Genomic DNA, 66325 nt, shown 5'->3' with positions numbered 1-66325 from the left:
GCTCCAATGATTAAGCATCTTTCTCTCACTCATTCTTATGTGTGTGTGTGTGTATTTTCTTTTTTACTTCTTGTGTTTGTATATCAAAACTTATATAGACTGTTTATTGGAGTACTATCTTTATTACGCATAACTTCTAATCTCAGCAAAGTACCTACTCTTCTTTTTTCCATTTTTCTTTTTCTTTTTCTTTCTCTTTCTCTTTTGTCTTTTGCTTTTCCGATATTATTAGTATATTTTTCTAACGTCTAATTTAACTTCGTATGATGTACTCCCTCCATTCCATAGTAATAGAGTCATTTTGTTATTTTGGTACGTTCCATTACGTCATTTTCTTTTTTAGTAAAAGTCAACACATCTCTCCACACCTAATTTACTCTCTCTTACTCTATTCTCTCTTCATCTTTACCTTTTTCATTTTCCACTTTATTCTCCCTTTACTTAACTCACCTAACACAATTTTCTTAATCTCATTGCCGAAAAGAAACGCCTCCATTACTATGGAACGGAGGTAGTACTGAAACTTACTTTAACTTCATTACTGTATTTTTAAGTTTAAGTGAGACATTTCTTTTTAATAGAAAAAGATAAAAAAAAGAATTGTAAGATCAGAAGAATAATGTGATAAGATAGAAGTATTTTGCAGCTTTCTTGAAATAGTATACAATTGCGATTGTAAGGATGTGGACTTTTCAATTAAAGATTGACCCTACATACAATTATGCATGAATCTTTGCAGCTGAACGACACAAGTCACAGTTCTCCACTCACAGTTTCCTTTTAGCTAAAGTACAAAATAAACATAAATCTAACAATCACAAATTTGAAATACCAAAACTCAAAAGCCACTTCAACGTCCTTTTTGAAATTGATTTAGCCCTTCAAGACAAGACAATTAATTTTTTTTGTAAAATTCTTAACCGAGAAATCCATTAGAAATTAACCCCCAAACAACTTGTATGGGAAGACGGCATGCCTAAGTTTATGCATTTTCCAAATTTCAATTGGTGCAACAAAATAATCTTCACAGTCAATGATTAGTGTGTGTAGATTCCAAAGAAGATTGATTGAAAGAATCACACGCTCCCTAGCTTTAAAAGCAAGGTATCGTGAATTCACCAAGTGAAACACATTTTCAGAGGAATACTTGCAGTTTGTATATGGGCCATCATGTGCATACAGTGTCCTCAGAAATCTTGAATTTGGCAATTCTTGATCTCCATGTGCATGGCATACATAAAACCGAGCATGCGACATAGAGTCCAAGGCATCACGGCTATTTTCCTTTGAAGTGCTTCCCGAATTGACAATCCGGTGGTGGCTAATTACTCCTCGACGACTCTCTTCTCTCATGACATAAAAAAATCTCTGTTTTTGAGCTTCTTTTACAGATACATCTCTTAATAAATCATGAATTTTGCATAATTTTACATTCCCATATAACCCCAGCTTTTGAACTATAATCAGATTTCTATCAACTAGCTCCTTTAGGTACTCTTTCGCAATCGTTGTCAAACTTTTGTTATCTATAGGTTTAAGAAATCCTTCAGAAACCCATAGCTCGACTATTGTCGAGGATTTTATCTCGCAGTCTTCTTTAAACACACCCATATACAAAAAACAAGGCTTTAGATAGATAGGAAACTGATTATAGCTCAATTTCAATATCCTCATTAGCTGACAACACCAATAATTCATTGCAATAATCCAATTCAATTGATCTGAGTGTTGGTATTTCTCCAATTTCCGATGGAATCTCCTTCAAGTTTTTCATATTACAAAGACCAAGCTTCTGAAGAAATGGAAAATGGGAGCTCTCTGACACTGTCCACTTTTCTAGATCTTGACAATAGACCAAGCTTAGTGACCTGAGGCTGGGGAATTGGCCTTCAACTGTTTCCCACTCGCCTTTTTTGAAGCGACCGGACATTAATGTGAGCTCGTGAAGAAGTGGTAAGGCCCCTATCATTGGCAGTATGTCTTCCCACTCAAAACCGTTTGGGAAAGAGAGTTCCAACTCCTTAAGGGAGTCTGGGATGTTGAAAAGTAAAATGAAGAAAATAAAAGACACTAAAATTTTTATCGACTACATTGTATTGGATTTGAATTGTTATTTGTGATACAATGACATCTTTATTTATAGGACTAGAGATGTAAATGCACCTAAGAACAATACAATTGGAACACTATATTATAAATACAATCTCCTCTTTCCAATAGATTGGGACTCCACACTCTCTCTTCCCAATAGATTGGGACTCCACACTCTCTCTTCCCAATATACTTGGGACACCCCAATTTCTCTTTCCAACACTCCCCCTCAAATTAAGTATCGAGTTTTTAGAAACTTAACTTGCACGATCTTCACTTTGATAAATAGTTTATACTCATATTCAGGAGTCCTTCACTTTTTCTGATAACAATTTAGCTCGGTCTATAGCCATTTTCGGCAGTTTTAGCTCATGCCATAGGAGCCATCTTTGGCAGTTTTAGCTCGTGCCATTATGAGCCATCTTCGGCAGTTTTAGCTCATGCCATTAGGAGCCATTCTGACAGTTTTGACTCATGTCGAGGAGTTAATTCCAGACCATTCTCGATCCATTCCAGCTCAAACCATGAGCCAGTTTCATTCACATCTCAAACCATGAGCCAGTTTCATTCATTTTTGGAAGACCAATATTCTCGGTCCTTTCCACAATTCAAACCATGAGCCATCATCTTTTCATTTTTTTTTTCTTTCTTGAGCCCGACTAGCTCAAACTTTTCTTCTTTTCAAGGAGCCACCGTCCCATTAACTAATGCCACGGACCCACTTTAATGATAATGCCTCCAACTCTCAATCAGCCACCATCATTATTTCTCTTTCTGATGAGCACAGAAAATTACAGGAAGAGTGGGTAGATTCCGGCGTTTGGCGACTGGGAGAATACGAGTGAGATGCCGATAATGCAGTATTTCGAGTGTGCGAGGCAGGCAGGGCTGCTCCACTGCAGCTGCTCAAGCGCCTCCTTCTGGCGATCGCCGTGCCTCCGCCGACCGTGTGCAGGCTCCTCCTCGTCTCTCTCTGTCTCAACCCATCCTATGTGTACTGAATCTAAACATTTCAGTGCTTCCTCCTCTTGACTTCTGGAAATAAGGGGGCAGTCAAATTCAAAGATCTCACGCCACAGCTCGCTGGTGATCCTCGTCATCTCCAAACCGATGGAGACAAAGTCTGCTTCCCTGACGTGGTGCCACAGCTCTGCCAGCGCGGGGCTTGAAATTCGACTTGGTCACCTTTTTCAGCTACACGGCAGCGGCGTAGCAACTCTGAAGACGAGTTGTCTGGTTGGTTATTATCTCGCCCTCTCAGGCGGATAACTCGTCGGCTATTTCTTTGTTCTGGTGGCTGCCTCCATGGTCAGTCTGCTCATCTCCTCAGCCCTTGCCACCGCCGCCTCCCTCGCCTCATTCTGTCATCTATCCTTTCGCGTCACATGCTTGACGCTCCATCGGCGTGTAGGCTGAGCTTCTGCAGCCTTTTCTTCTCTCACCGGCGCGGTCGTCTTTGGCCTACACGTCCAACATAGGTTTGGAGAGGAATTGTTCGATCGCATAATTCTCTCCCCCTAGGCCGGACAAACCGACAACTCCATCTTCTCTGCATCATCAGCTGAACCGGAATTAGTTCTCTCCTCTCCTGATTTTGAGGCTGTTGCGGCGATAGTTTCAAGCCGAGGGATTGGATGCTGGTTGTGGAGCGTCTCTCTCCATTGTTAAGATAGGGGAATCGTCCGGTCGCATGCCTTAATCTCCCCCTAGGCCGGACGTTTCTTGAAAACGGATTTTATCTCCGGATATAGGGCTAGCTTGTCGGGCTGTCTTGTTGACGTCTCACCTTCTCAGCAACCAGACGAGCCCAGCTACTGTTGATGTCTCATAATAAACTAGAGCTTTTGAGATACGGTGGCTCAAGAGAGGTCATCATCGCGATTGATGCTTTCGGGGCCGCCGCTGCTTTCAGGGTCCCGGATAAGGTACTTGAGAACTGGGATTCGAACCTCGTGAGCCCTTGCACCTGGTTCCACGTCCCTGCCTTCGCCTAGCCTCCTCACCGCCACCGCTGCGACACTCTCTCGCCGTCTCCGTTCCTTCCGCGGGGCTGTGGTTGCTCGATCTTGCTGTTGCATCACCATGGTCGGGTTTCGCCGTCGATTCCCGTTTGAAATTCAGCCAACGAGAGCTCACTGTTGTTGTCTCGGTCCAGCCAAGCGCCACCGTCGTTTACAGCGATGCCACCGCCAACCTCAGACTCGGTCGCTGCCGCTGCCGTCATGATGCCGTTTCCGTCGGGTCTTGCTATACGGTCACTTTGTTGGTGAAGAACTTGGCTGTTGGGCAAAGTTTCAGCCCCTTGCTAACTGCAGAGCCTCCTCTTCCTTGATTTTTTTTTTTTGTTTTTTTTTTTTGATATAGAGACAGAGATCGACCCATGTGATCGAACCTGCTCTGATACCATGTTGAAAAGTAAAATGCAGAAAATAAAAGACACTAAAATTTTTATCGACTACATTGTATTGGATTTGAATTGTTATTTGTGATACAATGACATCTTTATTTATAGGACTAGAGATGTAAATGCACCTAAGAACAATACAATTGGAACACTATATTATAAATACAATCTTGAAGCACCTGCCCGAGTTTCACCGCCGCCGTTCAAAGTCATCATGTCATGCAACTACACCGGGTTGGGGCGTTATGAACATCTGTTCGATCAATTTGATGCCGCTATCTCCAGGTTGGAATCACGTTGCGACAAAATCGAACAACGTGTGACAAACTTGCATACGTCAAAGGCAACATATACACAACAGCCCTATGCGTGCTCCGATTCCCGCAGAAAGCTTTGCCCTCGTCCGCTGCCGGAGCCACAGCCACAGCCGGCTCAAGATCTGCGGTACTATTCGCTGCCTTGCTGGGACCCTCCGGGCTATCGGCAACAGTTCGGTCGGGCCGCATATGAGCCGCTACCTGCTCGCCGGTATTCCACCCGACAGAATGCCTATCAGCCGCCGCGCAATGCCTTCCCCTCTAGGGATCAGTTTGTGGAGCAGGAACGGCCACTCCGACAGCCGCATTGCGCACGCCAAAGCCCGAACTCGGGTTGGTTTTCTCCAGAATCGCATCAGCAGCAATTTCTGGATGCGAAAAGGCAGACTTGCTGGTGTCCACCCTCCCAAACGTCCGGTCGCCGTATTGAAGATATTCGCACTTCCCCGCTGCCAGAACCTCCGCCACAGCCGACTCCACCAGACCTGCTGTGCCAGCAGCCCCAAAACCAGAACCAGCGACCCACGTTCCCAAGCTCCCGTACCCCCACACGACCGCAGCTCGTGCTCGACCAGAAGCCACCGCTGCAGTCAGATCATCCGCTAAAACAGCCAAGTACAACATCGACTATTGAGCTTCCGCCCTACGCCGCATTGAGTCCTTGCCAGCCCTTGCTATCGTTGTCCGTGAAAGCTCCATTATGCGCCTCTCCTCATCAACTGCAAGCGGGTGTCTCAAGCTCAAGGAAAAATGAGTGGGAAATTGATTCGCATAATTGTGAAGAGAAGAGGGAGGAGAAGTTGATCGTATTTACTAGTTTGGGGAATCAAACAGAGAAAGATAAAGAGAATGACTATATGGCCAAAAGAGAAGAAGAGGTCAACAACACTTTTCACAAGCTGATCGAGAAAGAGATAAGACCTGAAGCTCTTGGATCCAGATTAGAGACAAAAGAAAAAGATTTAAGACCTGAGAGGAAGCAGAGAAAAATCGAGAAGATAGAGATTCTATGCCTTGTTGAAGATGGCAAGCCTGCATTTGAGAGTCAAAAGCACGACCATGAAGTGAAAATGAAAGATAGGAAAGGGTTATTTGAGAATGAGATTAGAGTCGCGACTGAAAAATTGGTTACGAAGAAGACCACAATCAGCAATACTATGAAAATATTGAAAAAGAGAGGGCAGTCCTGTGCGTTTGATCCCGGAGGGTTTCTTCGTCGTGTCGTTCCCACCTTGAGGACAAGGTGGATTTCAACCGTGGGGGAGTTGATACGAATCATATAGTTTAGGATCTACAAATTATTTAGTTATATTTTGATTTACCATATCTTTCCTATATTTGTTAGATATTTGTTTCTTGCTCATTAAGTTAGGGTAGTAGTATCTTATTATTATAAATAGGAGAGATTATATCATTGTATGGGGAATGAATCAATTATCAATGAAATACTTTTCCTAAACTTGTTTTGAGCAACAAGAATATTATCTTTCGTCCCTAGTTGTTGTTCGTCGGAGAACGTCCGAAAATCAGCAATTCGTGGTCCATCTTTCGAGAACGTCGAAGGTTCGATCACCTTATCCCTCCGAGAAGTTAGTTAACCGGCCTCGTTACGGAGCACGTCTGTAACACTGAGCTACAAAAAGATCTAATCAATCACATTTGGGCGAAATTCGGCAACGAGTAGTGTAATTTTTAATTTTTAGGATTTTATTTGTGTAATTTTTAATTTTTAGGATTTTAATTATGTAATTTTTAATTATTTTGTAATTTGTAATAGTATTTCGGATATTTTAATGCATTTTAATATTGTGAAAATGTTTTTATTTAAATTGAATAATAGAATGGTGGGACCCTTGAGCTTGTCCTTAGCTAAGAGCACGGATGTGGGTGTTGTGCTCTTAGCTAAGGACAAGCAAGTAAAAGTGGGTCCGGGCCCACTTCCGTGCTCTAAGAGCACGGATGGTGATGCTCTAAGAGCAGCGCCGTGCCGCTGGCACGGACGGACGAGCTCCAGCGGCGGACGGACGAGCTCTGTCCAGCGGCACGGACGGACAAGGTGATGGACGAGCACCGCTGCGGATGCTCTTACCACCGATCCTCTACCCAAACGGATGCTCTATTGGATTTTCCAACGTGTGATAACTAAGGATGTTTAACACCCAATGGTTTAATTTTATTTATTCAACGTCTTATTATTTCTGACTATGAGTGAATAACACTTGTATGAGTTTGTTAAGGAATAGAGATGGTGTATGGGAACTGGGAAGGGTGAATAAAAATTTGTTTCTAATTTTAATACTGTTTATTTGATATTTTTTAGATACACCTTAATTTTTTTTTTTCAAATTATCATTTGTTACAGTGATGCTTTTTATTTCAAAATTAATCTCTTGTCTCATACTCCCTCCGTCCCACAAAGATAGTCTCACTTTGACCCGACACAGATTTTAAGAAATATAATGAAAAGTGAGTTAGAAAAAGTTGGTGGGATGTGGGTCCTACTTTTAAAGTATTAGTTTTATAATAAAATGTGAATAGGAATGAGTTAGTGGAATATGAGGTCCACTACCAAAAATAGTAAAAGTGAAATGAGACAAACTTTGTGGGACGGACGAAAATAGAAAAATAGGACAATCTTTGTGGGACGGAGGGAGTGACAGAGAAGCGTCTAGATTCAAATCTCATAGCTTCCCCGCCTCCAAAGTTAAAATAGAAAAGGTAGACTTAATATAATGAGATGCTCCTTATGATTTTACAGTTCGATTCGAATATAAGACATGTTATGATTTATAGAAAACGTAGACTTATCTCATAGCTTCTTTTGATTGTATTTTTATGATCTTATACACTATAGTCTATTGTTATGAAACCAATAAAATATGGTACTGAGGTGATATGATTTTAAAACATATACTAATATTACTAACTTACTATAGTTTTCTATAGTCTTATCAGTTTAGGCATTGTAGTGTGTAGTCTAAAGATGCCCAAAGTTTTCGGTTCAAACGATTAACCGTGGAATCGTAACCGGCGGTTCCGGTTCCGAACCGGAACCGTGAAATTTAAATCGGACCAAACCCGTCACTTTTGGAACCGTGGTTCGGTTCAGGTTCCAAAATTCCGGAACCGAAACCGTGCCGGATTTAAACAAGATATTAAAATAAATTTTTAAAAATTAACTATATCGATAATATTAATAAAAAGACCGACTAAATTATACTATAAAAAAATATATAGAATCTTCGTGTTTTTTTTATATTTTTTCATATGTGACTAGATTATTGTGTTTTTAATTCTTTAGCATTGAACGTTTTACGCGTATAAAGTTTTAATAAAGAGTTAAAAAAGGACAAAAGCGCCCGTGGCCTAATGGATAAGGCGTCTGACTTCTAATCAGGCGATTGTGGGTTCGAGTCCCACCGGGCGTGTTTTCCTTTTTTTATTCCTAATTTTTTATTAGGAAAATAATACATATGCCAAGAAAAATATCCCCCACCTATGAATGTACTCCTCATCTTCCAAATCTTTATTTTTCGTGTTAAACAAAAATATAGCAGTATGTTATATACCAGTCATATGTAGAGAAAACAAGTAGAGAAAACCAGTTTTGAATATGATTGGAAAAGATACTAAATTTAAGCGAAAAATATATTTAATTATTTTGATATTGAATCGTCGAATTTAATTTGGTCAAATTAAATTAATTAGAAAACAAGTTAAATGGAGACTTTTTAATATACTTACAACCGTAAATAAAGTTGCATAAAATGATTATGAATATGGGTGGGTCGATACGATATATCGTATCGAAAACGTTGTATCGTGTATCGTATCGAAAACTTATGATATGATATTGTATCGTATCGAAAAATACGATATATCGAAAATTCGATAATTTTTCGATATTTTTCAATACGATACGAGCGATATATCATTTTTTTGGTATTTTTCCCCAGCCCTAATTATGAATCACAAAATAGAGTAATTTCGAATCGAATTTTGATTTTAATCATTAAGTTAATAGTTACAGACTGTCAGTGTGAGTGAGCTGTTGCGTTGATAACAATGATCCAAACTTATTTGATGAGGTGCCTTTGTCCTAGCGGCAAGGAGCTTAGACACGTATGAGGTGCCGAGTTCGAGCCCTCTTAACATCAGTTGTAATTTCCTCCTTCATATAAGAGTTTTTTTTTTTTAAAAAAAAAAAAAAAAAAAAAAAAAAAACTTATTTGATGAGTATTTTGGAATTTTGTTTTTGCTGAAATGAAATAAATATCAAATTAAGAATAATTAGTAAACAAAAACAATTAAATAATTTAAACTGAAAAACAGAAAGTAGTTGAATATGAGTCGCCATCTCCACCCGAAAATCAAAATCCCACGTGAAACATTGTTGAGTGATCCATCGCCATTACGCTTTCTTCTCTGCTAATTCATTTTTTTCCAATCAATTTCTCAAATTCGAACTCGATTTCGCGTTTCAATCGGAAAAATGGCCGCCTCTTGTTGCTCCACTGCCGTCTTCTCGATCTCCCGCTCCCAAACTCGCTGCCAAGTTGTGGCAGCGACTCAATTGCCGCAGATGAACCTGCCCGGGCTCTCGTTTCGGGCTCAGAGGACCCGAAAATCACTGCGAGTGTCCAGCCATGGGGATAGCAGAAGTAACTTCTTCGAATTTTAATCATCTTTTTCTTCTTAAATTTAGTTCAATCGATGTGTTTTACATTTGCATTTGTTACTGATCTGATGATTATTATTCTTGATCGTGGTTAGTATGGCATTTAATAATGGTATATTTGTTGTGATTGATTATGTGATGCCTTGATCTATATGATTGTGTGATTCTAGGTTAGTCGTTGCAATTTCTGATCTAGGAAAGAATCTGATTTATACAGTAAATATATCTACAAAGGAATGAACTAACATTGCAATTTTTTGTTAAGTATGAAACTGAGATGGAGTCTTGAATCTTGATTAGCTATTATAACCTTGTAGTATCACATAAGTTCCGTGTATAATGTATGTGATCTTTGCTGTGATTGGTGCATTGTTTTTCTTGGCTGGTGGGAATGGTTTGCTTCTGTTGTGATGTTTTTAATTTGTTGAGTGTATTATTAGGCGTGGACGCATAGGTTGTGCAGTCACCTTAGTTGTGGACTTGTATAACCCTATGATTAAGATGAGTAGTGTAGATCATAGTGTTTCTAAATGAAGCATTTCTGATTCTGTGTTTGGATTAATCATGATTATTAAATTTAAGATAAGTCCAAGGATGGTAGAATTGTAAAGGAATACCAAAAGTAAGAATAGGGAGAAATTATAATAGGGAATCATAGAATCTTGATTATCTATTAGTATAACTTTGTATCACAAACGTTCAATGTATAATGTATGCGATCTTTGCTGCGGTTGGTGCATTTCATTTTTTCTTGGCTGGTGGTCTTTGTTTTTCTGAAACTCCTCCACTCTGTTGGGACGATTTTAGTTTGTTGAGTGTATTATTAGGCGTAGCCGCATAGGTAGTACAGAGTCTACAGACTTTAGTTCTGAGCTTGTGGAGTATAACTATATGATTAAGATGAGTTATGATGGTCATAGTGTTGCGAAATGAGGCATTTCTGCTTCTGTGTTTGGCTTCATCATGATTTTTAAATTTAAGATAAGTCCAAGGATGGTAAAATTGTAAAGGAATGAATACAAAAGTAAGAATTAGGGAGAAGCCCAAATTGTGGTCCTATCTCTGCTTAAACCGGTTTGGAGGTAATAAGCAACTGTGTTGTCATCTGAAATTATGTTATGATCTGCATCTACGGATCTACCAATCGTGGCGTTATATCCTTGATGAGTTGTTGATCAGACATTTTTGAGATGCTTGGAGATAGCTTCTTTGGGGTGAAATTAGAGCTTATTATGGTCATCCGATTCATGATTCTTTATATCTTTTCACTTTTGGACATTGCAGTTATGAACTCTCTTTTCTTAGAGGATTTGATTTGATTGGATTTAGTGCTTATTAGGGCTGACTATACTTAGAAATCTGGCCAAGTGTTACATCATTCTCATTGCCTTTGTCTGCTTTGTAAGTTTACTGTTCTTGCTTTTTACTCTGTTTAATACTAAATGGGGCCGACTTCAATGTGAATCATGGAAATTGAAATGAAGCTAACATGGTAAAAATGCATCTGTGTTACTGGTGGTAAAGTTGGGATGAAAATGAAGAAAGCAAACTAACAGATATTGCTCTTTATATCTCAATATAGGCACAGAGATAAATTATCGCTTTCAACTAAGTGCTTGTTATCCCCTTTTCAGCTGCAGTTGTCACTGGAAAGTCCTGGGACAAACTGATCATAGACAGTGAATTACCTGTGCTTGTGGAGTTCTACGCGAGTTGGTGTGGACCCTGCCGCATGGTTCATCGAGTAATTGATGAGATATCCACTGAGTACTCAGGGAGGCTGAAATGCTTTGTTCTTGATGCGGACACTGAATCACAAATTGCTGCAGACTACGACATCAAGGCTGTGCCGGTGGTCTTGCTGTTCAAGAATGGTGAGAAACGCGACACTGTTGTTGGCACCATGCCAAAGGATTTCTATGTGGCTGCCATTGAAAGGGTTCTGTCTTCATAGATCTGTGAATTGGCTATCAGAATAGGAAGATTGAGAATTTTATGCTTCGTCTGTCAAATGAATTTCCTTATAATTTTGTACGGTACAATACATTGCCTTCTTCTCTGCGCACGCCGAGAGTTACTACTGTAGAAAAACACTCGTTCGTGAGGCATACGACCGTTAACGCCACCCGTCTGTGATCTTTCAAGCGAAGCTCTCTAGTTTTGCCACTTTTGTATGTACAGGTATTGGTGTACCTAACTGTTTCTGGTATTCAAGAATGTGAAGATCCATTTTAGATGGCTTTTTTCACTTTCTTCTGTTCTTGTTTTATGGCTTTTGTTTTAATATGGATTTGGTAGATTGATGTCAAAATAAAAGATGAAGATCTCAGTGACAAGACATTTTTTTTCTCTAAAATCATAAATTTTGCTGAAATTTGGTCTTTAAACTTGAAATTTGATCATAAAAAATAGTATGAACATAGTGAGTTTCCCATGAATTGATTTTTTCCCAAATTGAAATCAAAAGTTTGTGACATTAGAGAGTCAAATGATCAATTACTATATTCTTGTTGCTAAGTATTTCAATATATTCAATGTCTTTTGTTAGACCACATATTAGAAACCTATATTTGTAAAATTTATACTTAATGCAAATAAATTATAAATTTATTTACCTTACATATAAATTAACTGATATTCCTTCTATTTAAATTAGGAAGATTTTTCGAGTGTATTATGTAAGTACGTATTAACTAAGAAAAAAATACTGTACAATAATTAGAGCAGGCGGTACAATCTAGTAAGCGAGGCTTGCAAGATACGTCTACATCATTCAACGTCGGTTTACCTTTTCTTTGCCGATTTCTCCAATCTCTCGCCGTCGCTGCCCAATAATCCTCCAATTCTTTCTCATATAAAAACACTCCTCACCATGTTTTTACTCTAGTACGGAGTAGTATTTATTGGAAGCATTCAATCTTTACTCAATCCAGCTTGATTTTTCTTTCGGGTTAGTCTTCTCTCTCTACAATTCAGTTGATATCGGTTGAATTTCGTTGTGGTTTTCTGTTTCGAGATGATTTTAGTTGGAAGATTGGATCTTTAGTTGTTTCCTGAATTTTCTCTTTTTTGCTCCTTAATTATCGATTCATCAACAGAAATTCTTGAACTTTTCATGATTGATTTCTGTTTCATCACTAGGATTGCTTTTTCTTATTAGGTTTGACAGTGATTTCCCCATTCTTTACTTGATTGCTTGAATTTTGAGTATATTTTGAAACTTCTGAATTTTGCTGAGGTGTGTGTGTGTGTTTTATTCGAATATGTATGATTATTGCTTGGGGTTTTGTAGTTGATTATAGGTTCCAATCCTTTTTTCCATATGCTTTGTTTGATTCTTTCCTTCTTTCTTCCTTTGATCAGTGACAAACCCTTAACATCAGGAAGCTATAATTCTGCCAATTCGATTACTGATGTCGAGCTCGAATTCGTCTTTGCTGGCATCGCCAACCCAAGGAGCCGATCAATCAAAGAACTCGATTGCAAATCCATCCATGCCTACTCAGCATCAGAGTCGGGGTTCCCTGCACGTGCCTGTGGCAATCCTTTGGGACATTGAGAACTGTCCCGTGCCAAGTGATGTAAGGCCCGAGGACGTGGCTGGTAACATCAGGATGGCTCTGCGGGCTCATCCTCTTATTGATGGAGTGGTCACTATGTTTTCTGCCTATGGGGATTTCAATGCTTTCCCCAGGCGGCTACGAGAAGGCTGCCAGAGAACTGGTGTCAGGCTCATTGATGTTCCAAACGGTCGAAAGGACGCTGCTGATAAGGCTATCTTAGTTGATATGTTCCTTTTTGCTCTCGATAACCCTCCACCGTCTCCCATCATGCTTATATCAGGAGATGTTGATTTTGCTCCGGCTCTTCACATTCTAGGTCAGAGAGGATACACTGTCATCCTAGTTATACCCTCTGGAGTTGGTGTCTCGTCTGCTCTGAGTAATGCTGGGAGGTTTGTTTGGGAGTGGCCTAGTGTTGCTCGTGGGGAAGGCTTTGTGCCACCCGCCAAGGGGTTGAAACCGCCTTGTGTAGGTACTGCAGAAGTTACCGGGCTTCTAAAGGGATGTCAGGTCAATGATGGTGTTGAAGGCCATAATGAAGAAGAATCAATAGTGTATCAGGGAGCTTCAGGAGGCTGTTATAGTAATACGAAAGAAGTTCCAGTCGTGTCACAGTCTCTATCTGAATATAGTAGTAGTTCAGTAGTAAAGCTCCAAAATCCCATGAGTGGAAGATCACACAGTCCTCCATGTGGATTTAACGAAGCTTCAGCGGGAACACCTGTTAATTGTGAGCAACAAGACGTGATGTGGGTGCAGCCGGGAGATCTCGTTGGTTTGAAGTTACAATTGGTAAAGTTACTTGAATTGTTCGGTGGCTATTTGCCCTTAACTCGTCTTCCAGCAGAGTACCAGAAGATGTACGGCCGGCCTCTGTATGTTTCTGAATATGGTGCTGTTAAACTCGTAAATCTCCTGAAAAAGATGGTTGGTTCAATCAGTGTCGAGGGGAAGGGACAGAGGAAGACTGTCTGCCTCCGTAACCCAAAGCCCGAATCAGTTGGTCCTACGCCCACAGTGATTTTAGCTAGGCGGGATAAGAAAGGAAAATCGTCCATGGAAGATAACCTTAACATAATGGCTGGAACTTGTTCTTCAGATGAGTTGTCAGATGAGGAAAGGACGGCTATTGAGGAAAACGGTGGTAAGAGGGGAGGAGGAGAGAAATTTAGCTTTGAGACTACAAATGAGTCACAGGCTATTGATAACCTTAAAAGGTTTAGATACGAGCTTCAAGACATCTTGGTAAGCTACTCTTGTCAAATTTTTCTTCAAAGCTTTGAGACAATATATCATCAACGATACAAAAGACAACTCGATTATACGAACTTTGGAGTGAGCCATCTAGGAGAGCTTCTTGATAAGGTGAGAGATATCGTGGTGGTGCAGGTGGATCCGGTAAGTAAAAGGGAATTTATGATTGCTAATGGTGCATAGTTGAAACATTTTGTTACACGGCCGGGCCTAGGTGGGGTCTCTTCTTCCTCATCACAGTGGTTGTTCTCTGTTACCTTTATGTTTTTTTTGAAGTGGAGAACGCAGAGTCTGCATTACCTGTTCTGTGTAGCGCAGTATTGTTGTATTTTATATGGAGCGGTTACTACTCAAACACTGAATCTGATCAGCCCAATTGGAGATCTTTCTGTATATCTTCGATTATTGACTTGCAATACATGACCAGAAATTCTCTTCACTTAAACTCTCTTGTTCTTGATAAAGATCAAACCTTTGCAATTTCCTGATTTTGACTACTTTGAAGCAATACCATCATCACTGTAAGCTGTTTCTTGCAAGATTACTAATCTATTAGGGTCACACCTAGTTTCCCTCCGGCTGCTATCGGAGAAGTGCATACAAGTGAATAGTGGCGGCATATTGACACCGGGTACACTTACTACTCAACTTTGCTACTTTTTCAAGAAATTTAGTGTTGGCCTTTAAAGCTCTTGTTAGTTAACTAAACACATGCTGTGTGGTTAAAAGGAGTTTAGTGTTGAGGGAAATAAAGCTATTCATTATTCTCTGATTTTGCTTGTTAAGATGTCAACCATAAGTCTTGTGAGGTCTTTAGATTATGGTTCATTTAAGACGTCTGCTGTCTCGTGCCAGAGAAATGAGAGACGGAACCTGCTACGCGCTGTGGAAGCGTTTAGTTGTGCTCGAGATGCAGAGCTGTTTGCCCGGGTTTCTGTTCCGAGACCATGCTCATATCTCAGTGGCATATTGGTAATTTTAGTTGTGTCTGTATCCAGAGGTGGGACACCCAGTTGCAGAAAGTAATGAGATTGTAATATTTTGATTGCAAAAACATAATCACTTCTTTCACAAACAAATAAATGCAAAAGAAATACTAAGAGTTCAGACTTGTAAAAAAGAATATGTTCCCAACAAAACTACATTTTCCTGCTGATGTATGTTGTCCCTTCAAGTCTCAAACCATCTTCTTCAAGACATGAAGCTTCCCAATAAAACATCATTCTCTTGCGTGTGACGGAGCTTCCTCCCGGTTTCGTGTATGATGCTTACTCGTCCTTAGATGGACGGTGTATTGTTAGGCGACTGCGGTGAGCCCATCTCCAGCAGGAAGCTCCGGCTGCAGTATGATCTCGATGTGCTCGAAGAAGAAGCAAGATTCCTGTCTCCACTGGAAAACACATTCTTCCCTCTGCTCTTCCTTCCCCTGTTTTCCGTGCCTTCACCCTCGTCGTCCTCGACAGCTTCAACAAACCCACTGTGCATAGGCTCCGAACTCTCATACAAAAGCCTCAGAACCTGCTTAATCGAAGGCCTCGCCCTACTCTCCCTCTGGGTGCACCATCTCACAATGGCAATGGCCGTCCGGAGCTGATCAAAGTCGTAAGTATCGCCTAAATATGGATCAACGAGCTCGTCAATCCTCGACCCCTCAGAGTCCAAAATGACCTGCGCCCACTCGATGATGTTCTTGTTGTCCTGTATAGCTCGTCTTCCGGTGATCAGCTCTAGCAAGACGATGCCGTAACTGTACACATCGCTCTTCTCCGTTAGCTCCCGACTGATCACGTACTCGGGGTCCAAATAACCCGGAGTTCCTCGTATGTCGGTGTTTATGGGTTCGAAGAAAATCGAGCCGTTTTTCGAAGCGTGTGCGAGGCCGAAATCAGCAAGCTGGAGATAGCAATGTGCATATCCATCAATATGCTTGAACTATGTTGTTATAGATCAAAAATAGAAATTCACTTGTCATAGTTACCTTAGCCACAAAGTTCTCATCTATTAATATATTGCTGGACTTCACATCTCTATGGCACAAAGGAGGATCACAGTAATAATGGAGGTACTCCTTCAAAGGGAAAATCAATTTTGGGGTTAATGTTACTTTCAAATCTATCTTATGAGGAATTTTGATGGACTTACGAGTGCATTCGCCACGTCGATGGCAATCTGAATCCTAGCCCGCCAGCTTAGGGGAGTTCTACCCTCCGCTGAAAAACGAACAAACACGCACTTAGTGAATGAGTCCATTCAAGTCTACGACATAGATATGTGTCTTGAATATTTGTATGATAACATACCATGAAGATGATCCTTTAAGCTTCCATTTGCCATGAATTCATACATCAGAAACCTGCGACGAACTAAGTGTAGGTTATCCTTTTTCAGCTTAAGAAGCATGTGGAAATACATGATGCGCATACCTCTCGCGCCTCTCTATGCAGAAGCCTCTCAAAGCAACAAGATGGCGATGGTGCAGTCGGGCAAGGAGCTCCAGCTCCCTGCAAAAGTCGCCTTCCGCCTGCTCCGACACTTTGCTCATCCGCTTCACTGCTGCGACTAAACCACCCTGAAACTCTGCTTTGTAAACAATTCCAAACCCCCCTTGTCCGATGACAGTGTTGAAATTGTTCGTGGCTTTCTTTGTCTCTCTGTAGCTGTATTTCCTGAACGTACCTGGCGGACCTTCACAGTGTACGTAGATTACACGAAAAATGAGATTTGGATTATTGGATACATATAAGCCTAAACTGGGGAGCCTTGACTGGAAACAAGAACATACCATCCTGAAATTTTTTCGCGGAAAGAGCAAGAGCTTTTGGGGGTGCATCGTCGTTTGCATCACTATCCTCCAGCTCTCGATGTTTCCTGCGGATCAGGACAACCAATACTGCAAGCAAGATCGAAGCAAGTGCTATAACTGCTACACCAATGCCTAGAACCACCGCTAGCCGGTTGATATGATGATTTCCCTTCAGAGATGCGCTCAGCGAAAGCTGAGTTGGACTAGCAGCACCGGGTGAACGAGGAGATGTCTCAGGTGGAGGTACAGGAGGGGGAGACCCTAAAATTGGCAGTTAAGATTGTAACAAATTATTCGTTTTCACATCAAAAGAAGCCGGCTAAATTAAGAGAAGACGAAGTTGAAGCCTACCTGCAGGAATGATGAGGCCTTGAACACCAAAGAAACAGCTGGCAATGTCGAGCCTTGACGAATAATCAACCTGGCTAGCAAGAGCAGCAAAAGTTGCATCCCTACAAGTGCTCAAAGTCACATTATCGATAGGCCCTAATAGATTCCTAAGATACAGAACGCCCGAGTTCAAGCACCTCCGACAAGCTTTATCCTCCGAGAGAGGTGCCCTGCAATTCTCAGCGACATCATCAAACTTCGGTGACTGAAGCATCTGTGTGACAGTTGAACGGCCTTGGCACCTGTAGGTTACATGTATTTTCGGGCCAAACCCACAGAAAACTGTCGCGTTGCTCGTCACCCCGTAGAGCTCAAATGTTTTAGATATGGTGTGAATACATCTTTCTGACATATCAGCAGCTACCCCCAATTCGCTCGTGGCGTTTGCATATTGGGAGACGGAGATAGCAACCATGGCATTGATGTAGCGACAGCACCTCCCTCTGTCGGCCGGATTGGAGCACAGGGAGGCGACTCGCGTGAAATTAGACCCGCTCAAGTCCAACGGGCAATCTACATAAACAGAAGCACAAACATACCAATTACCAAATGCCAAACATCATTCAGAGCTCTCTCTTTCTGGTTCATCCATAGCAGAAAGAACACTATCTATCAGTCAAGCTGCAATTCTATAATGATGAATTCATCCATTTCTCTGAGGTTTGCTAAGTTTTGCCATTGCCATTGCTTAGTTACTAGTGTTCAATTGGATCCTATAAACTCAAAAATTTGTAGAATAATCACATTAAATCCCAAAATCTCCAAGTGAAACCAAAGCTATCACCAAATTAAAGATATTTACACAAATCCTTTCCACTTCAAATCCAAAACCTCAAATTAAAATGTGAAATGCAGATTCAAACACAACTTAAACCTATAAACCATAAACCCCCAAATCCAGAAAGTAATTAGATGAAATAGAAGTAATGAGTGAGTTACCAGTAGCAGCCATTGACAGAGAAAGCCCCAATTGAAGAAGCAGAGAAAGAAGAAGAAGCAGCGGCGGCGGCCAGCACTGCGCCATGGAATGGAGGAAGAGAGGCGTATTTTAGCAAAGGTGCTGGCGAAATGGCATTGCGTCAGTTTCTCATCTTCATTAAATTCCTCAAACTGTTCATTGTTAGCTCATTTTCACGAATCTCGGTATCAATTTCAGGACCTCTTTAGGTGGGGGCCATGGCTGAGCTTTCCTTGCTTCTTTAACATTCGTTCATTCCCCACAAATTAAGATAGTAGTAAAATATAAATATTTATTTATTCATTTATTATAAAATGAATAACTCTGAAAACAGAACTCGTGGCGTCGGAAAATAGAGGTCTCACAACAGCTTATGAATAGCAAACTAAGCACGTAAGTGGGCTCCAAGGATTAGGGTGAAATTATCGCAACTATTTCTAAGTTGGTTGAGCCTCGCCTCGACCCCACCTGTATCCGTCGTCGGGTATAGTGCAACATGCCTTTGTAACCGTGTAGGGCACGGGCTGTGTTTGCACCTCTTTCTTTATTCAAAGAGTAATTGAAATTAATAAGAACTTTAGAGATTTGTTTGGACACCAAATTTGCTTTTTCTGTTGTCTTTTATCCCCAAACCATGTTATATTCCCCCCCACTGTGCTCTCTCGTGTTCCCTTTGCTACTTTGTATTCTTCTCATGCAATTATGTATTGTAACTATCAATTAATAACCAGTGTATTTTCCCCAAATATACACTGTAGTTTACTCCATTTGTGTTTTGTATTTTTTTGGTAATGATAATGAGAGATTTTAAATAATATTCATATGTACATATAAGGCCTAGAGCAGTTATATACTACTCCTCCCTCCGTCCCCGGTTAAGAGTCACACTTTTCTATTTTGGTCTGTCCCCAACTAAAAATCACACTTCATTTTTACCATACTTAGTAAGTAGGTCCTACATTCCACTAACTCAATTCACTCACATTTTATTATAAAACCAGTATAAAAAAATGGGTCTCACATTCCACTACCTTTTTCAACCAACTTTTCTTTATATTTCTTAAAACTTGTGTCTGATCAAAGTGTGATTCTTAATCGGGGACGGAGGGAGTAGATTGTTTTTAGACCACACAAGATATCATGATTGATTCACTCAACAAAATACTCCCTCCGTTCCATAGTAATAGAGACATTTTATTTTGCGCACTCGTTTTGAAAAAATAATTATAAATAGTAAAAGTGGAGAGAAAGTAAAATAAGGGAAAGAATATTATAGATAAGACTCTTCTCTGCATTATTCTTTCTCTTACTTTACTTTTTCTCCACTTTAACTATTTATAATTATTTTTTCAAAACGAGTGTTCAAAATGGAATGTTTCTATTACTATGGAACGGAGGGAGTAGAAAATTAAATTACTTCTCTGAGAAATGCCAAATATCACTTTGACATACAAAAAGTGGCAATGAAGCGTTATAGAATGTCAGTTTTTTAAACAAGACTATAAAGATGATAGAATAATGATATAATACAAGTTTAACTAGCATGATAATATGACCTTGCAACAGTTATAGCATGTTAAGTAATTTCAAGGTACACTACAAAAAAAAGGATGTTACTGAGCACCACTAGCGAGCACATCTAATAGTGCTCGAAAAATGGTGAGCACTTTAAACTGTGCTCGGCAACATTCCAAGCACAATTGAAGGTGCTCGGCAATACCATGAACGGGGGAGTTAACTTGCAAGCAATACCGAGCGCGGTCAACGTGCTCGGTTTAGCAATTTAAGTCAGGGAAGCGTTGTGCTCGAATATTGCCGACCACCTGAAATATGCTCGCATGATAAATGTATTAGCGAGTGCTGATACGAGCTCGGTAATCCCGACCACGCTTAATGTGCTCGGCATTCAAAAATTAAATACATTCAAGCATTTATTTTTATAAATATAACAAGCACCAGACTTATGCTTGGAATATTCCGACCACCTGACATGTGCTCGCCATTCCAAAATATTCAATGTTATAATGCGTATAGTTTTAAAAAACAAATACACAACACTTATGTTCACAATATTGCGATATATTTTTCAAACATAGCGAGCACATTTATGGTACTCGGCAATTGCCAAGCACATGGATGGTGTTCGGCTTGTTTAAAATAATTGATATTTTATGTTCAAAATAGATTTTAATATATATGGTGAATGATCCACTAATTTTTATACATGAAAAATTTTCGTGATATTTCTGTGTACTAATAAAAAATATTGGCATGTTTAAAATTATTATTATTGTTAAATAATTATTATTTATACTATGTTTTATATAATTCCGAGCACATTTATGGTACTCGGCAATTGCCAAGCACCTGTTAAGCACCTGTTTGGTGCTCGGCTTGTTTAAAATATTTGATATTTTATATTCAAAATAGATTTTAATATTTATGGTGAATTATCCACAAATTTTCACACATGCAAAATTTTCGAGATATTTTTGTATACATGTAAAAAATATTGGCATGTTTGAAAATTTTATTATTGTTAAATAATTATTATTTATACTATATTTTATATAATTGCCGAGCACTTTTAAGGTACTCGGCTATTGCCAAGCACTTCGAAGATGCTCGGCATTGTATAAAGAATATTTATATTACTTTTATATAATTCCGAGCACATTTATGGTACTTGGCAATTGTTAAAAAAATTGATATTTTATGTTCAAAATAGATTTTAATATTTATGGTGAATGATCCATTAATTTTTATACATGAAAAATTTTCTAGATATTTATGTATACATGTAAACAATATTGGCATGTTTGAAAATTTTATTATTGTTAAATAATTATTAATTATACTATATTTTATATAATTGTCGAGCACTTTTAAGGTACTCGGCAATTGCCAAGCACTCTGAAGTTGCTCGGCATTGTATAAAGAATATTTATAATACTTTTATATAATTCCGAGCACATTTATGGTACTCGGCAATTGTTAAAAAAAATTGATATTTTATGTTCAGATTTTAATAATTATGGTGAATGATCCACTAATTTTTATACATGAAAAATTTTCGTGATATTTCTGTGTACTAATAAAAAATATTGGCATGTTTAAAATTATTATTATTGTTAAATAATTGTTATTTATACTATATTTTATGTAACTGCCGAGCACTTTTTAGGAATGTGAAGAAAAGAAAACAAATTACTAGCGTGGGGCAAGCAACAAGCATATTCTTCCCATTGGCTACTTACTCATCTGTGGGTTCTAACCGCGTCAATGCTTGCCAGATCGATTAACTGGTCGAGCAACGTGTTAAAGAACATCGTGATCAAATGCAGCTACAAATTGAAAAGGTGCAAGCCGATTCAGATCGGAAAATTGCACTAGTGCGTGAGGAAGCGGCTAGGAGGGAGCAACAAATGCGAGAGGAAGCGGCTAAAATGCGAGAAGAAGCGGCTACGAGGGATCTACAAATGGAAGAACGAATGATGCACCTTTTAAATAAAAAATTGGGACAATTGAAAAATGTGTAGTTTAGTGGTATTTTGTAAGACAACCTTTATCTTTATATATTTTTGTTAAACAATTTATCTTTTTAATGTTATTTAAGATTTCTTTATTATTTTATTTATTAATAATTTATTAAATAATTAAAATTTTAGAATATATATATTTTAAAAAAAATCAGAATAATCAATTTCCCGAGCACATGGCCGTACTCGCTAACATGCTTGAAGTGGTCGGTGCAACTAGTTCTCACTCGAAAGTGTCGAGCACCACTAGGTGCTTGCTGCATTACGAGCACATGTATGTGCTCGCAAACCTGCTCGAAGTAGGGCCGTGCTCGCTGGTTTCGTGTTAACCTCTCAAAAGTGCCGAGCACCACTAGGTGCTTGCTGCATTACGAGCACATGTATGTGCTCGCAAACCTGCTCGAAGTAGGGCCGTGCTCGCTAGTTTCGTGTAACCTCTCGAAAGTGCCGAGCACTACTAGGTGCTTGATGCATTACGAGCACTCATAGGTGCTCGCCAATGCTCTTAGTTGACCAGTTAGCCGAGCACCAAGAAGCGCTCGGATAAAAATGCCGACGAAGGGAAAGCCGAGCGCCTTAAGTACTCGCGAAGTGCTCGGTAAAGTTGGATATGCCGAGCATATTTCCCTCTTTGCCGACCACTTTGGTGCTCGGGAAAGACCTCCTTTTTTGTGGTGGTACATGAGCATAACATTATCTTTTTTTATTTAAAGTAGAGAAATAATAACTTTAAAAGGAAGAACACAAAATGTGTTATTGATTTTTTGGAGTTATAATGATCACAAAGTCCATTTTCAACACATTTACTTTTGTTTGTAAAGATAATAAAACAAACTAGAAAAACAAATTTATCACAATTCGTTTTCGTTGACAATATTTATATAGGAGTACATAATTCGATGAATTTGAGTAATTATGTTAGTATCGTGGACGAAACAATTAATAGAGTGTTTGACAAAGCTTAAAACAACTTATTAAGTGGTTTGGTAGATTGTTTGACAAAATAACTCCTAATAATTTTTTATGACCTACAAAAATAAGCTCGTTCTTCGACTACTTATAATCTCCCTAAAAAAAGGTTCTTTAACCGCAACTTATTTTTTATAATTTGATAAGCAATACAGTATTTTTTCTAAAATAATGATAATATAATTTTTTACTTTCTAACATATTCAATTTTGATTTCTTCTTTTCCAATAACCTAGAATTTCCTCATTAGAAGTGGTTTTTGCACAACCGCTATGCGTCATCCAACCGGATAAAATAGCATGACAATGTCACCCGACCAAGTAAAAGTCACTGGAATAATCTAACCGCTAAAAATCCTCCGTACGTAAAAACTTCTTCTTCTTGCCCTAACTTTATCTTGCTACAAAAGAAAATTTAACTGAACATAAATATATAAACATGATAAAATACATGAAACCTAAAGGAGAAAAGGTATACTAGTAATATTTTATTCACATAATTTATCCATCACCAGTTGGACTAAAATTTATTAATTACAACTGGGATTTAATTAGGTTCTTTGTGAAAGAATCAATCATTTGTAGTTACAGATACTAGTATATTATCAAATCTTGAACCATGGAAATACGTTAAGAACGAGCCATAAACAGAATATACTTTAAGCAAAAAACATCAAATCAAGAATTTACTGCAAATGATCTCTCTTTTTTAAGCAAAAACGTTGCTTACAAGAAAACAATACAACATTTTCTTGCGGTCACTCTTTTCCTTTCGACAAGTACAGCAACGTTGGCTGCAAATTATTCTTTTAAATTGATGAATACAAAATAGAAAAAAAGTTGAAAGTATTCACAGTTTGTCCATGATCAATACTTGGTACCATTAAAAATTACCCAACTATATCATAAATTTAAGTTTAATTAGTCAAATTTAATAAGGGTTATCAACACTTATATAGATTAGATTGGATCATCACCAAGTCGATGTGGGACAGAATTTAGAGAATTTAACACTCTTAATTATTGCATTTTAGTTCGACTACAAAAATAAGCCATTTTCAATTATATCATGACATATTATCCGTAATAATTAATTTATTTATCCTTTATAGTAGTACTACTATATGAATCACTATTACAAACACTATCTTTACAGTGAGAAATTTTAGAAAGAAATTATGGTACTTTTTCTTCATTTAACCACTATCCTATTAATTTTCAATTTAGTTCAATCTTTACTCACATATCACATTACTAGAGATATGCTCTCCTACGTAAATCCATTTGCAAAATACTACTAATACCTATTGGTATTATTTTTTTTGAGTTGGAGTTAACTAGAAATGAGTTGCAATAAAATGTTCGTAATGAATTAATTAACACATAATTAAAACAGAAATTCATTTTACAAAATCACAAGTTATGGCTATTTCAAGGTAACAACTAGGTTTCCTCTATTGGCCACCACATAAAAAGCCAAGCATAATCACGTGCAAATTAGCACATCAATTTCTTAATTTATACACAATTTTTTTCCCCCCTATTTATGATAATTGATCGCACATGACATGACAAATGATTGTAATTTTACCTCCTACCCATATGCAGATTGGTTAATTTATAGCCCCACTTGAATTGTTGATAATAATTTCCTAATTTTGTGTACTTCAATTCCTTTATTGTAAAAATATTACTCTTTTTGCAAAAGCCCATATCAAAACAATAAAATATTAAGGAAATTATTGTCTCGCATAAAATTTAGAATATATTTCAGCTAGGTTAGTCTCAGCATGAAGGCTTTTTATACACTAAATCTATTTTTCCGAAAAAAGAGTAAAATAGTTACTATATTTAAATATTTATGATGAGATAATTCAAAAGTAGGAATAGAGATTTTTATGCTGATTCAGAAAGCTGAAGCGCGGCATAAAACAATCTATAAATGAACCAACACTTCATTTTCTATCAAATTTCTCTTCTTCTTCTTCTTCTAACTGAATTCCAAATAGTTACGCTAATCGGTTTTTAAGAGAGAGAAACAGAGTAGATGACGGTTACTCATCCGAATCACTTGCTCCGGTAATGTAAAATTTCATATTTCACATTATGTACGTGTATTTGTAGTGTTGAATTGCTGATTATTGTATGTAACGGAAATACGGATACATACAGGTATGGATTTACGATGAATTTTCCTATTCTGGTGCTGTTCTTCGCTATTTTTCTCATTGCCCGATCCTCTGCTCTTCAGGTAGTTTGATTTTTCTGAAGTGATTCAAAAAATTCTGTGTGTAGATCGTGTTGCGTGTGTGTGTTTATTTATGCAGCTTCTTTGTGGACGGTTACAGATAGGAGATTTCTGCTTGACGAGCAAAAGCTGTGACGCAGGGCTGCACTGCGAGACTTGCCTAGCGAATGGCAATGTCAGGCCGCGGTGCACTCGAATTCAGCCTATCAATCCTCTTTCCAAGGTATTATCCGTCAAATTGCAGAAAAAAATTGATTACTTACTGTGTCGAGTTGAATTTGAAGGAATCTTGAGGTGATAAAATGCCGATCGTAGTAATTTGATCTAATCTGATTCGAGTGACTCAAAATTCATTCATTTCCCCAACTTGATTTCTGATTATGTTTTGGTGATTGATCTTGATATGATCGGAATTCAGGTGAAAGGATTGCCGTACAACAGTTACACGTGGCTAACCACTCACAACGCATTTGCGAGATTGGGGGTGAAGTCGGCAACTGGAAGCATAATTCTATCCCCGCAGAATCAGCAGGACTCCATTACCGATCAGCTAAACGTAAATCATTTATTTTCGCCGATTCTATTTTTACGCGTTTTATTTACTTTTCATCTGAATATGCGCTGTCACCGGGAAATTATGTGTCAGGGGGTAGTTGGGGGCGTGCATAAAGACGCCGCAGTTTTGCTGTTTTCAACTGGTGGTGGATGAATGTTTGTTGGCCGATTAAATATTTCAAGTCATTCATAATAATATCATTTTGACTTATATAGCTTTTACTTAATGCTTTGACGGGGAGAGTACTAATTACAGTAGTGCTTGGTTTAGTAGTGATGGGAAATAATCTGCCAACAAGAATGGTTACCTTTGAACTTTTTGTCTTTCATGAGTTATTGTGGCTCTCAAACATGAACTTGTGCATGTTTTTATATAAAGAATTTTATATATTATTGAAATGAGCTTCTAGCTTGCAGAACATGTTAATGAACGCTTATGCCTTTGCTTCAAATATCAACAAACATGCTTGAATTATGAGGGAAGAATTTGTTGTATCAAAGCAATATTTCTGGGGATCCTAGAATGTAGGACATGTTTGTTTTACATGATGTAATGTATCATGATAGATCTCAACTTATTGAAGACTTTTGAGATTCTCAGCAGTGCACTTTGTCCATAAGCATCTACTGATGTTTGCTGTATTTCATTTTTGCAATCTGGATTTAATTCGTTGGAATTTTCGACACCTTAATGGTTTATATCACAACATGCACTGCAGAATGGAGTGAGAGGGTTGATGCTCGACATGTATGACTTTGAGAATGACATCTGGTTATGCCACTCGTTTGGGGGGAATTGCTTCAACTACACAGCTTTTGTAAGTATATGATATGATACATAAAACCTGCAACTTATCACAATAGTACATAAAATGTTAACCATGATTATATCCAATAACGTTTGTGATACTTGATTCTAATACACGAGTTTTATGTGAAGGTGCCAGCTACAACTGTTCTAAACGAGGTTCGAGTGTTTCTTGAAGCAAATCCAAACGAAATTATCACTATAATTATAGAAGACTATGTTACATCCCCTAATGGCCTGACAAAGATTTTTAATGCATCTGGGTTGAACAAATACTGGTTTCCATTATCTCGAATGCCCAAAAATGGTGGAAGTTGGCCGACAGTTGATGATATGATCGCTAAGAACCAGCGTTTAGTAGTCTTCACGTCCAAATCTTCCAAGGAATCCTCAGAAGGCATTGCATACGAATGGAGATATGTCGTAGAAAACCAATGTGAGTTTGCCTCTCTTGGAAATCACCAACATTTATAATGTTCATTCATTACTAATAGAGTTCTGAACTTGCAGATGGTAATGGTGGAATGGTAGCTGGATCATGCCCGAATCGTGCTGAGTCGCCTGCTATGAACGTAACATCAAGGTCCCTAGTTTTAATGAACTACTTCCCGGATAATCCAGATGTGGCCACAGCTTGCAAACACAATTCAGCCCCTTTAGCTGATATGATGAACACATGTTATCAAGCAGCTGGTAGAAGATGGCCCAATTTCATTGCAGTCGATTTTTACAAGGTAGGAGTACTACTTTTCAGCATTCAATCCAATGAAAATATTCAAAACCATAATTGTATGAATCTTGCAGAGAAGTGATGGTGGTGGAGCACCTGAAGCAGTAGATATGGCGAACGGAGAACGAGCCTGTGGCTGCAAAACTATATCATCTTGCAAGGTTTGCTTATATCTGATTTGGTTTTGGTGAAAATTGTGAAAGAAGGGTGTGACTGAGTGGAGTGGGAAATGCAGGAAAATGCGGCATTTGGAGTATGTGAAGCACCGGAGGCAGGTTTCGATGGAGCAATCAAAAATGGAACTCAGTCCGGAGGGTTCGACGGCAGACCCTTCCAATCACTATGGATGGTCAGTCTAGTTGTTATGGCCATTGTATCACTGTGATCTCCAACTTGGTTCTTCCATTTTTTTTATTTTTTTCTTCTTCTTTTGATTGATTTTATACACAAGGCTACAATGATATAAGATCCAAAAATAGTATAGAATGCAGTTGTAACATTGGTTTCGAAGCTAATGCTAGGCCACATGAACATTGTGCCAGTAGTATATTGAAATTGGATTAAATCAATTTCAATCAGTAAAAAATTTACTAAAAAAATTGTTATTGAATGTTTTAATTTTACAAATTACATAAAAATCAATCATGATTTACTTATTTATTTGAAGTTATAAAGAAAAAAAGCATGATTTATTTAATTATGGTACACCATTGACATTGTTTATACACACCATGCTCTACTTATCTGTAGAAACGTTAGGAACCAGGCAATTTAATATTCATAAAATATTGAAAAAGAAAAACCAGATTAGATGTTAAGGTAAAGCAAATTTAGTTTTTTTATTTATCATACCTCGAATTGCATAATTCATTAACAAGTTCCTATTTACAATTGTTAATAGCAAAAGGCCCAAGCCCATAAAAGTACGAATTCAGAAATAGATTCATCGGGCCCAAATTTAATTGCATAATGGATTCGTTAAATAATTAATCACTGAAAAATGAAAGGAAAGTAACAATGAGTTTCTAATTAATTTCAATAGCACAGGGCTCAAGGCTATGCATAATGAAAATTATTCAAGGTAGATGACATGTCACACAAATTAAACAAAACCAAATGGTTAGTACGAAACTGCTTATTTTTCAATTTTGAACTGCGCACAGTTATCGATGCTAATTTGCTTCCTTAATTGAATCATAGGCTGTAGAATTAAAATAATGATTAAGATAATTTAATCTCTCTTTTTGTTAGTGGCATCAGCGCTACAGAATATACATACCAAAATATAAAGGACAGCATATTCCAAGCTTCAACTTTTTAGATTTTTAATCACCCGAAGATTAAAAAAATGCCTGCTTTAATCTATGTTCTATTGCTTTTTATTACTATAAAAATGTAGGGAAAAATAAAATAAAGCAAAGGGCAGAGTCTTCATTCCCATCGAGGAATTGGATTATTAGGCAATTGTCAAATACAAGTAGCCAAGGTTAATCAAGTAGGGAATTCAAAATCAAATACTCTAGTAGGCTAATTGTTATTTTTTTTTATCTCTAAGTTTCAACGGTTTATTGATTTTACTATATCTCATAATATAATAAAAACCATCAATTTGATAAATAGTGGATAAAATTGAAATGAGTTGCACTTTGAGTCCAAACACTATTATATGATGATATGATATATTTTCCTTCTTTTTTTATGGCATATTATTACGATAACTATGATTGTAGAAGGAATCATTTTGACTCTTTGCCAAGTAAAGGTGATAAAAAAAATGTATTTATATGATTGCTTTTTGCAAAAATTTATTTTGTGGAGAAACAATTTTAGAGGATGCGTTGGTTCAAGTAAGGTGCATTGAATGCAATCATGTCATGAACTATTAGAAAATATAATGGACTCGTGAATGAGACCTTTTCTGAAGTATTATTATTTTTTAGATTTTTATAGGTCCTTTTCAAAATTAAAAATAGTAAATAATATCATAAAATGGACTACTAATGTTTTTTATTTAATTCGGTGTGAAGCTTAAAATTTTAAAAACTCATTTGCTTGCAAAGAAATACTCATATTTTAGTGAATGCGTCGCACTGATTCGGTTTCTTTGGTTGGCTCAACTTTGAGTCTTTGACTACATCAATTGCGTACACTACGCATGCTTATCTAACTTACCAATTGATATGTTTGTATCAACAAAAAGAATATAAATATTATAATATTACTACATGGGACTGTTCGGTTTGCAAGAATGTATTTCGAGATTAAATATGTAGTGTGTTTGATTTATAAAAATGAATCACACAACTCAATCCTAAATGGATAATCATGTGATACTTAATCATAGTTAACTCCCTCCAACTAAAATAATCTCACAACTTAGTTCTAGATTATAACTTGGTACTACTATTTATCTAGAAAACCGAACATCACCTATGTTTATTATTTACAAATAGATATGTTCTTCCTATATAAGGAAGTTTTCTTGAAAAGGTGTTGTATTCTAATAAGAAAACTATGATATTTATCATATATATATCAATCTTCAAGCATTGGAAGTCACACATATATCTCAACCCACAAAACGAAATACTATAAACTTTGTTTAATAGAGTATGAGCATTCATATTATTGGTTAAAGAAAACTAAAGCTACTTTTAACTTTAGTTGAAAGAGTTGTCAATAGCCAAAAAAACCTTTAGTTGAAAGATAAACATATGCTACACGCATCAAATTCTAGATGCCTTGACGATATAATATAGCCCCTCCACTAACTATAAGTCACTAAAACACACACATACACACACACACAAAACACATATTCCCTTAATTTATTTTTCAACTCTAGGCGTCATACAATAAAGTTTTTAGTTTTTTTGAGAAAGAATTGAACCCCATTGTACAAAGCACAAAACTACAAGATTTTGGTTAAAAATATATTAAAAAAGACATAAATGAAAAGAGCTCAGAACCTTTGTTCAAAAGAGGTGAAGTCATATATATTCCCCTAAAAGAAAGTTTCATGATAATAACATCAACAAATATAAGTGATTCAAAATAAAAAATAAAAGTTGAAGATGATCGTATTAGTGATTTTTTAATCACCAAAAGTTAGATGACAACCCCCATCTATAGTGATGCATCAAAAATTGTTGGAAGCCACGTCAATTTAGATTGAAAAAATACCCTAGAGCCCAGACACTACAACTTCCCTTTTATTTTTCAATATCTATAAACTTTATATTTTTCTAATACTTTACTTTTCCATATTATTATAATATTTCATGTACTATATATATCGATATTTAAATTTAGAATATTGAGCTTAAAGAAGAAAGGTTATCATAAAGTATGCAAGAAAAATTTCCAGCCATAGTTTTATTCAACCAATCAGCCAACTCCTTACCTTTATTTCCAATACACTTACTAATTGCCACATGATCATCTTAGGTTTTCGTGATTCTTATTGGATTAGGCTTCAAAAAAAGCATTAGAAAAATAAAGAAGCATATGCCATTATCAAATCACACACACAATCAAAAGTGGATTAAAATCTGATGTGCCTTGGATTTTTTCTCTACATTATGTGTATTTAATTAACTAATCTGATGTGCCTTGTGGATTTAATTGTTTCAAATTCTATACTAATAACCAAATTAATTAGACTGTCTATTGAAGAAGGCAAACACATGTCATATTTGCAGATAATTTTAACAAATTAACATGCATATATTAATTTTTTTTATATACTTAGGCTATTTGATCCTTATCTCTTATTCATCCCTTAACTATTCATGGGCCTCTTCAGTCCATCTCTTAACTAAGAGACAACACCTGCATCCCTCCATCTCTTAACTATCTCATCCCTTAACTATTCATTCAATTTCATTTTTTATTTTTATTTCCAACAAATTCAATTAATAAAAAACACACTTCATTAAATAAAATAAAATTACAATTTAAAAACCTAAAAAAATAAAAAAGAAATAATTTAAAAAACTAGAAATTACAAATTGCACACTTAAATTCAAATCACAAAAAAATGGAGGCAAATAAGCAGAAGGAGTTCTCTAGTGACGATTTATACAAGTGATTGGAGAGGAAAGAAAAAAAATAAAGGAATGATTTATAGAAGTGATCGGAGAGGAAAGAAAAAGAGATGAGAGAAGAATAGATGTGTGTTTGTGTGTAAAATGGAGAATGAAGAGTATTTATAGAATAAAAAATAAATTTTAAAAATTCGACCGTTGAACGGTCATATTACCGTTTTTTAAAAAAAAATTCAAAAAATTGATTTTTTTTTTAATAAAAAAAAATCAAATTATGACGTCATAATTACGACGCTCACTCGCGGGCCGGCAAGTGGGCGTCACGCCGTGCGCCACGTGGCGAGACAGCTCGTCGCGGTGCCCTTCCGCGCACGACGCGGGACGAGATGGCATTTGCAACGGCGTCTCGTCGCCGTCTCGTCTCTGCGGGACGAGATAGGGACGGCGACGAGCCGCACTGCGGATGCTCTTACACGACAGGCCAAGATTTTATTATTCCGAGTTACAAAAGAGCATATAGTAGTATATTATTGCCAACAAAGATTGTCACATGCAAACAAGTTGTGCTAGAAATGTCGCATATGAGTCTGCCCCAGACAACATTTGCAGCACATCATATTTTTTAAAACATTTTTGTGCAATGAGCTGGAGATGTGTGTTTTTCCTATGTTTTAGATAAAACTAGTGAAAAAATTTATAATCACGGCCTAATTTCAGTTCAAACTGATCATATCAAGGAATATATTATGTGTATCACTTTACAATAAGCATATTTTTAAAAAAAGTTAAATCTTTCAAGAGTCCAAGCAATATTTAGTGTTTAAATTAAAGAGGCATGCAAATATAAACTCCCTCCGTCTCCTATTAAGAGTCACACTTTTTCATTTCGGTCCGTTCCTAATTAAGAGTCACACTTCATTTTTACCATAAATGGTAAGTAGGTCTCACATTCTACTAACTCAATTCACTCATATTTTATTATACAACCAATATAAAAAAATGGATCCCACATTCCACTAATTTTTTCAACCAACTTTTTTTTACATTTCTTAAAACTCGTGCCCGGTCAAAGTGTGACTCCTAATGGGGGACGGAGGGAGTATATAAAGCATTCTTTGAAGAGATAATATAGTACTACTACATGATTTATCAATAATTACTATTTACTAGTATTAAGAATAAGTAGTATTACATGCGTCCACTATTTAGAGTATTGGTAATAAATCGAAGAGAGTATAATTAATTAAATGCCGAAAAAATAGGTGAATGTTTATGTAGTGTAGTACTCCATATATGAAGATGGGAGAAGAGTAGTTGTAGGAATATTAAATAAGAAGAGAAGCAACATCTCCGAAACAGGATTTGGCAGAGGTGGAATGACAAGACGCTCGTGTGGAAGCACACAAACTTAACTCCAAAACATCTGACCTGTCTCACGTGTATGAAAGACAAATGCGGTGGAAATGGATCGCAAACGGAGAACATAATCGAATCACAATTACAAAGGATTGGAGTGGAGTTTTCGCAATATTGGATTGGCGATCGCTACAAAGATCGAATTTAATGGAGTTTTTCGATCCTCATGTGATGAAAGTTGGCCCGGTCAAGCCATCCGCCATTGCTATTCCTTTGAGATTTAAAAAGAAAAAAAAAATAGAGCACCATTTTGTATGTGTAGATATATGCATGAACAAGGATATTAATGTAGATGGGTTTAGCCATTTGAAAATATATACCGTGTACATTCCCTCTTTCCTTAATTGCGCCACCTCTAAAAAATGAAAGGAAATTCAAACTCTATGTATTTAAACTCATTAATTTTGCCTTTGACTATCGATCATTGAAGAAGAAACCAAGTGCCCGGCCGGTGTGTAGCATTCAATTTTACTAAACTGATTATTTAATATTCCATCTGTTTGATATAATATGATATATTTCTAAAAATAGAAACGGTCATTATTTCTCTCAATACCTTAACACACTAAATATTACTCTCCTTACTACTATTACATAAAATATGGGTAAAAAAATGTTTCTAATGTATATTGGCACAAAACTATCCCGATCTAGAAGGTATTTAAATCAATAATCTCTCAGTCATAGCACATCATTTTTTCACTACTGTAATCTTACCTGCACTGCTTTAAATATAAAAAAAAATTGAAACTTTTTTTTTATATATTGGTGTGACTAAATTATAATGGCAAGTATACATTTTCTACATAAACATTTTAATGCATAAACCAATGCAAAATTTTTCGAGATAGAAGAAGACCCATGCATGGTTCCAAAATCCCATCATTCTCCAAAGTATTAAAACAACATTTGTACAAATACAAAAAAAAAAAAAAAAAAAAAAAAAAAAAAAAAGTCGTAAAAGCAAACTATAATAAGGGGAAAAAATAAAATGGAAGAAAAGAAGATGTGAAGGATAAAATATATTCTCTCCACTCCAATGGAGTGATCGTAAGTGACATCAAGTGGTCCGAATGTCGTGTGCCCTACTTGATCAACATCCTAACCAATTATTACTATAATTCTATATCTTCACCAAATACATAGATGGACTAATTATATATAGCTTGTATCCCCAATTTTCAGCATTTTTAAAAGATACTCCACTACATATTTTTTACTTCACTTACAATCCACCTAAGAAATCACATTAGATTTTGTATAATGGGATGTAGATTGAACTTTTATCAAAATAATAGTAAGAGTTTTCTGGGTGAAATTTTTTACATAAATTAATGAATATTGAGAAGAAAAAAGGTCCATTCTTTCCATTACAAGTGAGTGTTAAATTATATTTGTGACGATCGAAAATGAGACACTCAACGAAGTGGCATTAATTTTATTTTATTTTTTTGGTTTGACCATAGGTGTATCGAACCCGCCTTTGACGGAATCCGACTAATCCTACTCGACCGAATTTGCGGATTAAAGCTGAAAGTCTCTCAGCGGATAGTGCTGTTTGAACCTGTGATCAAAGGGTCAATACAGCTCTGCGCTGCCAACTGCACTACAACCTGTTAGCAAGTAATCCTAGTATTATTATTATGCAAAAGAAATCAAAGTGAAGGTGTTAATTTGTTAGAGAGAGAGATGTGAGTGGTGGTTGTTGTTGGGGGGCCAAAATTAAAAGAATTAAAGTGTGGAGAGAGACAAGGTGTCCCCCCGCACGTTCCTCTATTCATCTTTGACCTTTGACCACCGGTCATTCCACCCCCACCTTTAAATATACACACCTTATATCCTGCTCTGCTTCTTCTAATCTAAGTATCTTTGACTGTTATTAATACATTTTCCTTTTTCTTCCTTTCGTTATTGCTATACACTCATGAGTATCAATATTTTTCCTCTTTACGTTGCTTATTTTAGAAAGTATTGCTATCTGCATTTACTATTCTTTGCTCATTTCATAACATAAAAAGTAGTTAGTGGATATAATTCAGTCAAAAATGTATGGTCAATCAAATTAATTCATTCCCCATCTTTCTTGAAAATTACTTGCATTCGACTCCAAGATTGTCGATTTAGTATAATCAAGACTATGATTGCACTTCTTTTCAAAGTTCCAAAAATAATTGCTTTCTCTAGGGTCTTCCTAGCTTATGAGCACTAAATTCATACAACTAACCAACCTAGCTATCTTAATAATAATTGGTCAAAAACACCCAATTGGGTTGCTTTCTAGGAGATTGAAATTGAATACCTGCTGAGAGACTTCTCCTCTTGGGAATCTCCAAACTTGCATAGAATCTTGCAATTCATGCATATGTAGTCATCGATAAACTTAATAACACCCAACCACAAACCAGAACCCTAGCTGCTGCTACTATTCATTTACTAATCACCACAACAAGTAATAGTTTCCTAAATTTTTGACCACTTTTTAATGTATGGGAATTGGGAAATGACCTCACTGTCACACTATTGGACAATTTAATTTGTCATTTTCTCTCACTAGTAATATATACCTACCTATAGATTTGATGAAAAGGTATCCCACGAGGTCACAGCAATTGTTTCTCTTTTGATGAATCTATGTATATATAGTGTTTTCAGTGTTGCAGTATTCAGTTTTATGTAAAGGAGTTAATAAAGCTCATCTACTTTACGTTCTTGCCCAGGCATGCTTCCTCCTGGCTAAACGTGATAAAACCCAGAACCATTATTTCCTTTTAGTATTTGTCATTTTGTCTAGTATTTTCTTTTATCATTATATCTATATATAATTACTAGTCTTCAAGCCTATAACCATATGCTACAACAACAAAAAAATTACTACTCCAAACATTGGAACTTCTAACACACCCTTTACTTCTTGGTCTAAACCTAATTTGGAAGCTTTGACTTAGAGTTTAATGTAAAAAAATGAAAGGTTTGGTTAAACTACTTTAACACAAGCAATCAATGGCTCATATATATTGGTTGTAGTAGTATTATATGGGTGCTAACGTTAGAAAAAAGCAACTTTTAGGTTTTGTTTAAACAATAACATAAGCAAGAATATTCAGATATGGGACAAGTAAAGAATCTATTTATTTGGTTTTGGTACAGTTCTATGATTGCAATCAATGCCGGAAAAAAACAAAAAATCAAACATGCGTGAATGAACCTGGTAAAAATCATTTGCAGGTAGTAAGAATAAATCCGGTAAAAAATCATTTCCAGGTAGTAAAAATGATGAGGGGAAGAAAGAAAACAAAAGGGGTTTTCCTCTTGCAAATAAATTAGAAATTTGAATCATTACATGTGTTAGTATATAAATTCTGAACTATCTTATAGTGGTTGTTCGGTTTGTTAGACAAGATAATCTTTGATTTAATTATGAGATTATTTTAGGTATAGGAGGTTGACTATGACCAGGGACGAAGCCAGGATGTTATAACAGGAGGGGCAAAAATATTAACATGTAAATAAAATATATTATATTATTAAATATAAAGGTATAAGATGGTGTGTTCCTTAGGGGAGGGGCAAATAAATTATTATTTTCTTAAATGTAAGGGGGCAAATAGTGTGAATTTACATATATTAAGGCAATATAATATATATGTCTACATGGTTATGAAAAATTGAGGTGGGGCATTTGCCATATCTCATTCTATAGTAGATCCGTCCCTGACTATGACTAATTATCACATGATTATTTATCTAGGATTTAATTGTGATATTCAATCTTATGAATCAAACACTATATATATACATATTTAATTTTGCAGATCGAACAGTCTCATAATCATGTAAATTTTGACAGTTAGAAAAAAAAAGTAGTATCAAAATCTAGCATAACAAGAATTATCTAGTAATGTCTCAATTCAATTCTAGTACTCTTAAAATTAAATTATGAGTGCAAAACATAATTTTATTTTATGTGAAACTTATTCCACTTAGACAAATTAATTAACTCAATTGTAGTAACATATTTAAATGTGAGGTCACTGAAATGAGCATTATTCCTAAAAATCTAATTCATCAAGTTAAAGAAATTGACCTAATTTAAAAGTGATGAGGGAAGGTGATGCAACCAACCATATCCTCTTCCATACAACAATAGAGATGACCAAGAATCTGAGGAGCAGAATAAACCCCCAAAAATAGAAAAAACAAATGAGCAATGAGAAGCATTCACCTTGATTTAATTCAAATAATGATGTAAAGAGGAGTTAGATTTTGACCAAAAAAGAAATTATTTTCTTTGGAAGAAACAAAGCTGGGCCCATCCCAATCCAGTGTCATCTAATATTCCCCATTCCATTGAAGAAGCTAGGTAACCATGGTTGAGTTAAACCAAGCACACGTGTGGCGGATTAATGGGCAGCACATAGTACAAATCCGTCAGCACAGAAATGTCCGTGTGTTCCTATTCGGTATATAACCCATCACTCCCCTCCCCAACATCCTCAAACAGAATTTGCAGTTAGTATCACTCTTTCTCTAGTTCTTGTCCCTCACTTTCATATAATTTTCAAACAATATACGAATTCAAATATACATAAGTATATTCAAATAACATGCCAGCTGGTTTGGAGCCTCTGGATATCGGCGTGCAGATTCCTTACTATTTCCGTTGCCCGATTTCGCTGGAGCTCATGTGCGACCCGGTAACCGTTTGTACCGGTCAAACTTACGATCGCTCCAGCATTGAATCGTGGGTGGCCACCGGGAACACCACGTGTCCGGTCACCCGGGCCCCACTGACGGATTTCACGCTTATTCCCAACCACACTCTGCGGAGGCTGATTCAGGAATGGTGCGTTGCGAACCGCTCGTTTGGTGTGGAGCGGATTCCCACTCCGAAGCAGCCTGCCGACCCTATTCTGGTTCGGTCTCTGCTGAGCCAGGCCTCGTCCGGATCCGGTTCGTTTAGCGTGAGGCTTTCGGCTCTGCGGCGGCTCAGAGGCTTGGCGCGTGAATCGGAGAAGAACAGATCTGTGATTGCTGCTACCGACGCGCGTGCGATTTTGCTGTCGATTGTTTTCGGCGATGCTGGGGCGATTCCGACGGAATTGAATCTGGAATCGGTTGCGATTTTGGCGATGTTTACTCTCTCTGAGCCGGAGTGTTTGTTTGTGGCGAGTGATTCGGAGAGGGTGAGTTATCTGGTGAATTTACTGTTCCATTCGTCGATCGACGTGCGAGTGAACTCGGCGGCGTTGATTGAATCGATTGCGGCGGGATTGAGGTCGCCGGATCTCCGATCGCAGCTGAGCGGAGCGGAGGGGGTGTTTGAGGGGATCGTCGGGCTGCTGAACTACCCGGCGGCGTATCCTAGGGCGGCGAAGGTCGGGATCAAGGCGCTGTTCGCGCTGTGCCTGGTGAAGCAGCACCGCGAGCGGGCGGTGGCGGCGGGGGCGGCGGAGGCGCTGGTGGACCGGCTGGCGGAGTACGAGAAGTGCGACGCGGAGAGAGCGCTGGCGACGGTGGAGCTCCTGTGCCGGATTCCGGCGGGGTGCGAGGCGTTCGCGGCGCACGCGCTGACGGCGCCGCTGCTGGTGAAGACGATCCTGAAGATCTCGGATCGGGCGACGGAGTACGCGGCGGGGGCGCTGCTGTCGCTGTGCTCGGCGTCGGAGCGGGCCAAGTGCGAGGCGGTGGCGGCGGGGGTGCTGACTCAGCTGCTGCTGCTGGTGCAGAGCGACTGCACGGAGAGGGCGAAGCGGAAGGCGCAGACGCTGCTGAAATCGCTCAGGGACTCGTGGCCCCACCACGACTCCATCGCCAACACGGATGATTACGCCGGAAGCGACGTCGTTCCGTTTTGATTTTACTGTTATATTTTTTTACTAATTCTAACTAGCTTAAAATTTAAATTGCATTTTTAAAGGGGAAATATTAGTTAGCATGATTTGATTTGAGAGGGTTAGTTTAGGCCTTAGGGCGTACATGTATGTATTTGTATCTATCTACTCTTCTTTGGAGAGAGTTTTGGAAGAATGGAAATGATTTGTTGGTGATTGTAATTTGAAAAGTTGAATAGTAGCATTCATTGCAGATTACTAATGTTTGGTGTGATTAAATTTGATGAAATTAATGTGGGGCTTTTATGATGATGAATAAATAGAAGTGAATTAGATATTGAAGTTTGTTTGACCGTGGACTGACGAGAATAATGTCATGAGGCGCATGCATACAAAATCTTTATATCTATTAATAGCCTTTTATTGTTCATCAATCAATTATATGGTGTACACACGCCACCACACACCATGGACAAAAGATTGAAAATAGTACTTATGAAATTTGATTAATTTGGAAATTTTAAAATTTTTGCTGACAAAATCATGCTCATTCATAATGAAACAATGTCTGTTCGGTTGAAAAATCATGATCATATTTTTTTGCCAAGAGATATCCAACATACATATTCAAATTTTGCAGTAGTTTTAAAGTTGCGGGAAGGACTAAAACTTAATGAAATTTATTTTTATAATATATCAATTCTTTTTTAGTTTATTATATGTCAGTATACATTTTGATTCTATGCATCAATTGCGTTTATTGTCACGGTTAAGTTATAAATTCTGTTGGTTTTAGTTGGTTTAAGTGATGATTATTGAGGTGATTAAGAATGAAGGTATGTTTCAAGAGCTAGAAGGTGTAAATTAAATAGAGTACTATTGGATGAATTTACATTGATTGGTAATATAACAGATGGTTTGTTACAAAATTATGGACAATTGAAATTCTGAAAGGTATATAACTCTATGATATGAAATGTTTAGTGTGTGTTTAGAATTGTGAAGACAAGTTTAATGGAAAATGTCAAATCATGTCTTTGAAACCTGCATATAATGATATAATTGTTGGACTTTCATATGGTCGATTGTTTTCTATCAACTAGTGCTGTGACCATGGATGTATTTACAAAGCGGTTGTAAATAAGCTTGATATTTGAAAAAGGAAACACACATCAAATTCATTCTTACCCAACTCTATCCTTCTCAAACCTTACAATCATTTGCATCACATTAATTGATAACTTAATATCATCAAGAGCCATATTTTTCTATTATTGAAACTTCATCAAGTTCGACAGTTCCTAGTGAGTTTGAGATGCCTATAATATGCAAGAAAGTAATCAAATTAAGAAAAAAAAATAGTAGTTGCTTAATCATTGCATGTTGCTGGCTTCTCGTCAATTTATTTAACTTTTCAAATCATAACTTTAGTATAACTCGCCACGAGACTTATTTTCCGTGAAATTGGTGGTAACGTGAAACCCGGATTTTTTGTTTCAAGACTGCGGTTCGCAGCTCACCACGACGTGGAAGCTGGATTGGAGCTCTACTTAAGTGATTTTTCATTAAACTTGCGTCATATAACTGCCGGAAAATTAGTCTCATGAGACACTTCTGAAATTCAGAAGTTATGGTGTAATTTCGGAAAATTAGTCTCATGAGACAATTCTGAAATTCAGTAGTTATGGTGTAATTCACTGTGTTTATAAGATTGACAACAAGTCAATTAAAAGTTAGTATAGTATGATTTAAATGAATTTTTTCCTTATATATTTGGGGACGATACATTAGTTCGAGAGCAACAGTAAGAGCGTAATTCGTCTTGCTTGAAAAGGATTTTCTCAATTCTACTTGTATAGTTCGTTTTGTTATGATAAAACTTTGTAAGTATAAAATTGTAATCTAGTAGACACTCTAGATTATCCCCACAATTCTCCTCCAATTAAAAAGAAAACGGATAGAATAGTCGAATTCATGTTTGTTCCATATTTGTTTGGTTGCTTAGCTAAAATTATTAGGAGATTGGAATTTTCAAAGGCAAGACAAGGAGGCATAAGAAAATGAAATCTCACATGCGCTTTGCCTTTTGTCCGTTTTCTTGTGCCCAACTCGATTTTGCTCCACACACAATGTTTTTTCTTCAAATTTTTTTTCTTTATTTATTTTATCTCATTTGTTGCGAAAAGGAAGTGAAAGAAAAGAAAAGTTGCTCTTGTAAAATCTGTACATCTATTCCTTCATATGAATGGAGTAAGACAAGCCCATGCATTGGTGATGGCTTATTTTTATTTTTTTTTAAATAACTCAAATTAGAGGGGCTTTGGAGGCCAAATTGGTTCCTATATTTTCAATTGACTTATCATTTTAACGAAATTTAACTATAAATTCATCATCACACCAATATCAGAAAACTAAAGAAATCATAAGTACCACTCCACATAACAATCTCCAATAATGTATGTCAGTCTATAGCATTAATATTTAGTTCATAGGCTCAAAGTTTTCATGTTTGAAGAATACAAAATTGTTCATAGATTATCAACTTCAATCCTAAAAGAGTATCATGGTGCACACTTCTCACAACTCACTCCATGTGGATCTCTCCTTTCTCGAGTCCACCAAGCCGGTGAGGAGAGCACGGACCAGTTTCAACCATAGCTGTAAAAAGAAAAGGAAAACACACCCTTCAATGGGATAAGGGTGAAAAATAGGGACATTATTTTAAGGGGAGAGCACCGTTTCGCCTTCAAGTTTCCAAGGCCGTCGTTTTACATATGGGGCAAATGTTCTTCAGCACAAGCCACTGCTTGATGCAGCCTGTATGAAACTCGTGCCCACAGTTCAATATTCCGATGTCTTCTCCAGTTATGTAATCCTCCTGGTAAGGGTAAATTCAAGGGAAAAAAATTTCATGTTTTGGCAGACGTATCGATCAAATCAAGGAGTACTCACGAAACCAGATGGTATGAGGCGTGCAAAAGGCTCTAACCTGGCATACACAGCACGGCTCCATGCTTGGCAGTGTGCTTCCAGCTGCTTCATACCTTCGCTGTTCCATGGAGCCCCTGATTTGTTCTTCACTGAGCCCGGTGCTCACGTTCCCAATTCGCTCCTCCAAAGCCAATAATTCCTGTCACGCGAAGTTTGATATTATAGCGATGTACTTTGATGGATTGAATGATTTTGAGCTTTATCGTGTAATCCTTCAGATACTCAATCCTGCGCATTGTCAATATAACTCATCACACAAAGTAAATGTTACCTCATAGGACATATCATCGACATCAAGCCTCATATCTCTGTGTCTGTCGTGCAACTCAGCAAATTCATTCATAAAAGGATCGATGAGCATATAATCCTGGAATGAAAATTTTTAAAGATCTCAGTTACCATGGAAATTTTGGGAATCAACTGCAAGCATTACCACACTTTATCAAATCAAATATGGTAAGGAAATTTTGCTACTAAAATTCTGCGCAAAATATGCTTATGAGTGCTCTTAGATACGAAATATGCTTATGAGTGCTCTTAGATACGTAATATGCTTATGAGTGCTCTTAGATACGAAATATGCTTATGAGTGCTCTTAGATACGAATAGTAATGAGTTCGGGCGAACCCTGTACTAAGAGTCAAAAGGCCACATTTATAGTAGGTTCTAACTTCTATGAGCATGAACAGGTCTTAGGGTGATAGTTCTTGAGCATTGGTATATCCAAGACCGGCTACTAACAATATAGGTACGTAATGATGTGAGACGAATGGTTATGCAGGTATATAGGCATGGAAAATGCATATCATGTAATTACTCGGATAGTAAAAAGTTGATACAATACAATGTTTATAGTCAAAACTGACAGAAGTTTAAACTTTCAAAGAAAAATATGTAAGATTATAATTATTCAAAAAACTAGTCATGATGCTTCATTTTTTTATTTTTTGAAAAAGTCAGTTGTAAGTTAATGTCCTAGCGTATTCTTAGGGCCGCATATAAACCAAGAACTATGAACATAGCAAAGATCCAAACAAACCTCAGCTTGTAAGTGTACACCCCTCCGCATGGCATTCAAGAGCTGACGTATCTGTTCATCGTTGTTACGAAAGTATCAGAGCTATAACTTTATAGTAACAAGGAGAGATGATGATATATAAGGTAGTTCAAACACCAAAGGGGTATAAGGTTATCAAGATCTAGAGAGTCGCCCTAAACCATATACTCAAACACCAAGACTACAGAATACTCAAACTCGAGATATAGAGTCTCTACATTAAATACGTTCTGTTCATCAGTAGTTCATCCATCTATACTAGCATATATATTCGCAATAAGGCTATTGAGGTTGATGACTTAATGTCATATTCTGATCTAAAACTCATTAAGGTAGAAACAGTAGTGGTGCTCCAAATTCTTTTCGGCTTATTAGTCAATCTAGAACAGAAAGATTATGGAATCAGCCGAACACACTAGCAACACTGCAGGAAGCAATGTACTTTAAAAATACTTGTAATTTTTTAAAACATTCATGGAGAATCGGAGGTGTAAAGTTATATAGTGCATTTGCAAGAGAAATGCAAAATAAAGCAATTTTTTATGGAAGTAACATACCAGTCTATGTCTGCCCTCAACAGCAGCCAAAGAACGCCGACCAGTAATATCATCGCCTGGTATATCCATCAACAGTGCTGCTGACCTTTGATCTAAATGATGTCGACTAGTATTAGCTGCCTCGTCCGTTGAAGGCAAAACTGAAAAATTCCTTCTAAGAGTCCCGGATTCAGGCTCAACTCGATGGGAAGGAATCCAAGGAAGAGATTCCGATAACCTTTCATGATTTTGTAATGCCGGGTTTTGATGAGGCAACCATGCACCAGAATAGGTCCTGCCTCCAGAACTGGGACCAATACTTGAACCAGTAGGATGATTCCTAGAAGATGCAGAAGTTCCAGGAGCAAAACTCCAATCGATTTGATCCGGCATGACATTTCTTGTCTCTGGTGCAGAAACGGTCATGGGGTACTCGAGATTATTTCTACGAGAACTTCTAACGTTAATTTCCTCGGGTGCTCCATGACCACTTTCTCCATAGACTGTAAAAGAACTTGATGAACTACTGCCTCGTGACCTCAAAGAACCATTCCAAGGGTATGAGTGTGTTCCTCTTGCCTCATTTACAGGCATCAAATGAGGCCGAGTCAGAGAATTTTGTTGGTTCATTGGTGGTGTGATAGATGACCTCAATTCTGCAGAATCGGTGTTTGCAATAGGTCTTGAAAAAGGGGAAGCGTAAACACCAGAGCTCCTCATAGATGAACTTCTAGGTGTATTGAACGGAGTAGGCTCATGGCGTCCATGATTCGATCTTACTGCAAAATGTCTAGCCGAGCTTTCTGGCACTCCTGGAACACTTGAAGAGGGAAAAGGGCTGGGAGCCACTCTATTCACACCAACCCCAATACTTGGATTTAGTTGCTCCACGAGATTCGTTGAAGACAAGTTCACCGGACCAGAAGATATACTCAAGCTTCCTGAAGTATTGTAACTACCATGAGCTGGATGCTGCATTATGTTCTTTCCCATTGGCTGATTCGAGCTCGAACTTCCACCAGGGTAAAATTGTCCAGAGGTGCCCTCAAGAGCCTTTCTCTTACAAGATGAACCCCAGGAACCAAAAGATGGACCTGCTGAATCGTAATTTTCTGATGAATTACTCGAACGACCAGAAAAGGTTCCTATGTTACTTGAAGAAGCATAAAAGGTTGAATTCTGTTCCACCGCCGAATGACCAGATTTATACAGATTCTGAGGTGCAACTGCTCCAGAACCTCGATGGCAATCATGATTCCACGGTTGGCCATCATTCAAATTTAAGTTCATGGAAGCATTGTTCGAGCTGAGATTTTGCATGGCTGGGGGTCTGCCAGTAACCAAATTTCTGTAACCTGTGGCATTTGATGGTGGAAAGGACCCTGGCATATTGTTTGAACTGGAGCTGGATTCGCCCTGGTCCCAAACACTAAAACGGTATAACTATTCTAAAACACCTTAAAAACAGATCCCTCCGTGAATGTTCACGATCTTAATCTTGTGAAGTTCCGAAATAAAAATTCAATCTTGAACAATCTAAGATAAAATTAAACAAAAACTAATGAACAAACTCACTTCCTCAAATATCAAAACAAACTGAAAATAATCACAACTAAGTAGATGGGTTTGAGAAAAAAACCTGAGAGAAGAGAGAGATGATCCAGCGATGACGGCGATTGAGTAAATGGGTTTTCTTTTTATGTGGGTTGAATTTGCGGTGAGAGGCAGTAGGTAGATAGTAAAGGGCAGTTTTATTTCAATTTGTTAAAACTTACAACCCAATAGAATTAGGGGAAAAACTACAAAGATTTAACCTTTTTTTGCTGCTTGCATTAGAGATGGTTTCACATGTAAGGGAAATTGAACATCTCCATTGTTTTTATGGTTGAAAGAGAATGTGGATTGTTTAGAGAGAGAGAGGGAGAGATGAACTTTTTTTGCAGATACTGAAATTCGAAGGGATGTTTTTGGTAATTCATAGATTTGACTATGGGACAGTTTTCTGACTGCCGTCTTGATAAAGGTAAGAATCCAATTATACACAGAGTCAATTGAATAAATTTTATGGTGATTTTAAGGTAAATTTTATTTTATGGTGATTTTAAATTAGTAGTATAATTTTCAAAGTTGGGAATTAAATCTTACAATTTTCACAATTTTTTATATGATTAGAATTCTTGTAATGAAATTTGTTGTCACTTGAACTTTTCACATTATATCTTTATGATATGATAATCATCTACGAACCGACCATAATATTGTAGAATAATGTTAAATTTGTTTAGAAGTTAAAATTTATGATTTCTATCACAAATTTTATTGAAATTTTAATCGCATGGGATTATTGTACAAATGTACACAATTCATGATTTAATTCAGTATTTTTTAAAGTTATAAAATTGATAAAAAAAAAATCAACTACAAATTAGTATTAAGTATTATTTAAATGGCAATATTCTCATTAGTAAGTAAATATTGTCCCTGAAAAAGGAAAAATATTTTCTGAAATACATGTGCGTGTATAATTTACAAGGATAGTTTTTTCAATTAATGCAGTGTGAATTAATTCAATATGCGTTGTACATGCATTCAAGGCTACGTGCAAGTGTTTTTTTGAATTTGTAATTGCATACTTCTTTTTCAGTGAGACAATTGACCCCACTTAAACACTACAAAATTTTAAATTTCATCTAATCCTCTCAATTTAATTAATTTCGCAAATCATATACTAGTATATTAAATAAAAGATGATTTTATGAGATTCTAATGAAATTCTAATTCCGCAACATGTTCACATAAAAAAAATGAAATACTCGGTATGTAATTATGTAAATATATGCGTGTACTTGCATTATGCTCAAGTAAATGTAAGGTTGTGCTACTGTTAATTCAATGTTATGATGATGTTAATTTAATTTTGTGTTGATGACAGTAATGAGTAATGACAACTCACAACTACCCTTAAATGTTACTCCCTCCGTCCCCAATTAACAGTCACACTTTTCCATTTTGGTATGTCCTCAATTAAGAGTCACACTTCAATTTTATCATAAATAGTAAGTAGGTCACACATTCCACTAACTCAATTCACTCACATTTTATTATAAAACTAATATAAAAAAAACGGGTCTCATATTCCACTAACTTTTTCAACAAACTTTTCTTTACATTTCATAAAACTCGTACCCGGTCAAAATTTAACTCTTAATCGGGGACGGAGGGAGTACTAGGGTTAAGGTCATCCACAATGGGGCGGACGATGGTTTAACCATCGTCAGCGCCTAATCGATCGTCCGCAGACGAAGCGCGGACGATGGAGCATCGTCTGTCGCATCGTCCACCACTGTAACATCGCAGACGATGCACACGCATTTTCAGTTTTTTTTTTTTTTAATTTTAATCAATTTTCAAAACTTATATATACCTCTCACTTTTCACTTTATTTTTCACTTCTTTCACTCTCAAATTCACACTACAATTTCTACATTTCAAACAAAATGAATTCCGGAGATTACCCAAGTCTGAATAGTCCGATGTTTGGTGGTGCAGATGGCCGGGTACAGAACCCGATGAATACCAGCCATTCGAAACCAACACGCAGTACGATCTTGATTTCAGCACGGACTCATACGGGATATCCGACATGGAGCCTTCTCCCATCCGCACACCGGCCCCATCTCGCGGCCGCGCCTCCGCCGACGCTGCTCCCTCCGCCGCCGCCGACGCCGATGCCTCGGGCTCCGCGACCATGAAGAGGCGGCCCAAGGCAAAGAAATTGCCGCTTACGACGGTGAATGAAGAGTTTGCCCCGGGTAGGACGAACTACCAGCCGGAAGAATCCATCGTCTTGACGAGGTGTTGGATTAAATTTCAGAGGATCCGGTGTTCGCCAACAACCAGAAGGTTACTGCGTATTGGGAGCGCATCGCCGAAAAATACAACGTGGCCAAGCCGCCGACCGCCTACAAGCGCCAACGGGAGCCGCTCCGCAAGCACTAGAACCAAATAAAGAAGCAGGTCAATTTGTTCGCGGGGGAGTACGACAAGTGCGGGAGGGAACATGCCAGCGGCGAGAGTCTCGCAGATGTGCGAGGCAAAGCAATCCAGTTGTACACGTCATTGTACGGCAATTTCAAGCACTACCAGTCCTGGGCGCTCTTGAAGGAGAAGCAGAAGTTCGTTGGAGGTATGCTGCCTGAATCGACGGCGGCGAAGAAGAGGGCGTCGAAGCACACCTTCGGTGATTATACAAGCAGCGAAAGCGGCGCATCTCCAATGGACCTCAACAATCCGGTGTTCGAGGATAAGAGTTCCGGCACACCGATGTCCCCCCGGCATCAAGGCTGCCAAGGGAAAGGGCAAGGTGACATCCTCGTCCGCCGCGCCGCCTGAGCAGGCCCCGAGCCCGACCCCGAGTGCGACCACGGCTGCGGTACATGCCTACACGGATTTGGTGGCCTCCTCCGACTATAGGACGTTGTTGGACGCGCACAACGCCCTCATGCAGGCGACCAACCCGGCTCAAATCGAAGGCATCCAGCGGATGATCGATGGCCTCAGCCGCAAGTTGGGACTACTCTAGACTAGCCTCCTTTTTTTATATGTAGTGCACTTTTTTTAAAATTTCTTATTTTGTAACTTTTTTTAATTAAGTAAATGTAGGATTTGTCCTAATTGTGTTACTTTTATTTATTTATTTTGCTTGATGTATTTGCATAAATTATATAAATACAAAATAGAAGTAAAATGCTTAGGGCGGGCTATAGTCCGCCCCATTACAGGTGGAAGGGGTGAAGAATAAAATGCTGATGTGGCGGTGCATAGGGCGAGGCTTAGGGCGGGCTATAGCCGCCCTATTATGGATGCCCTAATATAACTGCCTTGTGCTAACGTAAATTCAATGTTATGTTTTCTTACATTCAGAATATTATCTCTATGCTAAAGTATATTTTTGAATTTGTTGATTTTTATTTTCGCGAGATTTGGTGCGATTCCTGCAATATATGTTATGTCGGTGTGGCGATGTACATCCAATTTTATACTTTTTCCGTCCCACTTTAGGAGTTCCGATTTACTATTTTTGGGTATCCCACTTTAGGAGTCCCGATTGGAATATTCTATAAGTGGTATTAGGCCCCACATTCCAATAACATTTTTCCACTCACATTTTATTATAAATCTAATATAAAAAAGTAGGACACTCATCCCACTATTTTTTTTCACCAAATGTCCTTTACATTTTTTAAAATCTGTCCCGAACTCAACTGAGACTCCTAAAATGGGATGGAGGGAGTACTAAATTATATCCGTATTCAATTTGTGTAAATGTTTATTTTAAAATACTACTCCATGTAATATATAGTGTCAATGATATGTAGTTGATGATAACCACACTTAATTATCGGGTGATTAATAGTATAATCTATAAATATATAAAAGGGGAGTTTTGGGAATAATTACCTGAATGCCACTAATAATATAAAAAGAATTTTTTAATATATTTATTATATTATTAAATTTAAATATTGTGTAACCTAAATGAAATATTAATACTATGACTCTATTTTTTTCATGATTAGCTACCCACTAATGACATTCATTGCCACTTACCCATTAACCTATTAATTTTGAGATTTATGTAGTCGTCAAATTATGAAGAGATCAATTTAAATATGCATGTGGATGTACAAGTCAACAATCTTGAAGATTATGGCCGGGCTTCTTGCTCCAGACAAGGTAATCTTGATTCTTCCAAGTTCGTTCCTTCCATTTGGTATTATGTTGTACTTTGTACTGATATTATTATTATTGATAGAAGCTAATTTAGATTGGGATTGAATGTCTTCTTGTGGTCTCTCATTAATTATGAACAACTAGGGTGAGGTATTGATTTGCGGGAGAAGACGACACGGGTTGATCAGTGATGATGTCACGACCGCATTTTGCTAAGGATAGCGAAAGCGGGTAAACCGCGACTAATAAGAGGGATTAAAGAAGCGGGGAAAGAAAAGGGCTAGAACTTGAGAATTTGCACAAAGACCAAGTCAATTTATATCAAAGAAGCCAAGTATTTCATTACATGGTCTTGAAAACAGAATGAACATCTCCTCAAATGAATCGGAGTTGATGGTGAGATTCTACAATTCTCACTTCACAAAAGAGCAGCGGAATAAGTCCTTACTAAACGGCTTCGTGTATGAAGACACGAATCGTGAGAGATCAACTTGATAACATCGACTTCGATCATCACTCCATCCTTTTGACGTTCAACCTGCACATTTATAAATACATGCAGGGCTGAGTACAGGAGTACTCAGTGGACACGTGCCGAAAACAAAACATACATTATATAGTTGTCAATCCATCACAGTAACACACGAGGTTTTTTTTCTTAAAAGGCCCGAGCTTACTAAGTTTTTTTGTGAGCTAAAAGTTCGACTACAGACTAGGTTCTTTCATCATTCATCATTCATTCATAAATCCATTCCATTCATTCATAAATCCATTCCATTCGTGAATCCATTCCATTCGTGAATCCATTTCCGTTCGTGAATCCATTCCATCTATAAATCCATTCCATTCGTGAATCCATTCCATTCGTGAATCCATTCCGTTCATAAATCCATTCCATTCCATGACATTCAATTCCATGACATTCAATCTCATTTATCAAAAAAAACATTTATGGCATGACAATAATTTTGAAAAGAAACATTGCTCCATTTTGAGAAAAGATGATTTTTCATAACTTCAAATGTACTTGCTTTATATCCACACTAGTGTACTGGATAAAGAAAGCCCACCTGGTATGCTTATTCTTCAATTCAATTATCCGCTTTGACCTCACTTGCCCTTTGAGCATTTTATCCTTTGAATATAAATAGTGTGACACGCTAATTAGTACTTGAACTATTTCTCCTTAGAAAGAATGCATGTACCCTATGGCATAGCACCTATATCCTTAGTCTTGTCTCATAGATTCTCTGGTCCTTTCTCGGGCTTTGTTAAGTTGTAGGATTTATTTGTCCACTTTAACTAAATTCGGAGAAGTTCCATTATACTTGAGCATTTAATATGGATTCTTGGAAAATCCTTTCTTAAATCTTTTCTTTGAATTTTCTTAAGGCCGCCCATGGCGTCGCGGGGCGACGCCGGTCGGCTTTCGCGTCTCCCACTCTACTACTTTATTTTCCCGGAATCTACATAAATTATTCGGAATTTAACTTATCAACTTTCGGGCTCCAACTCGATATTTTCTATCTTTGAAAACTTAGCAAATTGTTCGAAAATTAATTAATTGAGCTCCAACTCAAGTCCTTAAATTAATTCCATCCAACTTCTCATAATTTAAATTTTGGCCCAAAGCCCACTGCACTCACTTAATTATAACAACTCAAGTGGCCCAAATCAATAGAAATTCCTTGGCCCAATTCTTAAGCCCGGCAGCCCCTCCGCCTAAGCTAAGTCACCTCCCATTTTCTCCTTTACTCAATTTCCTTAAATTCTAGTAGATTGGAGATTGATGGTATTTCTATGTTCTTGTTGGAGTATTTAAATTCCATGATCCATCCTTTTTGAGTGCTCACTGGAATTGGTCTTTGGCTATAGTATTAAAGTTCTTATTTTTTTTCAATTGGGGCACTTAGCTTACTGTATTGAGTCTCTATTCTTACACATGCTTACGTGGGAGATCTTGAGGTTTCTGCTATTGTTCCATACTTGGTTGTGAGAATCTTATGGAAATTCTAAGTTCTTGTGCTATCTACTTGTTGTTCTACATGATGCGAAGAGTGTTGGTGTTGAGGTTGTTTACCTCACTTGCTGAACTTGTATCGGTGGTGGCGGTTTTCGCCCTCGCCGCTCGCCACTCCTTCCTCTCCTCTTCGCCGCCCCGCGCTTGGTGTCTTGTGTGGTTGGCGGTGCCGAGTAGTGGGGTGGCGGAGGTGAAGGGAGATGGCTCCTATATAGTGCTAAGCTATTGGAATCTATGTTTGAGACTTGGAAGCAAAGGCTCCTATTTTGGGGTTGCTAGCTCTTTCTCTTTCGAGCTTGATGATTGTGAGATTCTTGCCGTTTTGGTGATTGTGGCTGATCTTCTTGGCTGATTTCTCGGCCTTGATCGACGGGGAGATGAGAGTTTGACTCATCTTCTACTTTGGGCTTGTGTAGGAGCTCTTTCTCCTATGCCTTCTTTGTCTTGAATCTCTTTTGATGTTAGATGAAGTGGTGACAAAAATTGGCTTACCTCATGCTCTATCTTGTAGCTCTTCTAGCTGCACTATTCACCTACTTGCTCCATCTCTTATTTAGCTTGTGTTTCCCTCCCTCTTTACTTGTGTGTAACTTTTTAACCCCCAATTTGGTGTAAACTTTGTAGGTACACGGAGGCATTCTTGGAGCTTGTGGAGGGGAGCAAAATCGAGAATAAGAATGAGAGGGAAAGAAAGAAGATGCTCCTCTTGAGCTCATTTGGTTCTATCCCCAATTTAGTTTGCTTCCAAACTTGAGAATTAAGAAGTAGGATAGATAGTGTAGAATAGGTGCATGTTGATTTTATCACACTTGCAGGCATGTACTATTTCCATCATCCATGTATTTCTATTTCTTCACGGTGTATCCACATTTCTCTAATAAAAGTATTTTCTCCACTTTTATTCTTGAAACTTAAATTTTCCTTGCATTTTATTTCCTCCAACGAAGATACTTAAATTACTCCAAAGTCGAAAATACATCGAGGGAAGTACGATTACACCACTTCTAAACGAAATTAGATAGGCTAATAAATCCGATTTATCTCGAAAGAAAGGAACGAAATTCTAGGGCGTTACAGATGAGGAACTATCTGGCCTAAGAATTGGCTTGGTGAGACAACATTGTTTGCACCTCCTCAATTATTTCAGTGATTCTAATCTAGACAGTTCTTGAATCTACTGTCTAATGTAACATGTTTTTCAAAGTGCAGCACTTTTTGATTCTCTCACTGTTTGTGAAAACGTTGGGTTTCTGTCGTAAGATGTTTGTCTTTATAATTAGTTTTTGCTTCATTGTTATCAACTGTATTTCATGTTTAAGTTATTGGTAGTAAATTGCTATCGTATAAATTTGTGATTTTAGAACTTGAAATAATATTGTTTCTCATTCAGTATATGTGTTATTTTTTTTCTTTATCTGATTTTATATTTTTTAATAATTGTTTTTTATTCTATATATTTATGATTTCAGATTTCATACAATGATATTTTTATGAATTTGTAAAATTATTTTACAGTATAAAATAAGTTTAAATAAAAAAAATGGATCGTGCATCGCACGTGGGTGATACTAGTTGGTATAATTAGGGCTGGGGAAAAATATCGAAAAAATGATATATCGCTCGTATCGTATTGAAAAATATCGAAAAATTATCGAATTTTCGATATATATCGTAATTTTCGATACGATACGATATCGTATCGTAAGTTTTCGATACGATAACGATATGAATATTCTTTTATCGCGATATATCGTTTTATATCGAAAATACGATATATATCGAAAATTTTTGATATATCGATATTTTCGATATATATCGATATTTTATTTTCGATATATATCGATACATATCGAAATTTTCGATATATATCGAATTTCGATACGATATATCGAAATATCGATACGATAACGATATGGAATTTTTTTATATCGAAACTTTCGATACGATAACGATATGAAATTCTTTCATATCGATATTTTCGATACGATACACGATAAACGTTATCGATACGATATATCATATCGACCCACCCCTAGGTATAATTGGACAGATTTTCTCCTATAATGATATTCCGATAAAGTTATAATGAAAGGCGTTTTTTATGTAATCTAAATAATTTATTTTTGAGTAAAGGCCAAAACTGGTCCTGAACATATGCTCATTTTACGATTTTGGTCATATACTTTATGTTTTGAATTTTTGCATCCTGAACATTTCAATTCGGATCATAATTGGTCCTACACTAATAATTCCGTCGATTTTTAAACGGAATTGTTAGTATATGACCAATTGTGATCCGAGTTGAAATGTTCAGGATGCAAAAATTCAAAAGATAAAGTATATGACCAAAATCATTAAATGGATATATGTTCAAGACCAGTTTTATTCTTTATTTTTTAATCCAATGGATGAGATTTTGTCTTATTTATGTATTAAGGGCGTAGTCTCAATGCAACACAGTCCTATGCTAATATATCCTTTTACTTGGCGCATGTTTGATAGATTGAACATCTCTTTTTCAGCTACTGGATCTCAAGCAACTTCTGGTACTATTGCAGTGCTCGGTGGAATATCTCCATGTGTCTCCCTAGTCAGGAGCTTGCCTCATGTCATGGCTTGGCATTCCTCTTAGTAAGGTTGAAAAACAAATTTGGATTTCCTTGTTCTATGTTATTTCTTGATTAATATGGAATATCAAGAATAAGATCATTTTCCAAAAGTTCAAGCCTAACTGGGATTTTGAGAAAAAATTATTTTTTGGCGCCTTGGATCTTGGATGAGAGGATGGTGCTCGGAGTTTCCATTTTCACCGGGACATGTTATGGAAAACTTTGAGGATATCAAAAGGTGGGAAAGGGGAACGAGCCCACGTAGAAGATGACTTGTTGGGGAAGTGCTTGTTTCTTCTCCCGTTTGGTGCCTGCTGTGATTTCGAGCGGTCCCTGAACACTAGCTGCTTTGGTGTTACCTGTTAGTGTTTGGCTTTTTATCCTCTGGCCTTGTCTCTTGTTGTCTTTTCTTCTTGCCAGCTCTTTGGGTGTTGTCATGTCGTTTTTGTTTATGTTTGTGCTTCTCTTGTTGTAGTTGTTGGATTGTTTCTTTCTTGTACTCCCTCTCACCACTTTTGTGGTTTGAGATTTTGGTTTATCAAAAAAAATGGTAGATAACTTATCTGGGGATGAAATTCTATGAACAAAAATGATATTTTTATTCAAAAAATTTCATCTCTATATGAATTATCACGTGCCAAATGCACTTTTACAATTATATCTTTATAACGTTCCACGCCAAATATCTCAAATTTGGGTCTACTTTAATATAATCTTTATTTTTAAAAAAAAAGAGTAAAACGACCAAAAATCTATAATTCAGAATGAATGTAAAAAATAATTTATATAATTTGCATGCCATACACAATGTATCACTTTATGTAGTGATATTTATTTCTTAAATGAGTGTCCCATTAGCATCTTTGAGCTATGCTGCCTGTATATTGAAGAGATGGTGAATCAGAACCGACAAATCACTTCCTTTTCTTGCAAATTGTTTATCTGGACAATGAATTTGTGCTATCTGTCTTTATGATAACTATAAGCTATCGATTTAAATTGGAAAATTCAAAATTCTCTTATTTGTTGCATCGTTTGTATGCTGTAATATATAGAAACGGATGCAATGGCTGTCTCCTCATTTATATGCATGTATGGATGGTCATTTCATTTTTTGTCCAAGACTTTGCTTATTAAATAGAAATGTGGTGTATTTTCATCAACATTTGTTTGGATTATGGTAGAGGAAAGATTCTACAAAATTAGACATGTCTGTTTTGCTTTTATTGAATCTGCACAAGTATTTTGTGACATGGTTGTTAGAAATTGATTGTTGGCATGTTGAACTGGGCAAACTTATATACTTTGACTCTCATATTTTGTTTTTTGTTTTTTGTTTTTTCATTTTTTTCTTCTTTTAGATGGGCTAAATTTGATAGGAGTATTTTATAAGAGTAAATGGCAGTTGGTGTACTAATTAAAAATTATTGTTGTTTTTATTTGATAAAACCAATAAATAGAGATAGTCGTTGTGTCAAATCAATTTCCATTGAATTTACAAAGTTGACTTTGTCGATGGTCTATTATGGAGATACAAAACCGTGTGAGTGAGAAAACATGAATATATATCTATTTCGGAATTATAATAGTATTACCAACCTTTGGGTCTGATTAGTAATAAAGCCAACTAGTACTAGTATATATACTTTGTATATGCTATAAGTCATAAATGTAAATAAACATGTACATATTGAGTCTAAACACTAAACAAGGGTGGGTAACATGTAAAAGTGACGATAGTTTAACAAATTTTGTGTATATAATTAGCATCTCCCATTTTCAGTTAATAAAACCAAAGAGATAGATAAAAAAAAGTTTAAGCTTATAGTATAATACTCCCTACATTCCATAAGAATATGCACTCTTTCTATTTAGTCTGATCCACAAGAATATACATTTTCTAATTTTAGATATTTTTTCTAATGAGGTGGGACTCATTCCCTACCAACAATGATTTAATTATTTTTTCTCTCTATCTCTTTTCTACTTTATCAATTTTACATTAAAACTTGCGTCGAATCCAAAGTGTATGTTTTTTTAGGACGGATCGAGGATAATACATAAATGAATGAATGAATAGTCTATCATTATGGGAAAGTCGTCCATGGAGTTGGTGGATGATGATGACCAATCGGATTTTATTCAATATTTATCGACCTTATAATGGACTTAAAAGAATAATACTCCCCATGAATAATGATAAAGCCGGCCAATAAGGATTAATTTCAACTACTTTTTACTATTTTTATATTTTAATTAAAATGTTAGTGAATCACTTAAAAAGCTATATAGGTTGTAGAAATAGCTCAACTGTTTTATTCTCTATTCACCTTTCAAAAACTTGTTCAAATTATTAATTGAAATCGCATCGGTAGACATATTTATATTTATTGTTTTATACTTATGTTTTCAATTATTTATAAGACTGGAATATGTCAACTTTATAAAATAGACAAAGTGTCATGACTATATACAGAGGTAACAAAACCACCTAAAATGGTGTAGCTATCCATCTTTAATCCTTACATACATAGCACTGCATAAAGAATAATGAGGAGTATTAAATTAGCTAACTCTAATTTTCTTTTAAAATTCCCTAGTAATGGTTGCCTAGGGTAACATACATTGCATTTATATGCCAAAGAACGGTTAGGTGTCACAGTTTTTGGTTATCGTTTGGTGGGTGTTGTTATTTTTTATAATCCATCATTTGTGTATTTTTAATTCTGTCTTCTTGTTGTGTGTATTAGTTATGGATTTTGCGTTTTTATTGTTCCAGTCCATTTGTTCGGCGTAACATATCATGGATATGTGCTATCGATGAGCGGTTAGGAGCTGATATGATTTGTATTACACTTCGACGAGGTCAACTATTAACGTCTGAGAAAGAGGATTCATTGACGAAATGATACCACAACAATTGTGTCAGAGTCTCGTTTAGTCTCATCGTCTCACTCTAGAATGATGTTGTCTATCGTTCTGATAAATTGACTAGATTAAATTCGCTTTTAAATTAACTACTTTTAAACATCATCTTTTCAAATCAGCAGTTCCAATAAATAAATAAAAAACATCATTTTTCACAAAACTAAATCAACTATACTTTGTAATATAAAAAAAGAAAAAAAATTACAATGAATATATAGTTGAACCAAAACTGACTAAATCTCAAAACTCAAGCAGTCAAGTTGCATACATTTCAAAGCAACCACCACACCAAACCACCACCCAAAATTGAAAGACAATTTACAAACTCACTCAAAAAAATCCCCACCGCTCATCTCGCCACGTGTAGCCCCACCTAATGCACCACAAGCACTAGATTAGAAAAGCTGCCGTCAGCGTGACGCCATCCCCAATGGACCCCACCCAACAACTGCAGTTGGGCCCCACAAACCCACTCTTTTTCCATCGCTCACCAACCCCGGACCCGGCCCACCCACCCCACCTCAAACAACCCAAACCGGACCGGATTACTCACTATAAATCATCCTCCATTTCCCACCTTCAAAATCAGCAACACCTTTCCCACAACAACAAGAGAGAAAAAGAGAAAGATGGCTCAAACCGCTGTTGCAACAGAAAACCAAGCCGGCCGCCATCAGGAGGTTGGCCACAAGAGCCTTTTGCAAAGCGATGACCTTTACCAGGTACGAAAATATTCTCTCCATCCCAAGTTAATCGATTACTATTTCTTTTTCCTTTTTTTAAATGAACTATTTTCTTTTATTTGACAAAAATAATTGGTTTTGCAGTATATTCTTGAAACAAGTGTGTATCCAAGAGAGCCGGAGCCCATGAAAGAGCTCAGAGAAATCACTGCCAATCATCCATGGTTAGTTAACTACAAGATTATCACTAATCCTTTTATTTAAGTTTTAGATGATACAGTAGTAGTATTTAAAATGTTGTGAATTGATATAGGAATATAATGACCACATCTGCGGATGAGGGGCAGTTCTTGAACATGCTTTTGAAGCTGATCAATGCCAAAAACACCATGGAGATTGGAGTCTACACCGGCTACTCTCTCCTAGCTACTGCCCTCGCCCTTCCCGACGACGGCAAGGTACATGGTTAGCAACCAATAGGTCAAATGTTCGAGTCTCATTTATATTAAGTTTTTTATTCATAAGTGAAATTTTCGGGTGCAGATACTGGCAATGGACATCAACAAGGAGAATTACGAATTGGGCCTCCCAGTAATTGAGAAAGCTGGAGTTGCACACAAAATTGAATTCAAAGAAGGCCCTGCTTTGCCTGTTCTTGATCAAATGGTTGCAGAGGTAAGAATTCTTGATTTACACTGCGTGACAAACCTAACCACAACCAAACTTATTATATTTATGGTACTAATTTAGAGAATGTTGAAATGGACAGGGGAAGTATCATGGTACATATGATTTCATATTTGTGGATGCTGACAAGGACAACTACCTAAACTACCACAAGAGGCTGATTGACTTGGTCAAAGTAGGGGGTGTGATCGGCTACGACAACACCCTGTGGAACGGGTCCGTGGTGGCGCCACCGGATGCGCCTCTGAGAAAGTACGTTAGGTACTACCGGGACTTCGTGCTGGAGCTCAACAAGGCGCTCGCGGCTGATCCGAGGATCGAGATATGCCAACTGCCTGTGGGCGATGGGATTACCCTGTGCCGCCGTCTCAGCTGATCGCTGTTCTGCTTTTTTCACTGTGTTTTGCTTTTAACTAAACTAAAAAGTTGGATTTGTTGTGGATCATGAACAAATCTAATTTTGTTATTATATGATGTCCCTCGAAATATGTAATGTTGATTGATATTTTTTTAATGCAAGATGGATGATGCTTATCTGTATTAGTATTTCGTTGTTGCGTACGTGTTAATTGTTAAATGTATAAAGACAAAAATATGGCACTAATATGAAAACATGTGGACGGTTAAAGCTCTTTGAACAAATGCACTTTATATATCTATTGATTTAAGTAAGTTTAATATGCAGTGTAATTATGTACTAGTCACCAACATGTCATTAGTGCAATGTGACAAAAAAACAACCCAATTAACTTACCATTATTTTATCTAGATACATTACACTGAAACCTATATCTCGGATGGGCAGTGATTTAGAGATATAATATCTCATGCCATATTACCCTTATATTTTTTTTCCCTAATCATATTTATTATTTTGACTAATATGCCCTAATATTAATTTTATACGCTTCTTTGGAAAGAGATGTCAAATTAAGGCTATTCCATGATTTTAGTTGTTTGTTTTGTGATGTAATAGTCTTTAGATTTAGCTGGTTTGTTTGTGGATTATACAATATTATGTAAATTTAATAGTTATTCCATAATTTTCGTATCATTTCTATTTTTTCCTTATAAATTTATTTGTATTATCCAAAAATTTGTACATGCTTTCGCCTTAAGTTCTAAATTTTTAAAAATATATTAATAAATTAAAATTTTAGAAAGTGAAGAATTAAAATAAAAATTTATACTATTAAAATTATAATTGTAAATTCAATTATTAATAATATACCTTATTATCAGATTTTAATTTGTTGTATGTTAATTGTGAATTGAGCTAAGAACTATATTTAAATAAAAAGAAAAAATGTGAACTATATAAATTCAAATATTAAATAGGTGAATTAAGAATATGTGATTATTTTTTTATCAAGGTTCGACTGTAACTTTCTAAAATTTAAGAACTTAAAGAAATAAAAAATTTGAAACGTAAAGAACGAAAATTAAAATCATGGAATTTTTAAAATCAAAATTTGTAAACTCAGTTAGTTTGACAGTATACGATAATGACCTAAAAGGCTAAAATGATACTACAAGATAAAAACATGAAAATGATAATCATGTTATAATATGATTAAAACTTTATCACGATTTGAATTTAAATAATAAAATTAAAATATACTCATATTGCAAATAATAAATATAATAGTAGAGTTCTTTTTTGCAACTTTCTTCCAAAACTTATAAAATATTATTTCAACTTTATACGTAATATTTTAAATATTAAGAATTTAAACAAATTAGTATGTTGAAAGTAAAGCCAAAATCAAAATTAAGAAATATTTAAAATTAAAATGATAAACTCAATTAATATTAATATATCATATATTGTATCAAATTTTAATTTGTTGAATGTTATAGCAAACTAAGATAATAACTCTAACATTTTAGAAAGAAAAAGAAAAGATCTTATCTATATAGTTTTAAAATATTATATTGATGAGTGAAAATACGTGATTAATTTTTTTATTGGGATTCAACTTAACGTTATACAAATGAAAAATTTGAAGAAATTAATATTTTTAAAGTAAATAATTAAAATAAAAAACCTAAACATAATTAGTATTGATATATCTTATAGTATCGAATTATAATTTATTGCATGTTATTGTCAAGTAAGCTAAGAACACTAATATTTACTTTATAAGGAAGCAAATAAATGATTAAATAAATAACTTAAGAATATGCAAATATTTTTTTTATCGTATGTAACATTAACAAAACTATGAATTTACATAAAATAATATTTAAAAAAATAAAAAAAATAAAGCTGTGAAATCTTAAAATTAAAATCATAAACTTAGATAGTATTAATATACATTATATTTATATATCAAATTTTATTTATTGCATGTTACAGTGAATTGGGCTAAAGACTCTAATATTATAAAAATAAAAAGAAAAATGTATTAAGTATATAGCTTTAAAATAATAAATAGAATGAGAAAAAAACATGTGATTATTTTTTTAATTGAAGTTCGATGTAATCTTACAAAAATTAAGAATTTGAAGAAATTAATATTTTGGATAGTAAAGAATTAAAACCAAAATGATGAAAATATTAAAATAAATTAAGCCGTAAACACAATTAGTAATAATATATCATATACTATAAAATTTTAATTTTTTAAAATATTAAATAGTTGAAATAAGAATACGTGATTATTATTTTGATCGATGTTTAATTGTAATGTTAAAAAAAGAATTTAAAATTAATTTTTTTAAAAAACAAATAATTAAAATTAAAATAATAAATTTCTTAAAATCAAAGCCGTAGAATCAATCAAGATTAATATAGTACTCCTCCCCGATTAGGAGTCACATTTAACGGGATAGGGGTTTTAAGAAATATAAAGAAAAGTTAGTTGAAAAGTTAGTGGAATGTGGGACCCACTTTTTTATATTGGTTTTATAATAAAATGGAGTGAAGGAGTTATGGAATGTGAAACCTATTGCCATTTATGGTAAAATTGAAGTGTGAAAATCTTAATTAGAGACGGATCGAAATGGAAAAATGTAACTCTTAATCGGGGCGGAGGGAATACTTATCTTATATCAAATTTAATTTGTTCACGTCGAGTGAATTGAGATAGGAATTCTAAAATTTAAAACAAAAAAGAAAATATTTACCATATATTTTGAAGAATTGAAATACTAAATAGATGAGCAAAAACCTATGATTATTGTTTTAATTGAGCTTCAACATAATGAAATTTATATTTTGGAAATTAAATAATTAATAAAATTAAAACTATTATTATACCTATCATATATCAATTTTTTATTGTTGCATAGTATAATAAATTATACTAAGAATTTTAATATCTTAGAAAAGGGAAGATTTTACTCTTGAGGGATAGAATATAGGCAGAGTTTGATTAATTTATTTATCTGTCTTGACTTTGCATATTCATATCTTCCATATATATTTTTCCTAATCAAGCTTTCCTTATCCAATATCATATTTAATACTTGCATATGCAAACAATCGATACATATATGAGGAAGGGGCAACAAGGTCAAGGTGTATATACTTTGTATAAATTTAATCAACAATAAAATATAATTTGAAATTACTATTATGGCAATCTCATTATGTCTCCAAAATATTTTTCTTTCTCAAATAATCCTTCCACATTGCCCCTTGTCGTGTTATTCCAACCCAATTACCCAAAAGTCTTGATGAGAGACCGCCGGAAGGAAATGAATTTTGCAAATCAAATTCAGTGCATAAATAATTGTTATGAGTTGACTTGGCTCAAATTATAAGGAAATGTAATAAGAATAATTAAGAAAATGTAATAAGAATAATTAAGAAATAGATATTACATAATACTATGAACTTTAAAAAGTTTAGTTTTTTCCACGAACTTTGAAATCGACAAATAATTATTTTTATCGTGAAAAATTCCAGTATATTAATAGATTAAGAACAAATTTGGAGATGCTTCTAAAAAAACTATTCTTAATGATTGAAAATCTTGAAACTCTCAGGTTGTTGTCAGAAATTTCAAAAAAAATCCGTATTATGATATTATTTGTGAATTTTTTATCGTGGAAATACAACTCGGGATAAAATTTTCGATATTATTTGTCAATTTCAAAGTTCATGAGAAAAATCCAATTTTTTTAAAGTTCTATGATATTGGTGCAATGCTTCGGCCGGAAGAAGACCGCCGTGGCGGTCACTCACTGCAAGCGCGGCCGCGGCCTCATCAAAATCAACGGCAAGCCGATCGAGCTCGTGGAGCCGGAGATCCTCCGCTACAAGGCGTTCGAGCCGATCCTCCTCCTCGGCCGCCACCGCTTCGCCGGCGTCGACATGCGCATCCGCGTCCGAGGCGGGGGCCACACCTCGCAGATCTACGCCATCCGCCAGTCCATCGCCAAGGCGCTCGTCGCCTTCTACCAGAAGTACGTCGACGAGCAGTCGAAGAAGGAGATCAAGGACGTCCTCGGCCGCTACGACAGGACGCTCCTCGTCGCCGATCCCCGGCGCTGCGAGCCGAAGAAGTTCGGCGGTCGCGGCGCTCGCGCCAGGTTCCAGAAATCGTACCGTTGAAATCCTCTTCTCTATGGATTTGATTTGAAGCAGAAATTTAAAGTGGGGTTGGTGCAAGGGTTTAGCTATTATACTTTTTAATTTGTTAAGTAGGGAAATGTTCATATGGTCCAGCATGAGTCGATGAATCATTCCACATAGACATAGTATCAACGAAGGTGCAGCTAGTGAACTGCTGTTCGATAAGTGTCTCTTAGTTGATAAGGCCTAATGTGTACCTTAGCGGGTAAAGCCTCTTTAGCTCAGGACTTGAAGTCATCAGATTAATGAAGAATCATTACTTAATAATGTGTCCTAGTTAAAAATAAATAAATACAGTACGTGTTTACTGGCATATGTACTGGAAATTTAAATTTGGGAGATCGGTTAATTCTAATAATGTGGAGCTAAACAAAAATAATCCACGAGGCCAATTCAGTATCGTGAAATTGTGATTTTATTGTATTTATTCTATACTACTATACATCTAATATGGTGGAGTACTAGTACAAGTCTACAACAGAAATATTTTCCTGTATGCTTTTGTGAGGTTTGTCCAGCATCGAGAAATGATTATTTTGGTGTACTCCTCTGCCAAAAAAAATAATAGAGATAAGAGAAAAAGCAGGTAAAATAAGATAGATACTTAAAAAAAAAGGTAAATTATGTGAGTGGGGAGAAGAAGTGGATAAAACATGAGAGAGAATCATTCTATTTTTAGAAATGGGTTTATTTTTTTGCACATTTCAAAATGGCAAAATATTACTCCTACTATTTTTCGTGGACAAATGGGGTATTTTATTTCAAATATCAAAAACGGGGTAGTAGTAAGAGAAAAACCCTTTTTATTTTCCTTTAAAGAGTTTCATTTTTCTTTTTTCCACCCAAAATAGCCCCAAATTTCATTAATGGTGGGGTTTTACATTCTAGTTATTTTTTCGTAGACTTTCTATTAAAAAACCCAAAAAGATTGTATAAAAAGATCCACATTTTACTTTTTTTTGATTACTTTTCTTTATATTACCCCCGCCCCCAAGTAATGAAGCGTTTTTTCCAAAGTTAAAAAAAATTTGCGGGTGAGCGGGAAAAGGGAAAATAAAAAAAAAGGGGGGAGAGAAAAAAAAAAAAAGAAAAAAGAGTAATTTTGAAATGTTTTGATTTTCAAAAAAAAATTTATTTTATAACGAAAAAGACAAAAAACTTTTGAAGGAGTTATTTTGTCTTTTTGGGGCGCCCAAGTCTCCCCCCGTTCTTATTGGCCATTTTTAAATTTTAAGTTTTTCATATTTGAGTCATTTCCATTTTGGTTTTTTTTTTTCTTTTTTTTCTTTCTCTTTACTTTTTCTCTCTACTTTTTCTCTCTACTTTTTTTCTTTTTTTATTCTCTCATTTTTTTCCCCTCTCTTTTTCATTTTTTTAACCCAACTTATTTCTAAAACTCCGCCGAAAAGCCCCCCAACTAAAGAAACAAGGAGACATTTTTAAAAAACGACCAATAAAAAAATAATTTTTTTAATAACAACGAAGTATTTTTTAAAAAATAAGAAATAAAAAAAAAGGTTTATTAAAAAAGGAGTTTTGTTTAATGTGAATGGACATAAAGAAGCCGTCCGACAGGGGTGGGTACTTTTTTAAAACATACATTAGACTGCATCAGATATTTGGTGGTGGTTTATCTCATAAAGTTGAAAGTTGTAACTAGCTGTTGCTGCCCAACCATAAAACAGGGATGCTAATTTATTACCGCATGTTCTTACACACATATATCTTCAAATTTCCACGTAAAAATTTGGTAACCTAACTATTTAGTGCCGGAGTCTCCTTACTATATTTGGATTTTCTTTTCATTCCAATTCTGTCTTTTTGGTCCATATTTATTTTAAGACACGACATGTATAAACACGAAGTGTAAATGTATTGCAAAAATTCATCTTGGATTGAAAATGGTCCTTGGTGTTTGCAAAGTGTAAATGTATCAAAAGGAAAATGATCCATTAAAAAAAGTCAAATCAAGGAAGAATATTTGAAAATTTGGAACGCCTGAAGATTTTCCAACGTATTATCTCATTTGAGCCGCACCCCCCCGGTAGAGGATTACTAAAAAATTCACCAAGGACAAAACTTTAAAAAGAAAAATATCTTGTTATTGTATTGCGCAAGTTTTTATTTTTTTTGTGTAAAAATTAAAAGGTTTCATCATCATTCGTGCTTTAAGGGACCCAAGGGGCACGATGCTTTCCCCGTCGCATCGCCCCGGCCCTTTCGGACGAAGAAATCGCCCAAGCGGATAGATCCCCCGGACGTGCAGGAAACGTCACATCGTACGGGGAAATGGGGACAAAAGGACCTGCTTTAAAAATTTTTTTTTAATTTTTTTAAAATTTTTTTTTCTTATTTAAACTCTACTATTCACTACCATTTCACACACTCCAATTTTTAAATCTCTTCAATTATTCTCTCTCATCGACCAAAAAAGAATCCCGACGCTACGATTTTGGGACATCAGGGGGAGACGGGCCTTGACTCGAGCCTTGTTCGTGCCCCCAATAAACGGGGAATGCGGACAAATGCGGGGAAGGGGGGCGGAGGCGCTCCTCGCCCGAAAGACGCCGGGCGTTGTCCCCAACGACGTAGCCAGAAACGTTTTTCTAAAATTTTTTTCCGAGAATCCAAAGGGGGGGCCCAATGTTTTTCACCCGTTTTTTTAAAGGGCCGAATCTTTTTTTCCCCATGGACACGTTTGGGGGGGTGATGGTACTTCCAAAAGGTAGACGGGGCCGACCCACTTACGCCGTCAAAAAGGCCCCGCCGCCCTTTCAACAAAGGGGTATGTTCGAAGCCCCCGCGGGGATAAAAGGGCCCCAATGTCTCAAGACTTTTGTAAAATTTTGTGGGGGCTTTGGGGACACATATTTCGACGCCCGACCCCCGTCCCAGCCCCTGCGGATGCCAGACTGCACGGCTTCCCGGGGTGCAGGAGAATGCTATGCCGGCGGGGAAGAACTACCCCCCGGCCGGAGGCCCTTTTCTACGGGACAGGGCGCACCGACGATGATCCCCGGGGCGGCCCCCGCCTCGGGTCCCGGGATGCCACTTTGGTGTGCCGGGGGAACAACCATCAAGGGCCCTCCTCGCCCATTTTTGCCGTCCCCGGGGCGGTCCGGGCCATTCGGCCACCCCAAAGGGCCGACATCATATGAACTTTGCCGATGGCATATCCCCAGGGCCCCTTTTTTTTTGGAGATAGGCCCTGGTGAGAGGAGAGCTTGTTTGCGGCAGAGGTCCGGAAGGAGGGGGGGGTTTTGGGTGCTAACGGGGGGGAACTGAAAGGGTCCCCCGCCGGTAAAGGCGCATCCCCGGGGCATGGGATCATCATGCATAACATGATAGCGAAAAAGAACGTGGCCATGTCCCCAAATTTTGGGGGGATGATGAACCCGGATCTAGCTCCGACGGGGCCTTCCCCCTCGGGATTGAAAAGCTGGTGGTTCTCAGCCACCCCTAATGCGCAACCAACAAGACCATACTCCAGACCGACTGATTAAGAAGTTTGGCCCCAAAAGCCCCCGTTGAGAAATTGTAGTTTTTTTAATTTCGTATTGTAATGTTTGAATTTTAATGAAAGGTTAGTTTTCCCAAAATTTTTAAATTTTTTAAATATTCAAAAAATAGAAAAAACTTAGGGGGTATATCCCGCCCCCCTAATAAAGGGTAAAATTTCAGGGCATGGGGGTCCCATTTGATCCTAACTTCTCCCAAGGAGATTTTATTTTGGGTGAGTTGGGGGACAAAAAAACAAACTCAAACATCAAATTAGCTTTACAAATTCATCATAGTTGATGGGCGAAATTTTCTTAGAAATCACGTTAACTATTTTAATTGTTTACCTTAAACCAAATAGGGGAAAAGACTGTGTTCCATTAATGGATTGGAGCTGAAACT

The 66325-nt window shown here is 36.7% G+C and overlaps 8 protein-coding genes, 1 long non-coding RNA gene and 1 other non-coding gene across 17 annotated transcripts; 8 read left to right on the top strand and 2 right to left on the bottom strand.

Annotated features, from left to right (window-relative positions):
• The first annotated feature begins 8167 nt into the window (after nucleotides 1-8167).
• TRNAR-UCU lies at nucleotides 8168-8240 on the top strand. The gene has a single exon. It is a non-coding gene; the product is annotated as a tRNA-Arg (tRNA).
• Nucleotides 8241-9157: 917 nt separating this feature from the next.
• Nucleotides 9158-11738, top strand: LOC125219778 (thioredoxin M3, chloroplastic). Its single transcript, XM_048121838.1, has 2 exons — nucleotides 9158-9473; nucleotides 11125-11738. The coding sequence occupies exons 1-2, from the start codon at nucleotides 9305-9307 to the stop codon at nucleotides 11442-11444; spliced, it is 489 nt and encodes a 162-aa protein (XP_047977795.1). The 5' UTR covers nucleotides 9158-9304; the 3' UTR covers nucleotides 11445-11738.
• Nucleotides 11739-12262: 524 nt separating this feature from the next.
• Nucleotides 12263-15355, top strand: LOC125219317. Of its 8 annotated transcripts, none has more exons than XM_048121263.1 (5): nucleotides 12263-12440; nucleotides 12854-14298; nucleotides 14443-14451; nucleotides 14876-14938; nucleotides 15163-15355. In XM_048121263.1, exons 2-4 carry the CDS (start codon nucleotides 12904-12906, stop codon nucleotides 14912-14914), a joined length of 1443 nt encoding a protein of 480 aa, XP_047977220.1. In that variant the 5' UTR covers nucleotides 12263-12440; nucleotides 12854-12903; the 3' UTR covers nucleotides 14915-14938; nucleotides 15163-15355. The 8 variants fall into 8 exon arrangements, 7 of the variants coding, with proteins under 7 accessions (XP_047977220.1, XP_047977221.1, XP_047977217.1 ...); XM_048121260.1 differs by having other exon boundaries at nucleotides 12264-12440; nucleotides 14848-14938; XM_048121264.1 differs by lacking the exon at nucleotides 14443-14451.
• Nucleotides 15321-18954, bottom strand: LOC125219316 (probable receptor-like protein kinase At1g49730). Its single transcript, XM_048121256.1, has 8 exons — nucleotides 18440-18954; nucleotides 17462-18013; nucleotides 17090-17371; nucleotides 16731-16992; nucleotides 16608-16660; nucleotides 16450-16517; nucleotides 16286-16375; nucleotides 15321-16200 (listed from the first exon to the last, which is right to left on the bottom strand). Exons 1-8 carry the CDS (start codon nucleotides 18522-18524, stop codon nucleotides 15586-15588), a joined length of 2007 nt encoding a protein of 668 aa, XP_047977213.1. The 5' UTR covers nucleotides 18525-18954; the 3' UTR covers nucleotides 15321-15585.
• A 5959-nt stretch (nucleotides 18955-24913) lies between these two features.
• LOC125223819 (PI-PLC X domain-containing protein At5g67130-like) lies at nucleotides 24914-27898 on the top strand. The gene is made up of 9 exons (XM_048127114.1): nucleotides 24914-25044; nucleotides 25138-25216; nucleotides 25314-25436; nucleotides 25632-25769; nucleotides 26488-26586; nucleotides 26709-27012; nucleotides 27087-27310; nucleotides 27381-27467; nucleotides 27542-27898. Exons 1-9 carry the CDS (start codon nucleotides 25013-25015, stop codon nucleotides 27689-27691), a joined length of 1236 nt encoding a protein of 411 aa, XP_047983071.1. The 5' UTR covers nucleotides 24914-25012; the 3' UTR covers nucleotides 27692-27898.
• Nucleotides 27899-37217: 9319 nt separating this feature from the next.
• On the top strand, nucleotides 37218-38821 carry LOC125218245 (U-box domain-containing protein 26-like). Its single transcript, XM_048119880.1, has one exon. It carries the CDS (start codon nucleotides 37373-37375, stop codon nucleotides 38621-38623), a length of 1251 nt encoding a protein of 416 aa, XP_047975837.1. The 5' UTR covers nucleotides 37218-37372; the 3' UTR covers nucleotides 38624-38821.
• A 2225-nt stretch (nucleotides 38822-41046) lies between these two features.
• Nucleotides 41047-44614, bottom strand: LOC125224133 (E3 ubiquitin-protein ligase MBR2-like). Its single transcript, XM_048127489.1, has 5 exons — nucleotides 43205-44614; nucleotides 42630-42680; nucleotides 41862-41957; nucleotides 41589-41729; nucleotides 41047-41477 (listed from the first exon to the last, which is right to left on the bottom strand). Exons 1-5 carry the CDS (start codon nucleotides 44570-44572, stop codon nucleotides 41346-41348), a joined length of 1788 nt encoding a protein of 595 aa, XP_047983446.1. The 5' UTR covers nucleotides 44573-44614; the 3' UTR covers nucleotides 41047-41345.
• Nucleotides 44615-50630: 6016 nt separating this feature from the next.
• On the top strand, nucleotides 50631-51837 carry LOC125223731. Its single transcript, XR_007176768.1, has 2 exons — nucleotides 50631-51348; nucleotides 51561-51837. It is a non-coding gene; the product is annotated as an uncharacterized LOC125223731 (long non-coding RNA).
• A 5214-nt stretch (nucleotides 51838-57051) lies between these two features.
• On the top strand, nucleotides 57052-58386 carry LOC125219157 (caffeoyl-CoA O-methyltransferase-like). The gene is made up of 5 exons (XM_048121047.1): nucleotides 57052-57195; nucleotides 57301-57380; nucleotides 57470-57614; nucleotides 57700-57831; nucleotides 57926-58386. The coding sequence occupies exons 1-5, from the start codon at nucleotides 57103-57105 to the stop codon at nucleotides 58217-58219; spliced, it is 744 nt and encodes a 247-aa protein (XP_047977004.1). The 5' UTR covers nucleotides 57052-57102; the 3' UTR covers nucleotides 58220-58386.
• A 3595-nt stretch (nucleotides 58387-61981) lies between these two features.
• On the top strand, nucleotides 61982-62405 carry LOC125223368 (40S ribosomal protein S16-like). The gene has a single exon (XM_048126490.1). The coding sequence runs from the start codon at nucleotides 61982-61984 to the stop codon at nucleotides 62402-62404; it is 423 nt and encodes a 140-aa protein (XP_047982447.1). The 3' UTR covers nucleotide 62405.
• The last annotated feature ends 3920 nt before the right edge of the window (nucleotides 62406-66325 follow it).

The sequence above is a fragment of the Salvia hispanica genome, chromosome 4 (assembly GCF_023119035.1).
Source record: "Salvia hispanica cultivar TCC Black 2014 chromosome 4, UniMelb_Shisp_WGS_1.0, whole genome shotgun sequence".
Taxonomy (NCBI): Eukaryota; Viridiplantae; Streptophyta; class Magnoliopsida; order Lamiales; family Lamiaceae; genus Salvia; species Salvia hispanica.
Note: the sequence above shows the minus strand (reverse complement) of the source record. Positions and strands in the feature narration are given on the sequence as shown.

Excerpts from the sequence above, each read along its gene's own strand:
- LOC125219778 (XM_048121838.1), top strand. The coding sequence starts at position 9,305 with ATGGCCGCCTCTTGTTGCTCCACTGCCGTCTTCTCGATCTCCCGCTCC. Across the intron at positions 9,474-11,124 it reads CAGCCATGGGGATAGCAGAA|CTGCAGTTGTCACTGGAAAG; the intron begins GTAACTTCTTCG and ends TCCCCTTTTCAG.
- LOC125219317 (XM_048121257.1), top strand. The coding sequence starts at position 12,904 with ATGTCGAGCTCGAATTCGTCTTTGCTGGCATCGCCAACCCAAGGAGCC. Across the intron at positions 14,452-14,847 it reads TGGTGGTGCAGGTGGATCCG|ATTACTAATCTATTAGGGTC; the intron begins GTAAGTAAAAGG and ends GTTTCTTGCAAG.
- LOC125219316 (XM_048121256.1), bottom strand. The coding sequence starts at position 18,524 with ATGGCGCAGTGCTGGCCGCCGCCGCTGCTTCTTCTTCTTTCTCTGCTT. Across the intron at positions 17,372-17,461 it reads AGGCCTCATCATTCCTGCAG|GGTCTCCCCCTCCTGTACCT; the intron begins GTAGGCTTCAAC and ends TGCCAATTTTAG. Across the intron at positions 16,518-16,607 it reads CTTAAAGGATCATCTTCATG|CGGAGGGTAGAACTCCCCTA; the intron begins GTATGTTATCAT and ends TTCGTTTTTCAG.
- LOC125223819 (XM_048127114.1), top strand. The coding sequence starts at position 25,013 with ATGACGGTTACTCATCCGAATCACTTGCTCCG. Across the intron at positions 25,770-26,487 it reads CCATTACCGATCAGCTAAAC|AATGGAGTGAGAGGGTTGAT; the intron begins GTAAATCATTTA and ends CATGCACTGCAG. Across the intron at positions 26,587-26,708 it reads GCTTCAACTACACAGCTTTT|GTGCCAGCTACAACTGTTCT; the intron begins GTAAGTATATGA and ends TTTTATGTGAAG.
- LOC125218245 (XM_048119880.1), top strand. The coding sequence starts at position 37,373 with ATGCCAGCTGGTTTGGAGCCTCTGGATATCGGCGTGCAGATTCCTTAC.
- LOC125224133 (XM_048127489.1), bottom strand. The coding sequence starts at position 44,572 with ATGCCAGGGTCCTTTCCACCATCAAATGCCACAGGTTACAGAAATTTG. Across the intron at positions 41,958-42,629 it reads GTGTACACTTACAAGCTGAG|GATTATATGCTCATCGATCC; the intron begins GTTTGTTTGGAT and ends TTTTCATTCCAG. Across the intron at positions 41,730-41,861 it reads TCGATGATATGTCCTATGAG|GAATTATTGGCTTTGGAGGA; the intron begins GTAACATTTACT and ends TTCGCGTGACAG.
- LOC125219157 (XM_048121047.1), top strand. The coding sequence starts at position 57,103 with ATGGCTCAAACCGCTGTTGCAACAGAAAACCAAGCCGGCCGCCATCAG. Across the intron at positions 57,615-57,699 it reads CCCTTCCCGACGACGGCAAG|ATACTGGCAATGGACATCAA; the intron begins GTACATGGTTAG and ends TTTCGGGTGCAG. Across the intron at positions 57,832-57,925 it reads TTGATCAAATGGTTGCAGAG|GGGAAGTATCATGGTACATA; the intron begins GTAAGAATTCTT and ends TGAAATGGACAG.
- LOC125223368 (XM_048126490.1), top strand. The coding sequence starts at position 61,982 with ATGATATTGGTGCAATGCTTCGGCCGGAAGAAGACCGCCGTGGCGGTC.